We start from the raw sequence: 72089 nt of genomic DNA on the forward strand, positions 1-72089 counted from the left end.
CTTTCTCCCGATTTCATCTATTTTTCACACTAAACCCGTAAAGACACCTGAGAGGGAAAACACAAGCAAATCATCAGAGTAACCACTCGAAATGGAGTAACTAGCCTGAGTTAAGAGATTAAGATGGGACATTTTCATGTCTCATCAACTAGGCAACGCTTTCTACAACATAAGGGGGGATAGTTTCGAGCCATGAACTTTACATGAAAAAGAAATTCCAAGAATGATTTAAGGATTAATCTTAAATTTCAATTAATTTTTTTTTGTTTATTGGTCCATTATAACACCATTTATTTTCTAAAAATCTCACTATGACCTTCTGTCACACTGCATCGAGTTTGGTTTCGATTTTTCCCTCTTTTCTTCATTCATCTTCTCCATTTGATTTCATATATCGTTTTGGTTAAGTTTCTTTCAATCATGTTTTTCTCCATCGAAGAAACATTCAACATGGTTGTTTTAAGCAACTTTAATGTTTTTTTGTGTTGTTATCTAATTTTTGTAGTTTCAAATATGTTTTTTGCACCTTCAAATATGTTTATCTTATCTTTAGATCTAGGTTCTTTCTAGTTTTTTGCACCTTCAAATATGTGAAATCTAGTGAACCTAAATATTAGGCTAATTAGATCAAATTAAAACTCGCAAGTGTACGAACCGTATGTAAATATGGCAAGAATTACGAGGTCGATCCCACGAAGATTTGTTTGGAATTATAATCTAAACCTAAAGATTAATTAATAAACTAGGAAAGTAGATAATTGATTTTGAGGATAATTTTAGAAACTAAGAATTGAAATTTAGAAAACAAAATAAAGTTGTAATGGAAAACTATGAGTTGGTAAATCTAGGATATTGGAATTCACCACTAATAACCATATTCAAATCTAATATCTAATTCAAATTATTATCTTTCTTTTATAACTCAAAAATTGTTAGAACTCAATCTTCAATTTTCGGAAGATAAAACGATAAAGAACCTTTTTGTAATTAACTAAAATCCATAACCCACTTCACTTAAAATATCATGCAATTAGGAACCAAGTTGTTAGTTTCTTAGGCTAACCGAAGTACGGCTAATTCAAAACATTAAAGCACATTAAACAAGAGATAATAAAATAAATACGATATTAAAATTTAAATACTTATGTTAGGGTTTCATCCGTTATCCTAGTGGGAGAGTTAGAAACCCATGAATATCGAAGACATGGTTGGATTAATGATAAGAGAAAAAGAATCGGAGAGAAAACACCTTTTTTCGCCTTTTTTTTCCTTCTGCGCAGCCAAACAGAACCTTAGGGAAAATTATTTTCTCGTCTTCCCGGAAACGATTTCCAGGTGAGAAAATAATTTTCCTTCCCTGGTTTTTCTCTTCCTTCTCTGTTTTCTCTTTATTTCTCTTTCTAAACTTCCTTTTTCTCTCTCTAAACAAACTATGAACACTCTCTATATATTTATAACCGAGTATGATGAAGAAAGAAGAAGAAGCAGATGATAATGGAGTTATTAATTTGATTCAATCTTTCTCTCTCTACAATATCTCTCTCTCTCTCTCAACTCTTCCTATCTAACTTTCTCTTTCTTACTAAGAGAATAATTAGAAGAAGAAGAAGAAAAGAAACTCGAACTTTCAAACTTTCTCTCTCTAACCTCGGATTTAGCTTTAATGGTGAGGATGATTTCTCCTCTCGGCTTCTTCTCCTTATATAGCTTTAATTAGTCGGTTTCCTCCTTCTTCTATCTTTCCTTTTCTTCCTCTCTTTCTATTTTATCTCAGTCGGTTGAGACAGGCCCGTGCGGTGCCCAGTGCGAGCAGGGCGCCCGCAATGCGCCCACTACAACGTGGGGCCCAAAAATTTTCAACTGTAGTACTTTCTAGCTGTTAAAATACTAAAGGGTTTCCAATTAAAAACAATAAAGCAAGTTTGAAGAAGTCAAATTAAAAAAGGAATTGTGGGTACATATATTGAAGGTAAATAGGGGCCCACTCTCAGCATGCATTACTCCTTCTCTCTCTAATTTCTATTCTTATTAATCTTTCTCTCTCTAGTCTTTTTTTTCACTTTTCCTTTATTCTCTCTTTTCTTTACAAGTTATTTACTTGATACTAAAAAATATGGTAGTGTATTGGTGCAACAATACATCGGGTGGAACAAGGAAATCACTTTCTTAATTAAATTTTTTCTATAAATTGTAGGTTCAATAATTTTTTAATTTTTTTTGATGAAGAGAATAATTTTTAATCAACCTATTCAAGTCTTCTTTCAAACCCTTTGAACAAAAAAAAGTCTTCCTCCAAATTACTACTAGTGTATTGGTAGTGTGTTATTTATGAGTGCATTATTCTATAAAATTATATTGAAGTTGAAATAATTGCATCAATATCACCAGGTAATATATTTTTTTCTATTTTTATTTCTCTTCTTGTTGTTATTTAGTCGTTATAATTGGTTTTTGATGAAACTAGGCAAACGCCTTAATATCAGCTACTAGAGCAATAATTCATTGCTCTAGTTTGAAGAAAGAAGAACATTTTGATGTTGAAGCAGATGACTTGTTTGTGGAGTTGATGAATAAATGATCAATTATCTTTATAGTCAAATTATTTTGAATTCGTTATCATTTTTTGTATAATTTTTTATATCTTGATGATACGAAGAGCCCAAACGAAATTTTTGCACAGGGCCCCCAAATTCTCAGGCACGGCCCTGGGTTGAGAAAAGAGGAAGTCGGCCATCGGGGTTTTTTTAGCAGCTCTCGGTTATAAGGAAGAAGAAGATGATGACGATGACGTCAGCTGACGTCATCCGAGGTGATTTAAAGCTCGGTGTACCCCTTTGCTTGACCGAAAGTAGCCCACTTTGTTTCTTGTCCCTCCGATTACTTTGCTGGATGCGCGCCATGTGTCCCTCTTGACTCTTGGTCCATTGAAATTGACCCGAACTTTGACTCGCTATAATTTGCTCATCCGAACTCCGATTTGACTTCCGTTTTCACCTACGGGTTCGTATTGGACTCTACTTTCCATCCGAACACTAATCTTGACCTTGAAATCAGAATCAACAAATGACCAAAATACCCTCAGTCTGCATTTCTCCGACTTTTATCCGTTTTGCACACTTAACTTTGAAAAAGGTACCTGAGTAGAAAAAGGAGTAATTGATGAGAGTAACTGCCCTAGATAGACTAACTCATCCAATTTAAGAGACTAAGATGGGACATTTTCATGTCTCATCAAACATCCCCAAACTTAGATTTTGCTAGTCCTCGAGCAAAACAGAAAAATAAAACTAAACATAATTCACCACTTTCGTAGGGAATCACGATTGCACTTAGCACGTGCAACAAGCCGTTAAACCCCTAAGTTACCCCTAGATGACGAGTTTTGTCTCATGAGGGTTTGCAGTGAATCTACCCACAAAATTCACCATCTCAAAAATCAAGAAAGGTGTAAAAATACATGATCCGGACTTGTTTATCCAAGAGATTTTCGAAGGCTAATAGAAATGCAATCTAAATCAATCAAACCATCCAAAAACTAAAAATCCATTCACTAGTAATCAAGACTCTAAGTGCACGTGACCAACCATTGTGAATATCATTTCGGTTCTGAACAGACAAGACCTCGATTACCGTCTTAATACATTTCGCCTCGACAGCTGCCTCACGGTCATACACTCAAAAATTAAAATCGCTTAGAATTGGTTCACTCAATGTGTGAGTATGAGTATGAAAGAAAACTCAACACATTACAAAAGCTGGACTAGGAATTTTTTTATGAACGACTGATCTCATAGAAAGGAAACAACCACTAATACGGAATGGGGAAGCTAACCTACTCTTCTCACCTGATCTACTTTCTAACCATGTTTTCTAGAGGTCAATAGACACTAAAGATGAACTAGAACTCCTAAGAACTCGACTTCTTCAAATCTTCAAGAACTTTTTCAAGGGATAAATACTTAAATCAAACAAACACTTTTCCCTTCTTTTTCTTTCTTCAAGGGATAGCCAATTTTTTTTTTCTTTCGCCCCTTTTTTTTTCTCTTCTATATTTTTTTTCTCTTTTTCAAGGGCTAATCACTTCACGAACTTTTTTTTTTTTTTTTCACTTTCATGCCTTATTCCCAGGATTCTAACTGGTAGATGGAGTTCCTATTTTCCTCTAGTTGACACAGTTATCAAGTTTCTCAGACTACAAGAGAAAGGTTTGCATTCCTGATGACACCCCTAGTGGCTGTGAAATTTAAACTCAGGAGATCATCTGAGTTCTTTTTTGTATTGCGAGGTTGAGTAGCTCTTCATTCTACTCGAAATTAATGCAGAAGAGATCATTCAAAGACTAAAAGAAAGGCTCAGATTCTCACACGGGTTAAGTCTCCACTAATGATTAATCAGGTTCTCTCAGAAGTGTCTACTCTTCACCTATCTAACACTCACATGGCTGGTGCACACACAATTTCAAGACTCAACTTTCATGAACAAACCCTTAGCAAGCAGACAGTCTAACCAACTAGACTTTATAACTATTAACAAGCAAAAATAACTAGATTCACAATTCTAGAAAATTAAAAATTTGACCCTTTTTAATTTTTGAAATGAAGGACGAAAGTTCAATCCCCATCCCCAAACTTAAACCAAACATTGTCCTCAATGTTCTGAAGACTATGAAAAAAATAATGAAATGAGGGAAAGATATTACCAGATTCGAATGTCCTATATTCGGGTTGCCTCCCAAAAAGCGCTAAGTTTAACGTCTTCAGCCAGACCATGGTGACTCAAAGAAAAGAAAATTTACTATAGACCTACTGGATTCTGGTTTAGTGACTCCCCGTAAAATAGTAATCGGAAGATCTGAGGGTCGACCCAGAATGTGAAATATCCAATGAGGTCTGGTCTCACGTCTATGTAATGAGATAACAGTTTAAGTGAGACTCTCAGAGTGAATGAGCGATCCCCAAACTTAGATGATGCTAAGATCACTAAGTTTGGCAATACACTGAAGATGACTGACATTGGATAAAATGGATCCTCATAAACTTGAGAAATGGATTGAGAGTTCGTGTTAGAATTGACAAGTATTTCCATGGGAGGGACACGAGTTTCCGAAAGACATGGTGCAAAATAATCTAAGAGATTTTCAGGTTCACCTAGACCCGCACTCAAACTAGGAGGTTTTAAAGTAGGTTCATCGGGATGTTGCATTGAAATTTCCTCCAAGTTAGGTCCAAGATCCTTAATTTCTGATTTAGGTATGGATACAGACAAACGTTCTAAAATTTCTTTCATTATCGGGTCATCAGTGTCCTTAAAGAACTCTAAAGTTTCACCTAAGTCTAGTGACTCATCACTCTCATTTAAGATTTTAGCAAGCCACAATTCATCATCTTCATCTTCTGCTAGACTTTCATTATGACTTAAAGGGATATCACCATGACTAGGATGAGAAGAACTCTCAATGTCAGTATCCTCCGTCTGTGAGACTTCGGTTCCAACTTCGGTGTTATCAAGAGAAATGTCTTCCTCGTACATCGACTCTTCATCATCCAAAATAATTGGGTATGTCACATGATTTCAAATTATAGTCTCTCTAATCAACTCTTTTTCCTCCTTTAGAATGGGTGAACATTCCATTATTTGGTGCAGAGTGGGACTTGAAATACTATAATTATTATCACATTGTATGGCATACACTATATTGTCATGACATTCTTCATCTATTGTATTCCAGTCATGTGGATTTCTATCCGTCATTTCCCTAAATTGTATTTGATTATACTCTTGGGGTTCTTCTGTGTATTGATTATACTCTAGTGTGCCTTGAGAAAGAACTCTACAACTCTGTTCTACTAAAATATGGGATGACGATTTAGAAATCAGTAGGTCATTTTCATAATGTGGTGAGGAACTTGACTCACTAGATGCCCTACTTGCGTAGTATGCGTTTGCAAACTGAGTAAACTTTTCTGTGCTCTTAACCAAGTCCCTAAGACTTTGTTGCAATGAAGATGAAATTTGGGGTGAAAACCCATTGACTTGCTCAAAATTTTGATGAAGCGGCTGACACATATGTGGATCACTAAACTCTGGATTATACTGCATTTGTGAATAATTATTGGGATACTCAAACTGTGGTCTGCAACCTCCTTGAGGTTGATAATGATCCCAATAATTTTTAACACCGTAGACATCAGTCTTCGGGCTCTCAAAATAATTTTGATTGCTAAAACGTTGATAATTATTGACATCTCTTAACTGAGGGACACGACCTTGTTGCGGTTGATGAAAATTCCAATGATTATCAACGTTGTGACTATCATAACGGGATCAATCAAAATTATTTTGACTTGTGATATTTTCTCCATACGACGATTCTAACCTTGAGAGTCTTTCCCGCAACTCTACTAATGTCAATCTCTCTTCCAATTCTCTCAAGCAGTCTGGATGGAATCCTTCCATTAATGATTTTTTTTGTTTTGTTTTTATTTTTATTTTTATTTTTTTCGAAAACCAAAGATTCACTACGAAGATCCTAAGGAAACAAGCACAATCACGCTGACTCCACCAAGCAACCTAAACAGAATCTAGCAACAAGTTATTAGACGTAGATTTAGTGAATGGCTTGTCAGATTTGCCTAGTAATCTAGACAGCTCCTACTTCGCCACAACACTTGAACTTTGATTGTTATAAAGGTTACTCGATCAGAGTAGTCGGTAAACAATTCTCCAGGAAGACAGCCAACAATGAACGTTGTGATAACCGTCTTCCTTCGGCAAACGTTTCCTCTTCTCGAGGCGGCCTTTTTGACAAGAATTGCTCACACACTTTCCTCTGAGAATGCCTAGAAAACAATCAAGTTCCCGAGTTGTTAATGAAGGTCCTATGAGCTCGATACCCTAGGGTCACTGTCTAAATTAGATTTTAATTATTAACGAGGCTTAGGATCGTGAATGTTGTTTCCTAAATGGGCAAGAGAACAATGATGAAATCCGAACTCCTATCTTGTAATTGGGTTTGCTCCCTTACTAAAATGCTTACACTAAACAGTTCGGCAAAACAATGAGGCAAACAAATTCACACAATTACCCACTTACAGGAGATTCGTGGGTGATCAGAAAAATTACCTCCCGTTCTAGACGGGCGATGACCTATGCAAACGACCCGGACCACTCTTTCCTCAAGTGTTTGAATCCGAAGTTTCTCTTTTTTTTTTTTCCTTGCTAAATCTGAAACAATCACAAAAAACCAGAATTTAGAAAGCTCCTAAAAAAATATTAAGAAATAATATATTTTTGTGTTTTTTTTTTTATTTTTTAGAAGAAAAAAATTTTTCTAAACTAACTAGTTTAAAAATCAATTCCAAATTTAGAAACAATCCCTAAAAACAAATCCCCGGCAGCGGCGCCAAAAACTTGATGTGAAATTCAGTGAACCTAAATACTAGGCTAATTAGATCAAATTAAAACTCGCAAGTGTACGAACCGTATGTAAATATGGCAAGAATTACGAGGTCGATCCCACGAAGATTTGTTTGGAATTATAATCTAAACCTAAAGATTAATTAATAAACTAGGAAAGTAGATAATTGATTTTGAGGATAATTTTAGAAACTAAGAATTGAAATTTAGAAAACAAAATAAAGTTGTAATGGAAAACTATGAGTTGGTAAATCTAGGATATTGGAATTCACCACTAACAACCATATTCAAATCTAATATCTAATTCAAATTATTATCTCTCTTTTATAACTCAAAAATTGTTAGAACTCAATCTTCAATTTTCGGAAGATAAAACGATAAAGAACCTTTTTGTAATTAACTAAAACCCATAACCCACTTCACTTAAAATATCATGCAATTAGGAACCAAGTTGTTAGTTTCTTAGGCTAACCGAAGTACGGCTAATTCAAAACATTAAAGCACATTAAACAAGAGATAATAAAATAAATACGATATTAAAATTTAAATACTTATGTTAGGGTTTCATCCGTTATCCTAGTGGGAGAGTTAGAAACCCATGAATATCGAAGACATGGTTGGATTAATGATAAGAGAAAAAGAATCGGAGAGAAAACACCTTTTTTCGCCTTTTTTTTCCTTCTGCGCAGCCAAACAGAACCTTAGGGAAAATTATTTTCTCGTCTTCCCGGAAACGATTTCCAGGTGAGAAAATAATTTTCCTTCCCTGGTTTTTCTCTTCCTTCTCTGTTTTCTCTTTATTTCTCTTTCTAAACTTCCTTTTTTTCTCTCTAAACAAACTATGAACACTCTCTATATATTTATAACCGAGTATGATGAAGAAAGAAGAAGAAGCAGATGATAATAGAGTTATTAATTTGATGGGTTATTTCCCTAATGGCCCCCTACTTTGTGACCAGCTTCCCGCCTGGCCCCCTACTTTACGAAAAATACCCATATGGCCCCCTTCCGTTATAACACCGTCACTCTCTCTCCTCCATCATGTTTTCTCTCTCTGCCAACTCACGCCACATCATCTGTTACGCCACCTCATCATCTTCCCCGGCATGGTCGCATGCCGGCCAAATTTCCGGCCGGCGACCTTCAAAGTTTTTTCTCTCTTTAAATTTTTTTTTTTTTTTTTTTTAATTCTTCCCTCCCTCTCTCTCTCTAAACTCCGGCGAAGGGGTTTCCCTTCGCCGGAGTTTTGAGAGAGAGTGAGAGGTGAGAAAAAAAAAATTTTTTTTTTTAGAGAGAGAAAAAAAATTTTTGGAGGTCGCCGGCCGGCGACCCATGCCGGAGAAGATGATGAGGTGGCTTAAAAGGTGATGTGGCGTGACTTGGCAGAGAGAGAAAACATGATGGAGGAGAGAGAGTGACGGTGTTATAACAGAAGGGGGCCATATGGGTATTTTTCGTAAAGTAGAGGGCCAGGCGGGAAGCTGGTCACAAAGTAGGGGGCCATTAGGGAAATAACCCATTTGATTCAATCTTTCTCTCTCTACAATATCTCTCTCTCTCTCAACTCTTCCTATCTAACTTTCTCTTTCTTACTAAGAGAATAATTAGAAGAAGAAGAAAAGAAACTCGAACTTTCAAACTTTCTCTCTCTAACCTCAGATTTGGCTTTAATGGTGAGGATGATTTCTCCTCTCGGCTTCTTCTCCTTATATAGCTTTAATTAGTCGGTTTCCTCCTTCTTCTATCTTTCCTTTTCTTCCTCTCTTTCTATTTTATCTCAGTCGGTTGAGAAAAGAGGAAGTCGGCCATCGGGTTTTTTTTAGCAGCTCTCGGTTATAAGGAAGAAGAAGATGATGACGACGACGTCAGCTGACGTCATCCGAGGTGATTTAAAGCTCGGTGTACCCCTTTGCTTGACCGAAAGTAGCCCACTTTGTTTCTTGTCCCTCCGATTACTTTGCTGGATGCGCGCCATGTGTCCCTCTTGACTCTTGGTCCATTGAAATTGACCCGAACTTTGACTCGCTATAATTTGCTCATCCGAACTCCGATTTGACTTTCGTTTTCGTCTACGTGTTCGTATTGGACTCTACTTTCTATCCGAACACTAATCTTGACCTTGAAATCAGAATCAACAAATGACCAAAATACCCTCAGTCTGCATTTCTCCGACTTTTATCCGTTTTGCACACTTAACTTTGAAAAAGGTACCTGAGTAGAAAAAGGAGTAATTGATGAGAGTAACTGCCCTAGATAGACTAACTCATCCAATTTAAGAGACTAAGATGGGACATTTTCATGTCTCATCAGTCAACCTTTGTGTTTTAAGGTGACATTGTTTTTAACAAACTAATTAAATTGCTTCGTGATGAGAAAAAAACAAATATCTGAAGATCATATCTAGTCAAACAAAGATGATAATGACTAAAGGCGAGTCACTGAAATCGTCGCATAACATTTAACTGTGAGAGATGTTTGACATATCAAATGAAATTAAGTTAAGACAATATACCAAAATCACGAGCAATAGACTTCATAAAAATTTATCAAATGAACCATTCATAAATAGTTATTACAAATGCATCTTTTAAGCTCGACTAAATATGTAGAATCTCATGTAATTACAAACAATCAAGAAATTAAATAATTCTACAGAGTGTGTCTGAGAAGACCCCCTTTGCCAGCATTGCGTCTTCTTCATCTTTCCTTGTCAAGAGTCCTTAGTACCCGCCTTGGAAGAAACCGTAGAAGAGTCTTAAGTCCGACCAAGAAGGTTCCCAAACCAACCAAGTTACAGCGATTGTCCCTAGTCGCATTCCTGTCCGGCCCGAGTTGCTTCCTAGACGCATCCTAGTACCTTAAAAGGATGTTGTTTTTTCTCTAGGTGGGGCGTTGTCCTGACCGCGTCTTTTCCTTGGCCGAGACGCCGTCCTTGCCTTGGGCGGAACATCGCCCTAGTTGCATCCCTGATCTACCAGACTGTTCCTCTTTCCTGCTTCTCTCCTAAACCTTAGTTTCTTCCCTCTGAATGAAGAAATTGACCCTAATTTTGCTTTCTCCCTTTATTTTCTCTCCTTTCTTTTTCGATTCATGTTTTGTCCTTTAATTCTTTGTTTCCTATTTTGACACCCAAAATAAGTTTTAATCTTCTATATTGTGCTTTAATCTTCCATAATGCTCTTTAAATATACCTATAATAAAAACATACACACTTATTATAAATATATAATAGAATTGGCGAACCAATGTAACTTAGGTGATTCCAATGTAGTGTTTTAGCAATACATCACAACACGACTAGTTTCATAGCAAATGGTAAAATGTTTTAAACAAAACACATTTTGTTCAAAATAGGTAAAGTCACAACAAAAGAAAAAATTAGTGAGATAAAACGTGAAAAAAAACAAAGTACATTTTTTTCAAAAAGAAAATTATAAGATGAACATATAAAAATAATATTAAAATCTTAAATAAACAAATTTTGAAACGTGAAAGGAACTATGGTGGTTTATAATTCAATATTGGTTCAAAAAACTCATTTTTAGGTTTATTTGAATCTGATTCGGAATGAGAGAAAACATTTTTCATTGAATAAGGTGAACACGGGGAAATGAACTTCAAAGTACACAGAAGAACATTAGAGGATGAAGTGAAAAATAAAACAACTAGTCTGAGCAATTTTGGGAATGGTTGTATGAAATGGTAATATGCTTAAACCAAAATGGTTATTTTCAAAGCAAATAGGAAAATGTCTCACTGTGTCAAAAGCAAAATGTAAATGCACTAACAAAAATTGTTAAAAAAAAACAAATTTAAAAATTAAAAAAAAATATAAAGCTTAAACAAACATAGGTGAAGCATCGAAGAAGCTATTGTAACACCCCACTTCTTTATATGGGTGAAATTATAAAAGTCTATCTTTTATTTATTTTAAAGCACAAAAATCAGGTCAATTAAACCCTATATATATAGAGTAGTAGTTATAAAACCATAGAACTTTGGGTATAAAGTTAATAATTGGGAGATGAGGTTGCAGTGGTGTTAGAGGGAAAGAGGTAGAGATAGGGTTTTGTAAAGAGAGAAAGAGATCACTAATGGTGAGATTTATATCTAGGTTTTGTAAGAAGTTAATGTTTATCAAAGTAGCGAACTAAACTCGTTGAGTTTTCGAAAGAAGGAAAAAACTTTGGATTTATTCTGCTATAACGTGGAATCAACCCGACGAGATTGGAGTCTTATGGGCGTATGAATCGAAAAGAGGTAGATTTCCTATCTCCTAATTCTTTTTTAGGCTCCTTCACTTTATGCCATGATAGGTTAATATTGGTGATCAAATAGTTTCTATAATGAATGATTAAATTATTTAGATATTAGTTTTATCTAAAATCATACACATTCACAAAGGTCAGTACTTCGTATTAGTTTAAATTGAATCTGATCTTGATTGGTGGCGAATTTGGGTATGTATCTTGTATGGTTGAAAAGTTTGCTCGTCTAATTTCTAATACTTTAAATGGTGCATTAATCGGGTTATTGGATGATGAGTTATGATAGTTTTTGTACAAGGTGTCAAAACATTCTCCAATGTATTTTGGTATAGTTTAAATGAAATCTGATATTAATTGGTTACAAATTTGGGTGTGTTTATTATATGTTTTGAAAGATTTTTATGTTTACGTTTCAATGCTTCAAACAGTGAATGAGTTGTAGTTTTGAGTAAAGAGTTATGCTAGTTTTGCAAAATGTGTCACGACATTTTCCAATGTACGAATTTATCTAGATATTAACTTGCTTTCTGTTCTTTAGGCAGTGTATCTCCTAGGTCCATTTCCAGTGGTGAGTCTATATTTGTTATTTATAATTGTTATTGTTTTCCTTTGTCTCTATTTCTACGACCATCAAACATGAAGGTCTTGATTTTGGTTATCTCGGTACAATAATAATAAAAAATTAGCTTGTTTGAGATTGTGATCCATGTGAGTATCTAGTATGAACATCACCTTTTTTTGACTTATCATTTTTTTGTTGGCTTGGAATGTTTAGTGAACTTGTTTATATTTCTTTATAAGAGCCAATGTTGGTTGTATATAGGTCTGAAACCCCGAGTGAGCGTTTGATGATTTGTAGAAGTCTTTAGAAGATTTATCTTAGTTAAAGGTATGATATTTTATATCTAATGAAAAGAGGAAACATTGTTGTGGTATGAGGGTTAGTATTGGATTGGAATAAGAAAACCTTCAAAACCTAATAATGAAAGATCACAACTTTAATTTCTTTAAGCATTGGTGTAATGTTTGTATTTGAAATTTAAGATAATGCTAATAATGAATGTGAAAGCAATACTGCCTTGATTGGGGATTGAGTTTGCCTACCCCGAGCCTTAAGTTTGTGAAAATCTATATGGTTGAGTTTTGACCCAACTACTTTGTTTTTCGGGTATTGATTGTGCATTCCTGGTATGCGTTGCTCGTGGATCCAGTTTGATGGTCTCAAATCTTCAATTTCAAAAGCGGCTAGCTTGAGTTTCGGGATTGGGGTGCTACAACTATGGTGGTTTCTTGTTCAATATTGGTTCAAAAATATCATTTTCCGATTGGTTCAACACTAATTTTGGAGAGAGAAAACTCATGTTTAGAAAGAAAAAAAAAACTCATTTTGCTGGCAGAGGAGAGTATGAACATCAAGGAAGAATTTACAAACAAGAAAAAGGAGGCTAAGAAATCGAATTGAACCTGGAAATGATTGAAAAGAGATAAAAAATATACGTTTATGGATGGAAGACGATGTAGGAAAGTGGGCTTCTCGATTTTTCATTGGGGTTCTCAATTTTCCAATGTATTGATAGAAATTTGGTTGAAGTGGAGATAAAGAAAAGTGGTTGTTGAAAATAAATGCAAACTTCAGGAAACCTACATGTTTCTAAGGATTTATCTTGTATGTATGGAGGGGTAAGACGGAAAAAAGAAAGAATAAAGAATAATTCAACATTAGGAAGAGAAAGAAAGTACAAGAAAGGAACTGGCTCTTGTTATTGGTTTTAGTTGAATTTGGGCTTGTACCTATAACCCATTTGAGGTAATGAGTGATTCTGAACACATTTTCCCCCAATCAACCTCTTTTTTTTCATCCAAAAATTTCTTCACATGAATTGGCATAACAATCTGACAACAAGAGGGTGCTTGATTTTTGCACTTATTAAGTAATTTTCATCTATTAAGTGTAGATTGACAATTTTAGGTTGTTTGTTTTTCCCTTAATAAATGAAATTCCTTTTAAGTGGTGGCAAAGTAAGTGTAAGAAAGTAAATTCAAATTTGGAGCTTATTTTTTGCACTTACGTATAAGTGGTAAAAATCTGCTAATATAACAATGCCCTATATAATTAAAAAAAAAACCTTAAATAACTGATAAATGCAAAAAATATCTCTGACTTTAACAAAGACTCTTTCATTTCATCACTCGTCTTTCTTCTAAATTCTTTTCATCTTTCCTCCTTCCTTAATCGCGGAACCATCCAATCCAAACTCTATGATGCAACGTGATTCCTTTCTCCCTCATAATTTTTTATTATTTGCGTTATATGTTTTCAACACAAAGTATTCGTAAATCTTAGATCATTTTTAAATAAAATCATGAGCTTGATGAATTAGTATGAAATGCTAACATTTAAATACTTTAAGGCTAAAACAGATAATTATTCATTTTTATAACAATTACTATTAATAAAAAAAATAAAATTCTTGCACGTAAAAGTGATGGAAAACAAACGACATATCACTTACTGAGTGATTACTTAGTAAGTGGTAGCACTTGTAAGTGTTGAAAAAGCAAACACTCTAATTCATATGAAAGTTCAAAAATGAAATTCGCCCTTATAGTATGTTTTATTTAAATTTAGGTTCAAATGAGCAGATCTAAGCCCAATCCATTTTTTTAGCTCTTTTTTTTGTTGACTAAGGAGAAAGGAATACGGAAACACGAAGAAAACAGAAATAGTACTGATTAACGAAGAAAGTAAGGGTAGTTCTGCCATTCTTTGGTTCTCTGATGTCGTTTTTCCCATTTAGCTAGCTTGTCCGCTTTGGTATTGTATTTTCTGAAAATATGAGAGAATATGACTCCTTAGAAAAATGTTATTTGTTGTCGGATCTTCACCATGTGTGCTAGAGATTGCCAATGGATGTTGCTGCTGAGATTGTTGAGGTGATATATGAGGATAGGATTCTCACTTTCGATGTGCACATAATTCATGTGTTGTTTAGCTGCCCAGTTTATTTTTTTATAAGATAGCCTTAGCTTCACAGTCTTTCGTTTTTCTTGCTTTGGCTGTATCCGTTAACGCCGTGATGAATTCGTTGAGGTGATTGTAGACTATGCATCTGATTCCTGCTATATTAGACAAAAGAGTAAAAGAAACATCCGTATTGATTTTTACAAAGGGGTTTTGATGAGACATGAAAATGTCTCATCAGATTCTTTTAACTTGGGTTATTTAGTCCATCTCGAGCCGTTACTCTGGTAAAATACTTGTTTCTCTTGTCCAGGTGTCTTTTATGGAATTGAGCACGAAAAACTAATAAAATTGGGAGAAATACACACCTAGGAAATTTTGGTCATTTGGAATTATGGTAGTCTGGTGATTTAGAAATTTTTGATGCTCGGATGAAATAAGACTCCAAGACGAACTCGTACGCGAAAACAGATGTCCAATTGGAGTCCGGATGAGTGAGTTAGCTCAAGTCAAACTTTCAAAATCGGTTAACCAGAACAAAGAAGGACACGTGGCAAGAGTGTAGCATGGAGGATCAAACAATTATAGGCATGAGCGATATACTTTAAGAATCATCGGGTCGGGCGATACAAAAATCGGGATACAAGTTTGAGCAGGTTTGGTGCATTGCAGCGCAAGTTTATTTCGTACTCCAAAGACCGCCCACCATCCAGATCTATGTTTTAGAAATCCGACCGTCGCTGAAGCTTTCCACACACTTGGCTCTATCCGAGGAGTTGCGTCACACCTTATTTCTCACGTGCTACACAGAATCACCCCTCACTTTGACTCGGCAATTAACGATTGGTTGGTGCCCAGATTTTGGCTTTTGAGCTTATCTATCCTCGTCTCCCTCTGGTATTAGCTAACAAGGAAAGAAATCTATTATTAGAGAAGGAACAGAGACCGATTGAGAAAGAAAAAAAACCGTGAGAATTTTGCAAAGAAGGAAACTAAAGGAAGAGAGATTTCGGCTAGCTGGAGATCTTGTCGAATTGGCAAGCATGAGATGGGTAATTGATGGAGAGATTCATGAAGGATTTGATTTTGATTTTCTCTCTTACATAAAAGATCGAAGATTTGACAGAGAAAAGGAAAATCAGATTTTAGAGAGAGAGGCTTATATGACAGAGAGGGACAACTACTGAGATTTGCAATTTTTGATTTTTTTTCTTCTTCTATCTCTATAAAACATGGAGCTCTTTATCAGGGAAGGGGATCTCATCTTTGGAGCATCATCTCTTCCTTAGCTCAACTAGAACAGAAATATTAGAAAGAGATAGCTCGGCTATAATAGAACAGAGAGAGAGAGAGAGATTAACAGAGATTCAAAGTTGTAGCAAAGGAGTACTGGAATTAACTTGTTTTCAATCCTTTTTCTTCTGTTTTCTTTCTTTTTGTAAGAGAAAGAGAGATTAATAGAGAGAGAAAGAGAGATAGAGAAATTTGTAACAGAGAGTTAAATAAGAAAGAGTTTTGATTGTTATCATTGTTTCTTCATTATTTTCTCTTAGTCTTTTCGGCTAAAGTAGAAAGAGAGAGAGTGATTAAAATAAGTTTAAACCAGAGAAACAGTAGAAAGGGAAAGTTCTCTGTCGGAGAAGAAGATCGCGTTTGGAAGATCTGTTGGAAAATAATTTTCCCCTCTTGCTGGAAAATTATTTTCTCCAGGGGAGCATTTGGCTGCCATAGGAAAATCAGTGAGAAAATTTTAGTCCTTCTTCGACGTTTCTCTCTTATCACTCATACTACTAATTTTAATCTCGTTTTCAGGGATAGCTAACCATCTCTAATCAAAGGTTAGATGAAACCTTTCATGTTTTGTATATAGCTTTTTCATCTTGACGGTCGTAATAAGCTTTTATTATAATCGTAGTGATTTATCTTTCATCGTTTATGCTTCTAACTTGATCTATCATTATTACATTAGGTTCTTTTATGATTGATACTTGATAAAGTTGATAGGTAATAGTTAGAACTCCTTGATGTGATATATGAGTTCGATCTTATTATGATATAGTTTTCATGGTTGTGCATCCAATTTGATCGATAATCATTAAATTAGATTCTTTTATGGTCGAAGCTTATTAGTTGTATGTCATTAGTTGACTTTTCATCATTCGAGAAATCTAATGTGTAGTGTCATTGATGATTAAGATTTTATTTTACCATGATTAGGCGGATTCGAAACCCTAGATCCTTTCCCCCATTGATCCGTTTACCGTTACTATTTGTTTTCGTTATTTTAGTATTTTATCACCAAAAACCAATTTTCAAAGAAAACGTATTAGTTCTAAGTTTTAGAATAGGTTTAACTTACTCTCTGAGGATCGATCCCCATCTTATCGGGGTTTATTACTTGACGCCCGTATACTTGCGGGTGGAGACCTTTTAGGTGTACCATTTAGGCCCATCAAGTTTTTGGCGCCGCAGCCGGAGATTATGTTTTAAATTTGTTCTAATCTTGAAATTTTTTAATTTTTGGTAAGTTTTGAATTTCTTAATACTTTGACTTGCTTGTTTGTTTTTGGTGTGTAGAGCACTAAGGAGCTGAAGAGGAGGCGCAACAAGGAGGAGGACCTCAAAAAGAAGAAATTTACAGTTTTTATTTTTTGTATTTATTTGGTGAGAGAGAGACTTTAAAATTTTTAGTACTTTTTTTTTTTTAAGTTTTGACCCTAAACTTAAAGGGCATATTGAATCGAAACCAAAGAAGCCTCGGGTTCGAACACTTGAGGGAAGAGTGACCCGAGTTGTCTGCAAAGGTCGTCCCCCGTCTTGAACGAAAGGTAACTTTTCTTGATCACCCATGAATCCCCTGTAAGTGGGTACTTGTGTGTGTTTTGCGTGCCTAAAGTATCGAGCTCATAAGATCTTTGAAACAATTCAGGAACTCGATTTTTATTTGGGCATTCCTCAAAGGAAAGTGTCATTCAATTCTTTAAAAAAGGTCGCCTCGAGAAGGGGAAACGTTACCTCAGGTAGGACGGTTGCAATTTTCATAGTTGGCTGTCTCCTGGAGAATTTTTTGACCGCAGTACTTTGACGGAGTAACCCTCATAACAATCATAGTTCAAGCTTTGTTACGAAGTAGGAGCTGTCTAGGCTTTTAGGTGAATCTGACTAACCCATAGACTAAATCTAAGACTAATCAACCTGCTAGATTTTGTTTAGGTTGCTTGGTGGAGTCAGCTTGATTGTGTTTGTTTTCCTCTAGGGTCTTCGTAGTGATACCTTGGTTCCGGGAAAAAAAATTGAAAAAGAGATGGGTAGATTTTGGTCCCAACATAATGACAGAAGGGACGAAAGTTCTTCAAATCTATCATGGTGGTACTTAACAAATGGTCAAAATATTGTTCGTCAACGTAGCTATAATTTGCATAATGATGACGGTTGGGATTATTGTCAACCTCAAGAAGGTTATGAGTCTCATTTTAGATATCTTGATAGATCATCTTACATGCATAGAGAGTCTTATGTTCGACACGCGTCTCAACCTCAATGGGATAACAGTGGGATTGTTGACTCTTCATCTTCATTGCAGAAAGCTATTATTATGCTAAGGAGGAGTAATGGAGAGTCTTATGCTTCAAACGTGTCTCAACATCAATGGGATGACGTTGAAACTATTGATCCATCATCTATAGCATCACCTTCATTAGCCCAAACTGTTAGTGATCTTCAAAAGAGTACTTTCGAGTTTTGTCAAATTTTAGAAAAAAAGACTGAAAATATTTGCAAAACTATACAAGAAATACTCCGTAGGACAACTAATGTTATAGAAGAGGACTACCAGGATAATATAGAGTACAATACACAACACTCTGTGTATGATTATGAGGATACAATTTTAGAGGACTATAGTTCTTTCGAAAACATCGTTATTGAGCCCAAAATCTCAGAACGGTGGAGCCCAATATTGAAATATCCTCTCAGTGTGCCAAATATGAAATCCCTTCAGACTAAAATGAAGTGGTTGCTAGAGTTGAAGATGATTTGAAGTCGTCTGACTCGTTTAAAGACGATGAATCATGGTTGATCAATGTGTTAAATGAGACCATTGTTTCGCTTGACTTTGGTGAACATCTAGAATTCTTCAAGGACCCTGATTACATACCGATAAGAGAGAAAATAAAGGTTTATCTAAACCGACTTTTAGAAAGTGTGAGTCTGATATTAGGGTTTCTCCATTGAAGGAACCCGAAGTACCTGTTTTAAAGACCTCCAATTTAAGTCCAGGTGTCGTTGATAGTCCTCTAAACTACTTTGCATTTTGTCCCTCACAACCATGTGTAGATTTTGAAACACTCGTTCCCTTTGTCTACCATCCATATGAAGACCCTTTCTATCCGGTTTGTACTCTCTCTAGTGCAGTACCAAACTTAACTCCCTCAGTGTCGTCTAAGTTTGGGGATTGCCCTACTTTCTTGATAGCCTCACTTACACTATCACCAAATTACTCAAGTGTGAGACTATCGTTCACTGAAAATTTTGTGTTTTGGGTGGACCCACAGATGTTTCGATTATTGGTTTACAGTTAGTCACACTTCCATAATCCAGTATGTATAATTTTTTTATTTTTTCGAGTCATCTATTTCGTCTGGCTGAAGACGTCAAACTTAGCGCTTTCTGGGAGGCAACCCACTCTTAGGACAATGGAATCTGGTAATATCTTTCCCTTCACCCTATAATTTTTTGCATAGTCTTCAGAACATTGAGGACAATGTTCGGTTTAAGTTTGGGGATAGGGGATTGAAATTTTTGCTAAGTCCTTATCTCAAAAATTCAAAAGGTTTAAATTTTCGGATTGAAAAGGTGAGTCTGGTTGTTTTTCTTATTAATAGTTATAGAGTCTGGTTGGTCTGACTATACGTTTGTTAAAGGGTTTTCCATGAATTTTAAGTCTTGAGGTTGTCTGTGCACTAGCCATGTGAGTGTTAGATTGGTGAAGAGTAGAATTTTTTTAGAGAACTTGATTGATTATTAGTGGAGACTTAACCCAGGTGAGATAGATGAAGATAGATGAAGAAGACTGAAAGGTATTAGATTGTAAGGTTGTTGGATTTATTCGACAATGGGTAGAACCCAGTGTTTTTCATCATGTATCGACGGAGACTTCCGCTTTTAGTCTATGGAGGAAATTAGAAGAATTGTATGATCAGAAGACAGCTGCCAAAAAGGCTTACTTGTTCAGAAAGCTAGGAAAATTACAATATAAAGAAGGAACCTCAATTGCTCAACACTTGAATGAGATGAAAAGTCTAGTAAACCAGCTTTCTGCAATGAAGTTAGTTTTGGATGATGAGTTGCAGGCCTTACTTCTTCTAAATTCTTTACCAGATAGTTGGGAGACATTGGTGGTGTCTCTTAGCAATTCTGCTCCTGATGGCATAATGCGTATGAATCACGTAACAGGTAGTTTGTTGAATGAAGAAACAAGAAGGAAATCATCGTCAGACGAGTCTCATTCAGAGGCACTTGTTACAGAAAGACGGGGGAGAGGTAAAAGTAGAAAACCTCATAACCGTGATAAGTCAAGGGGGAGATCAAAAACCAAAGAAAGAAGTTAGATGTTTTGGTTGTGGAAAAATGGGTCATTACAAGAGTGATTGTAGGAAACCAAATAAGGAAAATAAAAAGTATGATGAAAAACAAGATAATGTTGCGGCAGTTGCATCAGGTGATGACATTATCTTACTCTCAGGTTGTGGAGAGACTTGCTTAAGTATGACTGAGTCAGAACTAGAAACAACATGGTTGGTTGACTCAGGTGCTTCGTATCATGCTACTCCATGTAAGGATTTCTTTAGATCTTACAGAACTGGTGACCTTGGCAAAGTCAGGGATGGGAAACTTAGGTTTCTCAAAAATCGTAGGAATTGGAGAAGTGAAAATCGAGACGAGCACAGGGAGTACATTGATTCTTAAGAATGTAAGGCATATACCAGATCTTCGATATAACCTAATCTCTACCGGAGTATTAGATGATGAAGGGTACCACAGTCACTTTGGTGATGGAAAGTGGAAGCTCACAAAAGGGTCAATGGTGATAGCAAGAGGGAAGAAGTGTTGTACTTTATACAAGACTCAAGTAAAACTGTGTAAAGGAGAATTGAATGCAGTTGAAAAAGATTCTTCCACTGATCTTTGGCATAGAAGACTCGGGCACATGAGCGAGAAAGGACTTCAAATCCTTGCTAAACGACAAGACTTACCGAACGTAAAAGGTATAAATTTAAACACTTGCTCTCATTGTTTAGTAGGAAAGCAACATAGAGTATCCTTTCAAAGGAATGCATCTGAAAGAAAATCCAGTGTTTTGGAGCTCGTTTATTCTGACGTTTGTGGACCTTTAAAGGTCAAAACACTTGGTGGTGCTTCGTATTTCGTTACTTTTATAGATGATGCTTCTAGGAAAGTTTGGGCATATGCCATAAAGACCAAAGATCAGGTACTTGCAGTTTTCAAGAATTTCCACAACATGGTAGAACGGGAGACAGGAAAACCATTGAAGTGCATTCGCACTGACAATGGAGGAGAATACATCGTGTCGTTTGAAGAGTATTACAAAACCCATGGTATTCGACATGAACAGACAGTTCCCAAAACTCCACAACAAAATGGTGTAGCAGAACGCATGAATCGCACTATTGTGGAGAGGATCAGATGTATGCTCTCAAAAGCTAAGTTGCCTAAAAGTTTCTGGGGTGAAGCAATGCGTACTGCATGTTATCTTATTAATTTATCACCTTCAGCACCATTAGATGGAGATGTAGCTGGGAGAGTGTGGGCTGGGAAAGAAGTCAGTTATGGACACCTAAGGGTGTTTGGTTGCAGGGCTTTTGTGCATATACCTAAAGATCAAAGAGCAAAGCTTGATGATAAAGCCAAGCAATGCATCTTTTTAGGGTATGCAGATGAGAAATTCGGATACAGGTTATGGGATCCAGTCGATAAGAAGATTATTAGAAGTAGAGATGTGGTCTTTCTTGAAAATCAAACTATTGAGGACTTCGGGAAAGTTGAGAAGCATGAGAATCATAGTAATGATCTCATTGATCAAGATCCACATATCTCTTATAAGGTTATGCATGATAATGCAGGTGAAGAACAAAATCATGAAGATGAAGCTCATGAAGATGTTCCTATGGGTAATGATGTTGAGCAAGGAATGGAAGTTCAACATGAACCACCAGCTGAATTGAGAAGATCGACTAGAGAGAGAGCACCATCTACCAAGTATCCTCCACACGAGTATGTGATGGTTACAGATAGTGGAGAACCACAGTGTTATGAAGAAGCCATAGATGATGAACACAAGAAGGAGTGGTTAAAAGCTATGCAAGATGAGATTGAATCATTGCATAAGAACCACACTTTTAAGTTGGTTGAAAAACCAAAGAATAAGAAAATTCTTAAAAATAAGTGGGTTTTCAAACTCAAAACCGAAGAAAGAAATTCACAACCACGGTATAAGGCACGCCTAGTGTGACGCCCCGTGTCCCAAAATAGACACGACCACGCCCCGGCAATTCACAGACGAGACAAAAATCCGGCAGAGTCTCCTCTGTAAATCGAACCGGTCGTACCTGTAAAACCTGTCATGCAAACCATATATTCGCATATACAAGAAAATAAACTAAAGCGAAAGCTAAACAAACTCAACTCAGTTTCGGGTCGAAAGCCGAACCACAAAAAGAACTATAAAAGCCTGTTACACAACGATACAACCTATAAACAACTCTAAGTGTTATATATATATATTTTAGAGTTTGGTTTCTGCAATAAATAGATAACTTGGAAATAACAAAAAACTATATAAAACGACAAAACTCCACTAGCCTCGTCAGACAAGATCACCGGCTGGAATACACACTTCGCCTCGAGGCTACAACCAAGCACCTGCAGACTAACAACTGGTAGGGGGTCAGAATACCAGCCCACCCATGGTGCGCTCCCAATAAGAGGAGAGTTCCTCAGGAGAACCTAGAGTGCGTTAGATAGTACCAGCCCATTTATGGCACTAGCTAATGCACTACGTCTCCTCGAGAAAGAAACTTACCCCTAGCCGGTAAGCCTCTCTCCCACTAAGGGACTCCGCAATCATTAAAGAGTTTACCTCATGATACATATATACCTTAAGTATCTAAATAAGTTTTTCTGATCACCGAGTTCGAATAAGAGAGCCGTCCCCCAATTACCATGGAAGGACCTGAATTTCATTCTCTTCGGTACCCTGTCATGCATCTAATGCGATCTTTTAAAATCAGTTTCATTCATTTATCAAAACCAATATTCATATTCGATTCATTATCTTACCAAACACGGAAGTGGAACAACCAAGAGTCATATCGCCACAAAGCAGAGGGATTCCCAATCAATGTCACCTCCCAGGCGAGCGGTCAGGGTGTACGGCCCTGAGCCTCGAGCTGGAAGCACGAGCACCAATGGCCAGCAAGTGAAGCACTCAACTCCCACAGGTCTCATGATTAGTGTCGCCCACCTCACCGGTCTCACACGGGTCACAACCGTGTCCACATGTCATCCTACCCTCAATGGCTACATGCCTGTAGGTTGACAAAATCCGCTATCGGGTACATACAAGAAAATCCCAGTAGTTCACAATCATCGTAAAATCAGTTCGAAAACATTTCTCATATCGCATCAAACATTTCAAACATATTTCAGTTCATCACATAAATCGAGTTTCATGCTACCTAAACTCTAGTTATAATGGCGCATATATAACTATAGAATCTAGCATATTCGTCTCTATAAAACCATGCTGGATAAAGGATTCAGAACCCCTACCTCAGTCCTTGCATCACCAAAGACCTCCCGCCTACCAGACGATCTATTCCTCCTCATTCTCATGCTCTGTGATAAGGAAGAATAACAAAAACGAATAGAAACGTTAGGTTCTTATACTAAGAACCTTCGTATAATAAAGACAATAACGTAAAGAAAACTTAAAACATAAAAGTAAATTCGCGAACTTCGGAAGACTTCATGTTAACCCGAAATTCAACTGATCTTCTAACTTTACAACCATGTCCAATTAAGGTCGATCAACACTCTATGAAACTTACTTATATCCTTAACATTTGGTTATTAAATGTCCTCGCCAAAAAACCAAGTGAGTCATCTTCGAAACTTGCCAAATACGAACAACGAAACTGAATTTTCTCAACAACGCCCTGTTCGGTAAAACAGTCATAACTCCTTCGTCCATTACCGAAAAGACTTGTACCATACCATTCTGGAAAACTAACATCCTAATCTACGACTTTCGTGTTTCGGGAAAGTCCATCCAAGTAACATATAAAGCCCAGAAAGGATCGGACAGTAGGTTAAATTCAGTCCCTCGAGTTGGCAATCGATCGATCGACAAATTATATCAAATAATCTCTCTATAGTTGCTCATATACTAAAATTAATCAATTCCCAATCATATAAACCCTAAAACAACATGAATCATCAAAATCCCCAATTTTCTTAAACCTTAAACCCTAGAATTAAGAATTTTGACATCAAAACATCTAATTCATTGGTTTCTTACCTTGATTCGATTGAATTCTAGTTAGGATAGCTTTTCCTTGATCAATCCTTCACAAACTTCTACAAATTCGAAGCAAAGTAATCCATCAAAACCCAAAATACAGAAAATTGGATCTAGAGAGAGAGAGAGAGAGTATGAATTCTTTACCACAAATTCCATAAAACTATGCTAGATTACTTCTTGGAAGCTTGAATTTGATAAAACATCAATTCCCCTTTGAAACCCATACGAAATTCTCCATGGGTATCGAAATTTTTTTGCCCAAAGTTGAAAACCCTAGCTTCAGTCGGTCATAGAAGATAAGGGAAATCAGATTTTTATTTCTTCAATTAAATTTGTCGAATTTATAGTTTGGTCCCTAGGTTTGGCATGTTCGCGAAATACCCCCTAAATTGTCCTCTTTGCTGATTTGGCCCCTCTTTTGCGTTGACCCAATTGTCAAATAGTCCCTCAACTAACCTTAAAACATGGGATGTTACACCTAGTGGTGAAAGGATTTGGGCAGAAGAAGGGTATTGATTTTGATGAGATTTTCTCCCCGGTGGTGAAGATGTCCTCTATACGGTTAGTATTGGGATTGACTGCAAGTATGAACTTAGAAATTGAACAACTAGATGTCAAGACCGCTTTCCTTCATGGTGACTTGGAGGAGGATGTGTATATGGAACAACCAACAGGGTTTGAAGTTAAAGGTAAGGAACACTTGGTTTGTAAGTTAGAGAAGAGTTTATATGGGCTGAAACAAGCACCAAAACAGTGGTACAAAAAGTTTGAATCATTCATGAAGGATCAAGGGTATCACAGGACGGCTTCAGATTATTGTGTTTTCGTTCATAAATTTCCTGATGGAGATTTGATTATACTTCTGCTTTATGTTGATGATATGTTGATTGTTGGTCAGGATGGTAATAAAATTAGCAGGTTAAAGAGGGAACTAAACAAGTATTTCGATATGAAAGACTTGGGTCCAGCAAAACAAATTCTTGGCATGCATATCTCTCGTGATAGAAAAGCTGGAAAACTTTGGCTATCACAAGAAAGATACATCGAGAAGGTTCTAGAAAGGTTCAATATGGACAAAACCAGTGAGTTGTCCATTAGCCAGTCACTTCAAGTTGACTCGTGATCAGTGTCCATCAACAAGAAGTGAGAAAGAAGAAATAGAGAAAATTCCTTATGCTTCAGCTGTAGGAAGCTTGATGTATGCAATGGTGTGTACAAGACCGGACATTGCATTTGCAGTTGGAGTAGTAAGCAGATTTCTTGCTAATCCAGGCAAAGAGCATTGGTTAGCAGTGAAGTAGATTCTGAAGTATCTTAGAGGTACGTCTAAAGCTCGTATATGTTTTGGTAATGATAAGCCAGTATTAGTCGGTTACACAGATGCAGACATGTTAGGAGATGTAGACTCTAAAAGGTCCACATCAGGCTACTTATTTACATTTTCAGGGGGAGCAGTGTCATGGCAATCTAAATTACAAAAGTGTGTAGCTTTATCTACTACAGAGGCAGAATATATTGCCATTACAGAATGTTGCAAGGAGATGTTATGGATGGAGAGACTGTTAGAAGAACTTGGTATAAAACAAGATAATTATGTTATTCATTGCGACAGTCAGAGTGACATCCACCTCAGTAAGAATTCTAGTTTCCATTCCAAGTCCAAGCATATAAATGTGAGATACCAGTGGATCCAAGATGTTCTTGAAGAAAAGGTGTTGAAGATCGAGAAAATCCATACCGACGACAATGGTTCAGATATGATGACAAAACCATTACCCAAAGGCAAACATGAGCTATGTAGCAGTGTTGCAGGTTTGGGGATGGTAGCTCCCTCTTCATAAGTCGGGAGGGGGAGTTTGTTGGGGTCCCTCCTTATAATAAAAGGACTCCTAGTTGGAATAGGATTTCCCTTATTCCTTGTTTGGGGAAAAAATAGAAGTTTCTATTTTTTCAAGCCTAAAAAGGAATTCTATTTCTATTGGTCAACCTCCCTATTTATCGTTATAAAAGGGAATGAAAGGGAAGAGATTATTCACAACAACTTCCAGATCAAAGAGAAGTCAGGGAAAGAGAGATTTCTGAAGTGGTTCTTTCAAGAGAGATTGAAAGAGAAGAATATTGGTTTGAAGAAAATAAAATTATAAATCTTGTGAAGCAATTTAGTTTGTGGTTATCTTCTTCAACCTTTAGGAATCTAGGATTTGTTCAAATCCTAAGGAGTAAGAGATTTTATTTATTTGTTTCTTTGTTCAGTTTATCCACCATAGGTTTGGTGAAGAGTTGTGTAACCCATTATTATCATTATAGTGGAAGATTTCTGGACTAGGTCCCGTGGTTTTTTACCTTCTATCTTGGAGGGGTTTTTTGCCACGTTAAATAATCTTGGTGTCTCTACTTTTACTTTCGCATCGTTTATCTTCATATTCCTGAACAAGTTAATTAGGCTATTTTTCCTAACATTTTGGTGGTCATATCTTTCTTTCAGATTCGTCCATAAAACATATGAATCTTTTACCGTTAGGTATTCAGTTTTCAGACCTTCATGAAGATGATGACGAAGGAAAATATCATTGCTTTTGCCCGATCTTGTGGGGATGTTTCATTTGTAACCATAATGGTATTTCCAAGATTCATAGCGTCAAGATGAATTTCAGCTTCTAAAATCCATGTCAAGAAGTTTTTTCCAGTAATATCAAGAGCAAGAAATTGCAACTTTGTAAGATTATCCGACATGATCTAAACAATAGAAACAAACAAGTTAGATAAATGTGTCTAAGAAAAATACTTGTTTATTTTCTTCCTTTTTTTTTTTCTAAAAATCTTCATCGTTGCATAGATATCAATATGTTCATAATACTATTAATAATCACTATATATGGACATGGTTTTTTTTTTTTGATGAGGAAAATATATGGACATGGTTGATACTAGCAATTTTAATCATGCATACATAGGAAAAAAAAAACTAATATGAACAACATTAGAAAAAAAAATTGTTTGTTAGAGTTTATCAATAATATTAGATGAAGACTATTTCAATCCTATCATGAAAAAGATATATGGTACAAATGCTAATATGAAGAATAGCTATGTCTAACAAAATTACTACCTTCATATCTAATTACTTTTCCTAAAGATGTAATTGAAGGAAAAAAATTTCATTCACATGTATACTATAAGAATTAAACTATTTGGAAGCATACTTTCTATGACTCTCTAATCTACTTAAAACAAAATAGTAGAGCTTCGTGCCGATAACGTGTTGTGAAAGCTAAGTAAAGTAGAGAGATTAGAGATGAGAGAAAACTAAAGACTAAGAACACCATATTTGTACCTTAAGATTGTAATATAATATTCTACTATTTGTTGTGTCAATTACATTGGGTTAGAACCCTTTTTATAGGCTCTACAAAGTAAAGAAATTCATGGGCATTTACACAAGGAGTTACATGCATACACATGAATGTGCCTTTAAGTTATAGGTTACACATGACCACATTAGTGTAGATGTTACACATTATAGTAGTGGAAGACAAAATATTACAACATATATATATATATATTATATTTATATATACCAAAACAAAAAAATATTAAATCTATAAGCTATCGAGAAAAAACTGTGTTTATAATAATTGTCTGTTTGAATACTTTCGTGGATTTTGAAAATGTTTCTCAAAACCAATTATATTGTTTAAATTTAAGATTTATGAAGTGGATTGAAACCCAAATTTCATGAGAAAGTGGTCTTCTACGTGCAGTAGACACCTCATGATTGTTTTAAAAGAGATGTGTATACATTGAGGGATTAGTTTTGATATGATATCGAAAAGCTACCCGAAGGATATACTAATTACCAAGTTAATCAAGTACAAAGGAGTCTGACCCAAACACCGTGGAGTGCCTAAAGATAAAATTAAAATATTTATGTGGGTAGGACGTGAGTTGCGCTCAACACTAATCCCTACCACATTGGCAACTTGTAGTAATCTTACATTATTTGTTATATAACTGTTACTCATCCTTACCATAATTAAAAAGGGGTCCCTAGGGGTGAGGGGGTCGGTGCGGTCGCACCTGAGGCACCCCCTCACCCACGCCTCTGCGTGCTCACATCTTCGTAATGTATCAATGTCTTGTAACGACTAACGTAGAAAGTATTCGATGTCTCAAAAGGAAAAAAAATTAATTACCGTTCATGTAACAAACCAACCAGAGCCGGATCTATGTGAAGACTAACCCAGGCTATAGCCTGGGTTAACTTCTAATAGTTCCGCACCAAGATTTCATTACTTGCTAGTGGTAGCCCGGATGGTGAATCAGATGCCTTGCGCACAGAAGGTTAGTGGTTCAAATCCCACAACCATGAGTTTTTGGCCCTCAATTTACAACGCCATTCTTATTTTGCCCTTAATTCGTATCGAACTGTCGTTTTGACACTCAAATGTATCAAAAAAAAATTTTTGCCCCCACTTTTTATGCTTATTATTTTGTATTTTACTTTTTTTTTGTTATTGTTGCATCTTTTATTTATTTATTTATTTATTTATCTTTCTTTCACTTCATCTTTCTCTCTTCCTCTTAGGCAGAATTTTCCTTCTTTGTAGATAATAGCTTAATATGTTTACCAAATTTTTAGCCACGTCTATGAGATAACCGCTGTATGTTATGTGTGTGTTTATGACATTTGTGTTTATTTCATCTTCATGGTGTACCTATCTCATTTGATATATAATTTTCCGTGGACGCAATTTATCACAGAGTACGAGATAAAGATGTATTTAGCTGGTGTATGCCGTTTTCTTGTTCCGAAAAAGGAAATAAAATCCACCCCCTCCTTAAAAAGATATAAGACACAGTAGGATCTTGATTTTTTGTAGTGTAGAATACTATAACTCAATCAAGCTAAAGTTCATTTTGGAAAATAAATAAAAAATTATCGTAGTGTAAATTGATTAAACGTAGTTAGCAATTGTAATTGCATAAAAAATGACACTATCTTTTGGAAGCTGCCTTTGAATATAATTTTATTATGCAAACTACTTAAACCAGCCCTGCCTAGAACGAAATCCTAGCTCCGCCCCTGAAACCAACTACCTTTTCATTCCTTTTTTTTTTTTTTTGATGAAATATCTTTTCATTCCTTAAAAATAAGAAAATACTAACTGCTCATTCACCGTGGAAACCAATAAAGTTACTTTAAAACCCTAATTCTTAATTGTTTGTTTATGTTTGATTCAAAATTAACTTCTCTCCACCTGCATACACTTATTCAAATCCTAATTCCGACTCAATAGGAAACAAATAAGACACAAAAACTATAAATTTTAGCAGTCAAATATTTTTCTAAAGTCGCTACATTCTCGTCTTTTTTCTTAATCGTGACATCAAAAGAACACAAAATCTGATTTTTATTTTTCTGTTCTCGTCTTATTTAAATTAGTTAAAAGTATGCAACATATTAAACTTAGATATTTTCTTTAAATTCTTCATAAACTAATTATACTATATATATGAGATTCCAAAATTGTGATTGGAGAGATATTTTAAGTGAAAAACTATGGGTAAATTTGTTATTTCTTTGGACTTAATTGTACCCCCACATCAAAAACATTCTGGCCTATCGGGTATACAGTGAGTTTCCATATGATTTATTAAATCTTATCCATTTCCTAACTTGATTTTTTTTCCCCTAAGATCTATCTTGTTATGGCTTCCACTTTTCTTCTCATAGTCTAAAGCTTTCTATCTTTGAATTAAAGTTGTAGTGACTTTGATGGATCCAGATGAATTTTCTCTCCATTGGTTCAACATCTCCTCCACCAAGTGATTATGGTGTGGACATAAATGCTACCACCCTATTGGCTGTTAAATCTCCACCTGTCAAATTCCATCATAAAATCTACCAAACTTTCATTATGTACCACCCAATTGAAACTTCCAACTTTCAACAAAAAAAAAATTGAAACTTCCAAGGCCAATTCCACAAAACAGAATGAACCTTAAGAGTGCTAAACATTCTTCAATATCACAAAAACTCTCTTCAACAACAAATCAGTCAGTCCCAAGACGAATGTATGGCAACTTCGTTCTTCTACTCAGGTAAACAGAATACTTATATAATCACTTGAATGTGAATCAAGTTTCTTCAATATTATTGTGGAGAAGCAAATCCATTTTATTTCTGCGATTCGTTCGGAGACACTCCGTGAAATAATCAAGGCTGGTGGTAAAAGTTGAAGACAAGTAGAAGCAGAAGCAAACAAGGGATGCAAGTTTCCATTATTAAATCCCTGGAATCTCACATTGACTAACCTATTGAAGTTAAACTGAATACTAACAAGTACAGAAAACTAGAAACATCACAAATGAGGCTCCAATAGCTGATGAATTAAGTAGCAGAGCTATCAAATAAACAACGCAAATACATTACTAGCTCTGATAAATCAAGTTGCCCGGTCCCAGCATTATGCACCACTTAGGCTTTTAGTAGACCTCTACATGCCATTGCTTATTCTTCTTGAGTTGTGAGAGTTTTGTTTCCCAGCTCTCACCTCTCTCCTCAGCTACCCTTTTTAGTGTATCTTGGATCCCGGGCATCATACCTTTCAACCCACAGAAGTAAATGTGAGCACCTCCATCTAAGAGCTTGAAGATCTCGTCACTGTATTCTTCGATCTTGTCTTGAACGTACATCTTTCCTCCGTTCTTGTTCTTCTGTTCTCTACTGAGGGCTCTATCGAAGCGGAAGTTGTCTGGGTAGTCTTTGAGGTAACTGGAGAACTCATCATCGTAGAGGAGACTGTCAGAGTTGGCTACTCCAAGGAAGAGCCAAGCCAGACCACCAAACTTATAGTTGGGGACAGATTCCATGAACATTCGTCGGAGATATCCTCTGTAAGGGGCTACACCAGTTCCAGTGGCAATCATGATGTGGGTGGCATTTGGATCATCCTCAGGCAAAAGCATAATCTTACCAGATGGGCCTGTCACATAAGATCAAACTTAGATTAAAAGGTACATTTAGCAAAGATCATCTAATTTGATATATTTGAACTAAAGAAAGGAAGCCCAAGCATTTCCACGAGGTATAGATGCAAATAAAATGATTCTGATTGAGTTACATGCTCTACAGTAGTATGTTAATCAAATAGTGTTTAAGGATGCCATCGTCTAGGTCAGTAGTAAGTATTTCGTATTATATATCTATCTTCACGTGATACATAGATCCACAATACCTTTGACTAATTCTATTTCGTATAACACATTATATATCTATCTTCACGTGATACATTGATGGACATAATAACTTTCCTAATTTTAATGCTTAAAGTTATACCTGCCACTTTTACTTTGTCTCCGGGCTTTGAGTCGCAAAGAAAGTTGCTGCAGACCCCATTTTTGGATGGGTCCTCCTTTCCAGTCTCAGGATCATAATAAACGGCACGGCGAACACATAAACTAGCTGTTTTTCCGTCAAAAGAATCACCATACCTAGTTGATGCAATAGAGTAAAGGCGGACATTGTGGGGATTCCCTGGTTTCTTAGGGTTTTCGCCCTACAAAAAATACGAAAGAAGTTAGACAAATTTTTAATAAAACCATCATAACAACTAAGTCAACTAGTGAAGAATGTAAAAAAAACAACAATCTCAACACCTCTCAGATAAGTTCATTGATATAAGGCATTTCATAGGAATTTTATTTAGGACTATATCATGTCTAACAAGTATAAAATTACTTACAGGAGGAATAATACCATAACTCTGTCCTTCCCAATACGGGACATTACCACCATGATCAATTACAATGTGGCAAGTCTCTCCAGGAGCTTTTGAACCAACAATCCTTTCCACAGAAACAATGGTTGCTGTATAAGGTTCCTTTGGCTTGTGAAGATTGAGTGGAGGTTCTTTAGCATTCTCTAGTTCCAAAGGTGAAACTGCAACCTTCGGCATACTAGCTTGTTGTACAGACATGCAAACCTTGTACCCATTTCCTGATCTCCCGTAGTTTTTGGTCTTCAAGTTGATAGCAAAACCAGAACCCCATGATTTATCTTGAAACTTCAAATTGGATCTCTGAAAAGTACACAGGCACGTCATCTTTGAGGTAGGATTCAACAGAAAACAACTCAATAATTAATACGGAAATAATATTTTGATATGAACTAAATAGGAACTTAATAAGCACAGTATGACCCAAACAAGTGAAAAACGATAAACCATAAAACTTAAGCATGAGATCATTATAAACTCGAAAAACAATCCTAGAGTAAATTAGAAACTAACAAGCTCGCTAATCTTCAAATTTAATTTCTCTTACTTCCCAAATCTTTTAACCCGTCCCACCTACCATGCAATCAAGTAGAAATTGCTTTCATAGTTAGTAATTTGAGATTTTTTTTAAGTTTAATTTACTAATCTAACAGCTAGTACATAATGAATTTCTTCGTGAATGTAGGTCGAGATATGGAGGGGATCTTCAACTGAACTACCCTAAATTATCATGTCAACTATTTCAATTTATCTATTTGATTATCACATAATTGTGAATTTAACATATACAATACTATAAAATCCACCACCAAATACAAACGATTATTCTTTGAATTAAGAGTAATAAAGTAAAACCTTAAATCCTGATAACTTGAGAGATGAATCAATTCCAACTGAAACATTAACAGCAGTAGCCTACAAGAAAATCAAAACCCAAAATTAGTTCATACAAACAGATAGAACTAATTGAAAAATTAGTACTAAAAGGCAATAAAGTCAAATTAAAATCGACATAAACAGAAAAGATTGAAAAACAAAGGGAAAGTCATCCGGAAAGAGATTGAAACTGACCTGAGTTAAAGCTAACTGAGCCATGATCGGATCCGATAGCACAGAGGGGAACAAGATTAGGGTTTTAATGTTTGAGTGGATCAGCAGATGGAGAGGAGCTAAATAGAGAGAGCAGAAATGAAGGAAGGGGGAAGTGAGTGGTCCTTTGGATATTGGCAAAGGACGCTCAGTCTTCAGACTCTATACGGCATAGTTTTTTTCTCCACTATTTTTCATCTCTCGAAATTTTCATCTAGACCCAATAATTATGGTCATATTCTCCACTACCTCTCTACCTTAAGAAAATTCTTATTTTGGACCTTTGATTTTGTTTTTCTTTGTTTTGAAATAAAAGCTTAACTTCATTAATATTGTCCCTTTTAGGGAATTAGGATTACAACGAGGGATATGATCTCCTCAACAAAAAAAAAAAAAAAATGGGATATGATCTAAATCCCAGAGTCTTGACTCATGATTTATTATGACTTGTTGTGCTAGTTCATGTATTAAGGGTCCTTGATTTTGTTAACTACATTGTTGTGCTGGTTCATGTATTAAGGGTCTTTGATTTTGTTAACTACATTTTTATTTGAGTTTATAATCTTAAATATTTTTGTTATATAAAAAATTTATGTTGTACGGAAAGCATTCATGGAATTTGATTTTCAACGATTTTGTGCTCAGTCTTTGAATGGGGAGAAATCTGGGGCCAAGCTTTTCTGTGAGCACGAATTTCACCTTAGTGAGTATAAACCAATTTATTTATAGTTATTTGATTTTTTTAACCTAGATTTGGGGATTTTAGATGAATAACAGAAATTTCTATGTTGGTCCCTATATTTGGTGAAGTAAAACATGCCCATTCGGAATGCCGTTTGACTTCCCCAATCAGTGAAGTGCGAGAGAGAATGAGGCACAAGAGTAAAATGAAGGATCACCATGCTCAACTTACCTCTTGTTAAAGGATTTTTTTATCTCTTCTTTCTTTTCTTTTTATCTTGGGTATTGGATAAAAGAAATATTTGCATAAAAATTCTTATCTTGCAATCTAATAACAGGTCGAATCTAATGTAAATCCAGGAAACAAGAAAAGGTAGACTGGAGAAGAAAGAGGTGGCATCTTTGGTCAAACAAATAAGATAACAGAGGAAGTAGTAGCGTTTTCAGTGGAGGTGGAGAGAAAGGTATTCTGGTTCGAGAAGATGAACCAGAAATTCACTAGGGTTCGAGAGATAGGCAACTCTTTGGAATGGTCATGCAACTTATAGGTGGAAGGTGTTTTTGTCTTAGCCTGTTTCGTACGTTCAAAAGCCGACAAGTTTTCTGATAGGGAGGACAAGATGGCGAGAGGTAGGTGTAGGGATAATAGGTCAGTATGGTTTTGGGAGATAAGGGAGAACAACTTTGGTCCGTGCATCAGAGTATATCGGACAGGGGACAAGGAAAATGCCCGGAACTCGTTATGTTTCCCGGCGGGTGACAATGGGAAATATTGGGAGATTATGGCTGATCATCTTGATCGAACACTACCATTCTCTCTTAAATATAGGACAATTCTAAACGGCAGATCATCACGCAGCCTATAGGTAACCGATCAGAGGAATCCTCGATTAGGAGTGCGTTTATCCCTATTCCCTCCAAGATAGATACCCTACATAAACCCATCGGTTTATCTTCTTCGTCATTCAAATCCACCCTCAACCACTTTCATCATTCCCGCCACAGGAGCAACCAATCAGAGACGCAAACCCCACTAGCGGGGACATGTGTCAAAGACTCAGAAGTTTTTCCGGTGAAGATCATTAATGCACGTAAGGTAATAAGACTTCCCTCTAACCCTCGCAATCAAGCAACCTCCTATAAATCAACCCTTCTGAAGAGCAAACCATCTCAGCTTTCCGATAGACCGTACCTAACAATAAAAGCAGATCGGTAAATCATCAATTACCCAGGCTTACTCCGAATGGTACGATCAACTGGGAAGACACGATGCTAGTGGAAGCAACATACATAATAGATGATTGGGGAAGCGTGGAAGACCAAATCAGGACAATTTTGAAGACAGACGAGGTTTCCTTGATTCCATTCCACAGGGTTCGAGCGGTGATAAAGACGAAGCACGACACCAAGCCTCTGCTGGATCTTGGCGAGATCCAACTGTCTTAGTACGAGAGGATGTTTTTCCGACGCTGGCACCCGGAGTGTAACCAGGTAAACCTATCCATGTGCAAAGTTCACCTGAAGATTTTTGGGCTTCCGTTTAACTTGTGGAATGAGGAGGTCTTCCGTGACATAGGAGAAACATTTGGAGATTTCCTAATGATAGATGAAGACACTAAATCGTTTAAGGTCCTAGCATTTGCCTCAATCTACATCAGATGAGATATCACGGAAAAATACCGGAAAGGTTAATCCTCTTGGATAGGGGGACGCTGTGGAGATTCTCCTTCATAGTGTTGGGTATTTTACCCTTAACTAGTGTTTATAGCGGATAACGACATCTAATGTCTAACACTAGTAACCCCCAGATCATCATGCAAAACTAGAGATTAACTAATTAGGAGATAGTTGATTACCTTAAACGATATTCTCTTCGAACTAGTTGAATAGAATAAAGAATACTAGAAGCTTCAAAACGTAGCTCCTCTACTTGGGACACCGAACGGTGTATTTAATCTCCCTCTTTAAAAGCTTTCTAGCACTCCAATGATGGTTTGATAATAAGAAGACCTTCTTCTTGCTTGACTAGAAGATAGCTTGGGAATTAGCTCACTTTCTCCTCTCTACTTGATGTGGTAGAGTAAGAAAGCTTAGAGAGAAATTCCACACCTTATTCTCTGCCCTAAGAGTGTTTATATAGAACCCTAATGAGAATTCACCTCCTTTTAGATTTCCTAAAACACCCTTTAGAATAAGATTTAGAAAAATTATCGAAAATAGCAACTAGTTGATATTTTCTCAATTCCCTAAAGAGATGACGTCCAAACCCAGCCAAAATTGGCATATTTAATTCTCCTAACATAAGGAACCATCCCTCTGATGGGCCTAGAAGGTTACCCTAAATAGGTCACCACCAGCAAGTATACGGGCGTCAAGTAATAGTTTCGATAAGACCGGTTCGTTCCTCAGAGACTAAGTCAATCTATTCTAAGACTTAGAAGTTACACGGTTTTGTTTCTGAAATCGTTTTTGGTGATAAAATAACAAAATATTAAAACGAATAAAAAGATGAACTCAAATGGGGGGATGATTTATGGGTTCAGAATCTATCCACGGAACAACTCTAAAGGTGAACTAATGAGTCAACGAGTTACTTTTATTACACTGGCTTTAAAACATGAATGGTCTAAAGTCCGGAAGATATCTTCCTTAAAACGATAAAAACTAAAGATACATGCATCATTCCCTATATACTAATTACTCGATTATTATGCATCAACTAAGAAGTATAATCCATCAAAGCATTTTTATTCTAAGCATGGAATATCAACTTAAGAAAGATGAATAATGAAGGAACTAATCAATAATCAAGAATAACGCAAGTTAGACATGAACGACCAAAGGATTACTTGACTCGAATTTAATCACACCTAAAAAGTAAATAACAACATGGATTTCATCAAACACCATAGATAAAGAGATTTAGCTAATCAAACTCATCAGAAAGAATCTCATTATAAAAATTAAAAGCAAAAGATAAGTAAGGTAGATATCACCCAATGTTAAGCTTCCATGATTATGAGGAATGAGATGGATAGTTGATGAAGAGATTCTCTCTCACAAAGAAATATCAATAGTACAAATATCTTCCCTCTTCTCTATGTTCACTCTCTTCACTCTCTTTTATCTCTCACAAAGAAAAGAAAAAGATGAAGAAAATGGAAAATAAAAATAACATATGATGAATTATCTCTTATAGTGATCTCTGTAAATTCAATGAATCAACTCTTTCTCTCTTTACAATCCTCTCTCATGTAAGATGGGCTTGTACATTTTACGTGTCCTCTATGCAAAATAGAGAAAGTACAAGGCCCGTACCTATATGTCCCATACAATCAAGGCCCATAAAGGAGTGGGCTTAAGAAAACTCAATCCAAGATAATCTATAAGCTTGAGAGGACACTTGTCTTGTGTCTACACCTAATGACTTGTTGGTTGACACATAAGAGGACACTTGTCTTGTGTCTACACCTAATGGCTTGTTGGTTGACACATAAGAGGACACTTGTCTTGTGTCTACACCAAATGGCTTGTTGTTTGACACATAAGAAGACACTTGTCTTCTGTCTACACCAAATGGCTTGTTGTTTGACACATAAGAAGACACTTGTCTTGTGTCTACACCTAATGGCTTGTTGGTTGACACATAAGAGGACACTTGTCTTGTGTCTACACCAAATGGCTTGTTGTTTGACACATAAGAGGACACTTGTCTTGTGTCTACACCAAGTGGCACATTAAGGGACACTTGCCACCCATGTAGCTTCTTATACAAACTCTATGATGGATTAGAGACTTGTATAAATAGAGATGGAGTTTAGAGAAAGAAGGCTAGGGGCTCTTGCTCTAGAAAGTCTAGTTCTTGTCCATCACTTAGAGAGCTAGAGAAGAGAAAGAGAAAAGAGTCTTCTTCATCTCTACTTACTTTACTCCATCTCATATAGAAGCAAGAAGGTTAAAGATTGAAAGAAGAGAAGAAAGTTGAAGATAAAGATTAAATAAACCATCTACTACAATGGAGAAAGGTACATATATTTTTATCTTAATTTTCTTTATTCCTACTCATGTATCTTGTAACAAGCATGAGATTCAAAGATCAAGGGATTAATGTTTCTATTGGTTGGTGTGATGAAACCAACATGAAAGTGCTATCATGTGGTATCAGAGCCCATGGTTGATGAATCTCATGTTTGTTCTTGAAAGGAGAGTAGTTATTTATATAGATTTATAGTTGCATGCATGATTTAGATATGATCTTATTTAGAGAGATGTTAGTATACAAGCATGAGTTACTATTATGTATAAGAAGTTCATGCATGTGTATATTATGGTTATTTATGGAAAATACATCTCTATAATTTTTTCTGTGACCGGAGTGGTTTTCCGGTGATCGGAGAAATGTTTTCCGGTAGATCCTTAATTGCTTGTAGAGATTTGCAATTAAGTGTTAATATGTGTATTCATGTATTATTTTCTTCATGGAGAAAGGTGGAGGCAAGTTATGTCATAGTAGTTCATTATTTTATTACTTTGAAATTAAGTAATATAATAAAAATTTGTGAAGATATGAATAAGGTTAAACCAATGTTTGGTAATTATTGGTTGCATGGTGAGAACTAATTAACGGTCATAGTTCTTACATACTTGCTACTACTCCTATGCACATGAATACATAATTAAAGAAACATGAGTATGTGTGATTAATTAAATACCTTAGTGTTTGTATTTAGTGTGACTCATGATTTATTTAAATAAATAAGATCTTAGTGAACAATAAATTATGTGTTTAACCATTATGAAAGATTGCCAAAGCAATCTATGGAGTAGAGAAACACATATGTTATAGTTCATTATAGTCTTATGCATGAAATGTTATGACATCATTAATTAATTGGTCGATTATTATTGTCTTATGATTTGTCCAAAGATGAATTACAATAATTAATCGATGTGTGGTATTGTATGACTTAACCAACTTGGTTTGTGTTGCCCAAAGGTGACAAACCTTTTTGTGGTTAGATGATACAATAAATGAATGATTAATGATGATCACTTGTGTTGTTTGCACGTATGTCTTAATTTAGTCCCAAAGGATGAATTATGATGGTGCCATTTTTGTTTATAGGATAATTTGCTATCGATCCTAATATTTTTATTAGTTGCTTATAATATAATGTGATGGTTGATGTTTGCAGTTTCAGCTCCTATATCACTTCATTCGCAAGCTGCATCTGTTCCCATGCTCACAAGCTCAAACTTTTCTGAATGGAGTGAACATGTCAGATTCACCTTAGGTGTTCTTGACTTGGATCGCTCATTATTGTATGATAAACCCACTGCTCTTACTGTCTCTAGAAGTGTTGATGAAAAGAACTTGTTTGAGGCCTGGGAAAGATCGAACAGATTAAGCCTAATGTTTATGCGAATGACAATTGCGAGCAACATAAAGTCTTCTCTTCCTCAAATTGATGATGCTAAGGAATTCATCAAGGCAATTGAGGAAAGATTTTGTGCTGCTGATAAGTCTTTAGCGGGCACATTAATGGCTCAACTAACTACCATGAAGTTTAATGGTACTAAGGGAATGCAAGAGCATATTATAGAAATGACAAGCATTGCAGCAAAGTTGAAAGGACTTGGTATGAACGTGGATGAACCTTTCATTGTTCGCTTTATTTTGAACTCCTTGCCTCCTCAGTATGGTACATTCCAAATGAATTATAATTCACTGAAAGAACAATGGAATGTAAATGAACTCTCAAGTATGTTAGTTCAAGAGGAGACAAGGCTTAAGCAACAAGAAAGTTTTTCAGTTCATATGGTCTCTCAAGAAGTAAAGAAAAATAAATGGAAGCCAAAGAAAGGAAAGAAAATTAATTCACCAAAGTATGATGGACCTGCTCAAGTATCTCAGGGCCATATTCAGAAGAAGGTTAAATGGAAATGTCATTTCTGTAGAAAGAAAGGACATTTTCTAGCTGACTGTCCAAAACGTAAGGCTTGGTTTGAAAAGAAAGGTGAGCTTTTAGCTCTAACAAATTTCGAATCAAATCTTATTGAAGTTCCTTCTAATACTTGGTGGATTGATACTGGCGCTAATATTCATATTTCCAAAATAATGCAGGGATTCCTTACAAGCAGAACCCCAAGTCCGACTGAGCGTTTTATTTTAATGGGAAACGAGTCCCCTTCTGAAGTTTTAGCTATAGGCACTTATCGTTTGGTTTTAAAAACTGGTTACATTTTGGACTTGGCTGATACTCTTTTTGTTCCTTCGATGTCTCGAAATTTGATATCTATGTTTCAATTAGATCTTTTGGGGTACTTTTTGAATTTAGGTAACCAGCGTTTTGATCTTGTTAAAAACTCTTCGGTTGTGGGTTCTGGTATTGTAAGTGGTAAACTTTATAAAATCAGTCTTGATGATCAGTTTGCAAAAACTCTTTTAACCCTGCATTATAATGTTAATTTTGGAATTAAACGTAATAGGATTAAAGAAAATTCTGCTAACTTGTGGCATAAAAGATTGGGACATGTCTCGAAAGAAAGAATGGTGAGATTAGTGAAGGATGGGATTCTTACGAACCTAGACTTCACTGATTTTGGGACATGTGTTGATTGTATAAAAGGAAAAACAACAACACACACCAAGAAAGGAGCCACAAGAAGCAGAAATCTTCTTGAGATCATTCATACCGATATTTGTGGACCTTTCTCCACTTCTTCTATTGGTGGAGAGAAATATTTTATCACCTTTATAGGTGATTTTTCACGTTATGGATACATATATTTGTTGCATGATAAATCTCAAGCGGTAAGTGTAGCTGAGGTATTTATCACTGAAGTTGAAAGGCAACTAGAAAGAAAAGTGAAAATCATCAGATCGGATAGGGGTGGTGAATATTATGGCAGATACGATGAATCGGGTCAACATCCCGGTCCATTTGCCAAACTCCTTGAAAAGCTTGGCATTTGTGCACAATATTCAATGCCTGGAACGCCGCAGCAGAATGGTGTTGCTGAAAGACATAATCGAACATTAATGGATATGGTTAGGAGCATGATATCTAGTTCTACTCTACCCGTTATGATGTGGGGAGATGCTCTTAAGACGGCTGTATATGTCTTAAACCGAGTTCCTAGTAAGTCAGTTCCGAAAACTCCATTTGAGTTGTGGACTGGAAGGAAACCCAGTTTGAGACATTTGCATGTTTGGGGTTGCGCAGCGGAAGCTAGGATTTATAACCCAAATGAAAAGAAATTGGATTCAAGAACAGTCAGTGGATTCTTTATTGGATACCCTGATAAATCCAAAGGGTATAGATTTTATTGTCCTAACCATACAACTCGAATTGTTGAAACTGGTAATGCTAGATTCCTGGAGGATTTTGAGACTAGTGGGAGTCCTGAACCACGAAATGTGGTTATTGAAGAAGTAAGGGTAGCAGTTCCTATTCCCTTACACTCTGAGAAGATTGTTGTTCCTATTGGGTGTCATCACACTGATGATGCTGAACAACAAATGACTGACCCACAACCTCATAATCCATTAGAGCTACGCAGGTCTCAGAGAATAAGAAAGCCTGCTATCTCGCCTGATTATTTGGTGTACCTTTAGGAATCTGAATACGACATTGGAACGAGTAAAGAAGACCCAGTTTCATTTTCACAAGCAATTGAAAGTGATGATTCTTCTAAGTGGATTGATGCAATAAATGAAGAGTTGAAATCGATGAAACAGAACAATGTTTGGGATCTAGTTCAATTGCCTGAAGGGTGTAAGAAAATCGGGTGTAAATGGGTCTTTAAGACTAAACTCGACTCTAAGGGCAAAATTGAACGATATAAGGCCAGACTTGTTGCAAAGGGTTTCACTCAGAAAGAGGGCATCGATTATCATGATACATTTTCGCCTGTATCTAGAAAGGACTCCTTTAGAATCATTATGGCTTTGGTGGTTCATTATGATCTAGAGCTTCATCAAATGGATGTCAAAACAGCTTTTCTGAATGGGAGTTTAGATGAAGAGGTCTACATGGAGCAGCCAGAAGGCTACTCAGAAGCAGGGATGGAACATATGGTGTGTAAGCTTAATAAATCAATATATGGACTTAAGCAAGCCTCCCGACAATGGTTCCTTAAGTTTAATGATACCATTACAGCTTTCGGATTTAAAGATAACATTGTTGACCAATGTATATACCAGAAGGCTAGTGGGAGTAAGTTCATATATTTGGTTTTGTACGTGGATGATATTCTTCTTGCCACTAATGATCTTGGTTTATTATATGACACCAAGAAATTTCTCTCTATGAACTTTGAAATGAAAGACATGGATGAGGCAAACTTTGTTATCGGAATTGAAATTTTCCGAGATCGCAAACAAGGATTGTCTCAGAAGAAGTATATCGAAAGAGTTCTAGAGAGATTTGGCATGAAAGAGTGTTCACCAATCGAAACACCAATAATGAAAGGGGATAAATTCAATCTCATGCAATGCCCACAAAATGATCTTGAAAAGAAAGGAATGGGAAATATTCCTTATGCCTCAGCCGTAGGGAGCCTTATGTATGCTCAGATTTGTACCCGTCCTGATATTAGCTTTATAGTGGGTATGCTTGGACGTTACCAAAGTAACCCAGGAATGGCTCACTGGAAAGCTGCAAAGAGGGTGATGCGGTACTTGCAAGGAACCAAAGATTATAAGCTTATTTTCAGAAGAACTGATAAACTGGAAGTAAAGGGTTACTCAGACTCTGATTTTGCTGGATGTGCTGATAGCAGAAAGTCTACTTCAGGATATGTGTTTCTTTTAGCAGGTGGAGCCATATCCTGGAGAAGCATTAAGCAAAACATATATGCGTCGTGCACTATGGAGGCTGAGTTCGTGGCATGTTATGAAGCCACGATTCATGCTTTATGGCTGCGGAATTTTATCTCAGGGCTTGGAACCGTCGACACTATAGACAAGCCGTTGAGAATTTATTGTGATAACAACGCCGCAGTATACTTCTCTAAGAATGACAAGTATTCGAGCTCAAGGGGAAGCAAACACCTCGAACTCAAATATCTTATCGTTAAAGAGGAGGTTCGGAAACATACAGTGATTATAGAACATGTTAGTACTATGCTTATGGTAGCCGATCCATTAACTAAGGGTTTGAACACTAAGACATTTAAGGAACATGTTGCAACAATGGGTCTTAGTAATCCTTATAATGATATGGATTGAATAAGCATAAAGTTTCTATAAACACTTTTGAGATCTCGTGATACTATGTTTCTAAATTCTTGTTTACTCATATATGCACATAATTGAAAATGAGTTGAAAAGCAACAAGAATAGTCTTAGCAAGATAGAAATTGTCTTGATAAGATTTCTAGCTGAATTGAAGCAAATCTAGTTATGTATATAGATTTGTAACTATACTCCTAATGATGATCATGATAGGTGGGTTGTTGTGTTGTGGTACATGGAAGGAAACGTGTCGTTTTAAGACGTGTAACCGCCATGACTCGCATTAACAACTTTCTTATTGATGATATTATGATGTACTAGATATGGATTGAGACGTTTTGTTAAAAATGCGCGCATGTCTGTTTTCTTAGTCTTAAGCCCTTAATCGAGTCTTTCGAAAAACCAATTTTATTAAAAATAAATCTATTTTGTTTTGCCTTAGATTGTATCGGCCAAGTGGGAGAATGTAAGATGGGCTTGTACATTTTAAGTGTCCTCTATGCAAAATAGAGAAAGTACAAGGCCCATACCTATATGTCCCATACAATCAAGGCCCATAAAGGAGTGGGCTTAAGAAAACTCAATCCAAGATAATCTATAAGCTTGAGAGGACACTTGTCTTGTGTCTACACCTAATGGCTTGTTGGTTGATACATAAGAGGACACTTGTCTTGTGTCTACACCTAATGGCTTGTTGGTTGACACATAAGAGGACACTTGTCTTGTGTCTACACCAAATGGCTTGTTGTTTGACACATAAGAAGACACTTGTCTTGTGTCTACACCTAATGGCTTGTTGTTTGACACATAAGAAGACACTTGTCTTGTGTCTACACCTAATGGCTTGTTGGTTGACACATAAGAGGACACTTGTCTTGTGTCTACACCAAATGGCTTGTTGTTTGACACATAAGAGGACACTTGTCTTGTGTCTACACCAAGTGGCACATTAAGGGACACTTGCCACCCATGTAGCTTCTTATACAAACTCTATGATGGATTAGAGACTTGTATAAATAGAGATGGAGTTTAGAGAAAGAAGGCTGGGGGCTCTTGCTCTAGAAAGTCTAGTTCTTGTCCATCACTTAGAGAGCTAGAGAAGAGAAAGAGAAAAGAGTCTTCTTCATCTCTACTTACTTTACTCCATCTCATATAGAAGCAAGAAGGTTAAAGATTGAAAGAAGAGAAGAAAGTTGAAGATAAAGATTAAATAAACCATCTACTACAATGGAGAAAGGTACATATATTTTTATCTTAATTTTCTTTATTCCTACTCATGTATCTTGTAACAAGCATGAGATTCAAAGATCAAGGGATTAGTGTTTCTATTGGTTGGTGTGATGAAACCAACATGAAAGTGCTATCATCTCAATCTCTACCTTCTCATAAAATAACAAGAAAAGAAAGCACTCTGTTTTGATATTTCTCTCTATAAAATATATACTCCAAGAAAATCCAGAGAAGAAACAAAGATCAGTTTACTCCCTATAAAATATATACTATGTTCTTCTCCTTCTTTTCTCTCTCTATAATTTTCTTGAAGCTCTAAGAGAAGGATGAAGAACAGAGCTTAATTGATGATTTCAGCCCCCAAGAGAAGATGCATCCTTCTCTGTTTAAGAGATGATATATATATATATATAGAGAGAAGAAGAAGAAGCCACTGTTTTACATTTCTCTCTCTACAATCTTCTTACCAAATCTCCTCTTTGTATACTGTAAATAAGATATCTCCTTTGATTGAGAGCCATCTATGTTCTACTGATCATGAGAATATCTCACTCGAATTTCTCTCTCTACTGTGTCTATTCTCCAAGATCGAAATGAGAGAGATAAAGAAATAGAATATATACCTTTCTCTGTCAAACAACAATCTAATCCTCTCCCTTCATTGATTTATTTCTCTTATGAGAATAGCAAAGATATAAATTTCCAGCTATCTCTCCAAGAAATCTTCTCTTCTATCTCTCTCCAGAATAATCTCTCTAGGATTTTCAAGAATCAGCTCCAATCTCACTTTCTCTCTCTACTGGTTATTCTCAATTCTCTCTCTCCCTTGCTGTCACACTGATCTGTGTATATATATGAGAAAAGAGAAAAGAATTTAGAGAGAGAATAATATACCAGGTCCTGTTTTGAATCAACCGAATATCATCTTCAATCCTTCTAACTTCATGTTTTAAACAATATCTCCTTCTCTTCATATCTTGGTTTATCTCTCTATATTTCCTTCTATTTCAAGAGATTGAAGAAATCTCTTATCAATCATCTCTTCAACCAAACCTCCATGGAATTTCATTCTCTGTTTAAAATATCTCTCTCTACTGAATATATTTCCACTCAAATCCCAATTCTCTATTTCTTGTTAGAATTTCTAGAGAAGAATATCTTCTCTTAATCTCTGTAAAACTTTTCTTTCCATTAATCTCACTATATTTCCTTCTCTATTTTCTTTATTTCCATCCCTCTCTTTCTCTAGATTCTCTTTCTTTAAACAGTAGAGGGAAAGATGGGAATAATGGATTTCCCAAAAATTTGGGAAAATAAATCTGTTTCCAATTAGGTTGGATGACCAACAATTAATCTCCAACGGCTTTCAATAAAGAGATGATTAGGTGCTTCGCTGGGTAGTTAACGAAATAAACCGACCGTTCGATCCAAGCCGGTCTCTTTGCTGCCCGTCAAATCTCCAAAGGAGTACTGAAGCTTAGACGCGCATGGGTACTGTATCATATTTCCACGAAAACCCCGAGTGCCTTCCCCAACAGACCGACAGAATACCGAAATTTCACTCTAACGTTCGGATGCACACCACGTGTCTCTGGAGCTGATTTAGTCAATTAACTTTGACCACAATTTTGACCTGGGATACCTCTCTCATCCGGATTCCGATTTAACCTCCGTTTTCACCCACAGACTCGTCCTGAACTCTAGTTTCATCCGAGTGTCAATATTTGCCAAAATTTCTAGAGCACCAACACCAAGAAATGACCAAAATAACCCTCACACGTCTTTCTCTCTATTTTATCTGTTTTTCACACTGAACTCCATAAAAAACACCTGCGAAAGAGAAATACACAATTCAGCAGAGTAACTGCTCGAAATAGACTAACTAACCCAAATTAAGAGATTCAAATGAGGCATTTTCATGACTCATCACCCTCCAAAAATCAGCCCAATCCGAGTCCTAAAAGTTCCTGAATTGGTCTAGGCCCAAAACCCCATTTTTGGGCTTTTTGTACTATCTTTGCCCAAGTTCTATTTAGGCCTGAGGGATATGTTTATGGGACATTCCCAATGTTATATCACACTCCCACTAGTCATAGCATCCGATTAAATACCCATTCTCTTGTGTAACCCGATGTAGGATCCGATCGAAGTTAGCCGCGAATTACTTCGTAATTCGACGATCGTAGTTGGTTTCTAGCATAAACTCTACGACCCCTCAATCAATCGGACTTGATGATCTTCTTCATCAATTGTCCTAGCAGACAAATTTCTCGCATTGCAATCTTGGTCGAAGGACATCTCCTTCAACTCCTTCACATAGTGTTTTCTCGCCGGAAAAAATGGCGTTACCGGAAACTGTTCGCAGGGACAAGGGGTCAAATCTCTATTTGGATATCGATGAGCATGGTGACAACGACATAGACCAAGGCACCAGGGAGAAATTCAAAGAGTTGTATCCATCAGAAGATAAGACATCGGGTAAGGAGCCACGCAAAGGAAAGTGCCCGGCGGGGTCAAATCCCAAGAAGACGTGCTTGGCAGGTGGTACAAGTCAACATCCGGAGCCGAATCTGTCACATCCAGTGATCATTCGATCGGAGACCAACCAGGGACGAGGAGAATTGGAAAAAGTCGCGGGGAGTAACTATCTTAAAGTACATCAAAAAGGAGGGAGGAGAGGGTGCCCTCAGAAATCAGGCCCAGGTAAGAAGAGAGTCAAAATTTATTACAAAAAAAGGAAGAAACATCAAAGACCCAACAAGACTCCAAAGGCACCATCATTTTAGCTGTCAGAGTTCGGTCAGGCAATAATCGACTCGTTCAAGAAGGGCTGGGGGTGGGGTCTGAGTCTTAATCAAGAGGGTATTCTTCCAGTTAGAGAGTGGTCGGGTGGAATCAATCAGATACTTCTACCAGGCAGTCAAAATAGTAGCAACTTGCAGGGAGTCCCTCTGGCGCTCATCAACTCCGGCATGGACCAGAGAATGGAAGAGTTCCTGGCATCAGGCGAGTCATTGGGCTTCGATGTGGACCATGCAGGGACTAGGGACAAGATGGGAAGCTTACTCAAGGAGATAGGATCTTAAGGAAGGACCTGATGAGGGGGAGATCGGGTCAGTTCTAGTGGCTCAACCCTTGGCTATCATCCGTCCAGATGAGACCGAATCTCTAGACCCAAAGGACACAGGAGAAGAAGACCTTCCCAAGATGGAATTGGCAGTGGGAGTAGATGGAGCTTTGGCGATACAACCACCGAGTGTAGAAGGTGTTTCCACTAACAGGGGAGAGAAAACCCTAGAACCGAGCAGCGAACAGAAAAGGGTGGGCGGGGGGGGGGGGGCTAAGTCTAAATCAGAGAGGGAGGCTAGAAGGCTCAAATGGACAATAAGGGGGGCAGAAGATGGAGGAAGAAGGAGAACTAGATCGTGCTCAATGGTGGTAGCTCGTCTTAATTATGACAATTAACTTCCTCAGTTGGAATATAAGGGGGTTAGGAGCAGTAAAGGCGGTAGTCAGGAAGCTCAGGAGAGAGCTGAAAGCTAATTTTGTGTTCTTACAAGAAACGAAGTGTGATAGTGTCAAGGATCGACTAGTGTTTGGGTTATGGGGAAATTGTAATGTGGATTGTTGTGCTTTACCAGCCACAGGGTCGGCGGGGGGTCTTTTATGTATGTGGGATCCTGCCTTTTTTGTCTGTTCAGATCAAATAGTCAGAAGTTTCTCTATTTCTTTAAGAATGTGTAACGAGTCGGATGGGTTTGAATGGATGGCTACGTCGGTTTATGGCCCGTGTATATCCAGTCGTAGGGAACCTTTTTGGTGTGAATTAGATTCAGTCATAAACCGGAGGAATCTCCCTTAGTGCATTGGGGGGGATTTTAATGTTGCCAGATTTGGACATGAAAAGAGGAATAAGCAAAACATCACTTCCAAGACGAAGAGATTCGATGAGTGGGTGAGTAGGAACGAGCTTATCGACTTGCCGAGTAATGGAATGGCTTTCACTTGGTCTAATAATCAATCAATCCCCTCGATGAGTCGGCTGGATAGGTTTCTCATTAACAAATCGTGGGAGGTTCGTTTCCCTCTAGACTCACAGATCATTTTCCCGAAGCCGATATCGGATCATGCTCATATTCTTCTAAAATCAAACTGCAATAGCAAAGACAATCCGCCCTTCAGATTGGAAGAGATTTGGCTGATGGACAAGGAGTTTATTCCACAAGTAAAATTGTAGTGGGAGGAGTTGGAAAGGGACTCCTCTCTGTGGAACAAGCTCAATGCTTGAAAAGGAAAGGCGAAGAAATGGTCGAGAGATAAGTTCAAAGGGCAGAAGGAGAATATGGAGAGGCTGCAGGAGGAGATCCATAATCTCGATAAACAGGAAGAGACCCGTAATTTGGATGAGGATGAGTTGGCGTGCAGGCAGCGGTTGAGGTTGGAATTGGAGAATATCCTAACGCTACAGGAGATTAGCCTTAGACAAAAGTCCAGGGTAAATTGGCTGGAAGCAGGGGACAGGAACACTAAGTTCTTCCATGGCATTATTAATTGTCGAAGGAGATCAAATCGCATAGCGGCCCTGAGGGTAGGGGGAGATTATCATGGAGGATAAGCAGATCAAGAACCGGGTAGTTGAACACTTCGCTAATCTGTATAAAGAGCCGGCTTTGTGGAGACCAGGGCTAGGAACACTAGATTTGCCTGCGATCTCTGAAAGCCAAGCGGAGTTTCTGGAGCAGGCGTTCTCGGAGTAAGAAGTGTTGATGGGAATTAAAGGTATGGCCAAAGGTAAAGCACCTGGGCCGGATGGCTTTTCCATAAATTTCTATATCAAATGTTGGAGTATCATAGGGATGGATTTTATGAAAGTCATATCGGATTTTTGGTTTTCGGACAGTTTAGATTTGAGGTTGAACCAATCATTTTTGGTACTCATTCCTAAAAAGGACACGACTGAATCCTTAAATGACTATAGATCTATAAGTCTGGTGGGGGGGCCTTATAAAATCATCTCCAAAGTTCTGGCTAATCGGCTTAAGACTGTCTTGGATGTAATCATTTCACCGAACCAAGGGGCATTTATCAAAGATAGGCAAATCCTCGACGGCGTACTGATAACAAATGAACATCTGGAACTCCAAGATCAAGTCTAAATCATTGGGGATTATGGTAAAGGTTGACTTGGAGAAAGATTATGATAAGATTAGTTGGGATTTTTTGGACGACATAATGAGTAAAATGGGTTTCAAATATAGATGGAGAGTTTGGATATTAAATTGCATATCATCGGTCTCGTTTTCGGCGTTGGTCAATGGATCAGCTTCTGAGGTATTCTAGAATTAATTAAAGGGGTCTTCGGCAACGAGACCCATTATCCCCAATGTTATTTCTCCTGGTGGCTGAAGTACTCAGTTTCTTGATCGAAAGAGGGGAAGAGATTGGGTGGATCGAGGGCTTCAGGGTGTCTAACAATGGGATCCTTATTACTCATCTTCAATTTGCAGACGATACCTTATTTTTTATCAAAGACGACATCATGCAAATACGAAAGTTGAAAGATACGCTGTTATGGTTTGAAGCGGCGTCCGGACTAAAAGTAAATTTTGGGAAATGTCAAGTCATAGAATTGGGGAAGGTCGAGGCGTTAGAGGAGCTGGTTGCGGTCCTCGGATGCGGTAAAGCTTCCTTGCCAATCTCGTACCTGGGTCTGCCGCTAGGCCATGCATATAGATCCAAACAATTATGGGACCCGGTCATCGAGAAAGTGACTAGACGACTGACTCCTTGGAAGGCAAGACTCCTCTCTAGAGGGGGAAGATGACGTTGGTTAAGTCGGTCCTTGCAGCTCTTCCTATTTACTTCTTATCTTTGTTCTCGGCTCCGATAGCAATATGAAATGAGTTAGAAAAAAAGTTTAAGGATTTCTTTTGGGATGGAGATAATGACAAGAAGAGGATTCACTGGGTGGCCTGGGAAACCCTATGTAAACCGGTGACGCAAGGGGGGCTGAGATTTAAGAGCATGAGGAGTATGAACGATGAGTTGCTATCTAAATTGCTATGGAGATTCGGCATGGAGAAGGATCATCTGTGGAGGCGAATAATTCAAGAAAAGTATGGAGAAGATGAGTTGGGATGGATTTCTAAACCACCTAAAGGGGCATATGGGGTGTCGGTATGGAGAGGAATTTTCAATAGATGGCATAAGTTCAAATCAATATCTAAGCTTGAAATAGGGGATGGGAAAAATGTGAGGTTTTGGGAGGACATATGGGTGAACACTTCAACTCTTAAGGAATCATACCCAAATCTGTCTCTAATTGCCAAGGCGAAGGTGGGGACAGTAAGCAAGTACTTTGACAAAGAATCGAAACAATGGAAGGTGGACTTTAGGAGAGGTCTGTACGACTAGGAAATGGAGGAGGCTCAAGGTTTAATGAACGACATTGCGTCTTTCAGCCTCAATGATCAGCCAGACAAAAGGATTTGGATCTCTAATCCGTCTTCTGAGAGTAAAGGGTTGACGCTGAAAGCCTTGTTATTTATTAACGTGTGAGGGCAAAGATGCAATCCCTATCTTTGAAGAGGTTTGGGAACGGAACATTCCTTCGAGAGTGTGTGTGTTCCTCTGGGCTGTCGTCTGGGACAGAATCCCCACCATGGACAACCTGAGGAAACGGGGATTCATATCTCCTAATAGGTGTGGGCTATGCGGGAAAGAAGAGGAATCATGCTCACATATTTTCATGATGTGTGACAAAGGGAGGAGAGTATGGAACAAATTTTTACTTAGCTTGGGGATTTCATGGACGTTCCCCGAATCCATATCGGACCTTTTGATGGCTTGGAAAGGGATCAAAGGGAGTAAGCATAAGAAGGCCATTGTCAATTTAATTCCAAAAGCAACCATTTGGGCTATTTGGAATGCTAGGAACGAGGGAGTGTTCAGGGATAAATCAAGGTCGGCAGAACATATCTTCTTCGCGGCTAAATGCCTCATTTACCAATGGAGTAGATCATACAAGTGGGCCAAATCGTACACTTTCAATAGTATGGTGGAATCATGGGATTGGTTTTTGGAATTGTTGTAATATGGGCATCCTAGTAACACCCTCTTAGCCAACTCGGGAGTTGGGGTGGATTCTTAGCGACCATGGTGGCCCAGGTTCACCCCACACCTCATTTGTATTGTTTTTCTTCATTTAATATTAAATCATATTATTCAAAAAAAAAATTTGGTGAAGTATTCATGATTTATTTGGTGAAACACTTCAAACACCTAAACCACAGTTCAAATAAAACTTACCCATCAGTGTTTTGTTCCTCACAATAATTTTAAAAGCTACCACAATCATTTTGTGTGTGTGAGCGAGAGAGACGGGCAGACATAGAGAAACAAAGAGAAAGAAAGAGAGAACGAGAGAGAGAGAGACAGAGAATACCTGCCATGAGATGAGAGAGCCTGAGATGAAGTTGAGAGGAGATGATGGAGCGCAATAGGTTTTCACAAAAAAAAATGGATAGAGGAGGGCTTCAGAGAGAGCGTGAGAAAGATCTTGGGAGGGAAGATGAGGGTTGTTTGTGAAGGGTATATTTGAAAGATGTTAAATGCTCTCCTCTCTACCGTTGGATGAAATGTAATTAGATCTAGTCCCTCCAATTTCCAAAAACTAAACCTCAACCACTTGATATAAGTTGTGAGAAGAAATCTAGACCATTGGGAGGAGGAGGAAAGATACCCTCCTCCCTTATTATATAGATGTTTGAAATATACATTCAGGGCCGGGTGGGGGGTGCGGGCCGTGCGCTCGCACAGGCCCCCACCACAAAGGGCCAATTTTTTTTAGGGTCATTAGTGTCTGCTTTCCTCACATTAGTTATAAACACGAAGTCCTAAATCAATAGCTGTTTGTAGCTCAGTGGAAAGGTTGGTGAATGTCACTTAATTGGTCATGTGTTCGACCCCATAGAAAGCAATTTCTAACTATTTTTTTATAAAGGCCAACTCTCCATACGTCCTAGGGAATGTTTTAAATGTCCGTTCCACTTAATGTTATTGGTTTAATTCAAGTGTGATTTTAATAGTCCAATAATTTCTTGTAATATTTCCGTAATATAAAATACACGAAGGTCTTTTTACTCTCTCCAATTCTCGTATATTTCACACAAAACTCTATCTCGCAATCTTGTTTATTTTTATTCTCTATTTCTAACTCTATATACAATCTTTCTCATTTGTCTCTCTCTCCCTCTCCCTTGCGTTCTTAATTTCGAATAAAAACCTATACTAATCAAGGACAACTTTATTAGAAAAAATGTTAGATGAATGATATAAAGTTGTTATTCATTGAGTTTAGATTCATCATAGCTTTAATAAATAATTTACTGGTAAAATTTGTGTCATCACTTCGCGTGTAAATTTTGTTTACCTCACATCTATACAAAGGGCCCCGATTAAGTTTCGCACCGGGCCCCTGAATTGTCAGGCACGGCCCTGTATACATTGTATGAATTATTAAATGAAGGTTGTATTATTTTAGAAGATCATATAGTTTCAGATAATTTATTAATAAGAATCATTTAGAATTGACAAACTAGAATGGATATGAGACGAGAAGTGTACGTTGTGATTTATACGTCTTATTGCAACTATAAGTGTAAAATAAGAAACATCTAAGTATATCAAATTTCATGAGAACAACAGTAACATATTTTTTCGGATGTTATTGCAATTAGGTACTAAAAAAATGAGAAGAAGAAAGCCCTCCGTATACAAACCCTAGTAATAGCGATTGAGCCTATGTTCAACATTGTTGTCTTGAGCAAATGATACGACACCCTCCCTTTTTTTTGTTGAAACACCCTTCTCTTTGTACACATGAAAAAATGGTTGTTTAAGCCAAAATGATTTGGTGTGATGGCAAAAAAAAAAGCCATTACAATATCAATCTCGTCATTTGGGCCAGAATAATATAGTACTCATTCCGTCCCAAATTAAGAGTCCCATATTGGTAATCCAATTTATTTTCATAATTTTTCTGCTTCTAAGTTTACCCTTACTTATTTGATAACGTTTGTTAGAGTAATTCAAGGATTATCAATCTAATTTGACCATTAGTTATTTAACGTAACTATATTAATCTGAAAGAAAGAATTTGTTGTTTGAAAAAATCAATTTTTGTATTGGAAAGTGTCAAATGCCTTAATTAGCTTAATTTTTTTTTTTTGAAACCATTGAAACCCTTTTCACTCATAAGTGATTAAATCACTGGTTTACATGGCAAAAGTAATTCCTCTCTGTTCAGTGACATGAGAGTTACATAAGTAAATTCTAAGAACTTCGAATGTAAAGTACCTCATGAGGTGAGAGAACTTGGACTAGACTCTGACGAAAAAGAAAGAAAAAGATAAAAGGATCCTAAAGATCACGACTAAACGGACCCTAAAGGTCAACAAAACATAAAATAATACCGAATAAAGAAAAACTAATTTAAATCCCCGTCGCTTTCGCCGGAAAACCGCCATTGTCACCGGAAAACCGCCATTGTCGCCGGAAACCGTCGCCGGAAAACTGTCGTCATCACCGAAAAACCGTCACCACCATAGAAAAAAACCGCCGTCATCAACTCTTGAATAGTTGGATTTCACTGCCTACCATGGTTCATAATCTTGTCTATTCTCCTCACATGGTTCATAATCTTGTCTATTCTCCTCACATGGTTCATAATCTTCGTTTTCATCTTAATCAACATCTTTTTCTTCTTTAACATAAGTTTCTTCCGCAAAAGATCAATCAGTGATGATGATGCTGATGATGATGAATAACCCACGTTTGGAAATTCTTCGATTTCATTTGCCACCATAATCGAATCGGAAGGAACCACCATAAAGACCCGACTAGTAAACCTCTTAGACGGAGACGATTCATGGTCAATGGTCAGTACACTCATCATCTTCATCATATTTCTTTCAATTACATGACTGACGGAAACAAGTTCAAATGAATCATATAATGGACTTCCACAATCGCAACTCATAACTATATTAGTTTCTTGATCTACTCTTTTTTTATCCATTGATGATGAAGAAATAAGGGTTTAAATTTTGATATTGTTGGGTAAGATGATGGGTTTTGAAGTTTGGAGGAGATCTAGAGAGAGTATGGGGGGTCTTAAAACATGAAGACACTATCTCTTTCTAGATGGTTGCAGACTGCAGTGAGAAAAGATAGCAAAATTATTGATGATACTCGAAATATAATGCACCATATATGGAAATATGAAAGAAAGGGTATTCATGGAAAAATAAGAGATTTTATATGATATATTAGGAATGGCACACTTAATTTGGGACATCCCAAAAAGGAATAGTGGACTCTTAATTTGGGACAGAGGGAGTAAATAATTTGATTAAATGACCATTTGGGCCACAAACTTCATCCACCAACGTGAGTGAACAACATTTTTTTCATAACGCCAAAGTCGCCCCTTTTGATATAAAAGAGTAGAGTTATGACATTTTCATTTCTTAATCTATCAACTAAATTCAATCTAAACATATTGAACTATGTCGAATTAAGTCGGTCGACCCTTTAGTCGATTCAGCTTTGGCTGATAATTTTTCTGAACTGCTATTGAATGGTTTGGTTTCGACGCGATCCAAAATTGTTAGGAACCAAGTGTTGTTCACTTACTCCATAACTGATGTGCACAAACGATTTTGGGATCCAAGAAGTCTCTTTAAAATTTCGAACACATTCCAGACTTTTTATCACAATAAACTATATAAGTGACATTTTCTTCAACTTAAAAAAAACAATAAGACAAAGGGAATTAGGCCAAAGTCCCTGCTGATGTCAAAAAGTGGCTTTCAGTTAAATCAACAAGAAATCGGGACTTGATGCATGACAACGTCCATTATGATCGAATAGTCTGTTTCGTTGATAAATACTTTTTTCTGTTCCTAACTCCTGCTCCTTGCTCCTAGTTCATTGCTCCTCGAAACCTGGGGGGAAAAACCTGCAAAGGGTTCGGAAACCGCTTCGACGCTCAAGACAGTCGGATTGCTCTTTGCAGTAAAAGATTGAATATTGATTGAATCTTTGAGGGGGGGGGGGGGAATATGAGTTACTCAGTGAATTGAACATGTCTTGTGGAAGACGACGGGGGGGGGGGGTCCTTTTATAGGCTGAATTAGGTCGACTGTGATAGGCGGCGTTGGTGAGGCGGTTGCCATCTACCGTTAGGGAAGTTTTCTCTTGTTCGTAGTTAGAGTTTCCTTTTAGAGTTTATCTCGTACCTAGGATAACTAGAAGTTCCCATGATACTTCATAGGTATCCTACCGAGGTGATAGATCTTCTAGGAGATAATTATTTTCCTTTGAGACTCTTGAAGTCCAAGCTTGCTTAAACACTTAAGATCTTTAACCGACTGAGATCTTTTAGGGAGATTCCGAGATTGAGTCGGTAAGCTTGCGGCTCTTTTCTGCCTCCCCAGTTTAGGGCGTGAGGCATCGACCTAGCTTACGTGGGTGCCCCTAATTCCTTTAGAGATTTCAGGTTGATCTGATCATGTTATAGACGAAACAGGGTTGAAACCCCATAGCTGATCCAGACCAACCTCCCAGCTCTGGGCGTACATGGCAGAGCGTTCAAGGTCCAACAATCATGCTGCCTTAAGACGGGTTGACCTGTTGAACTTCCGATCTATTCTTGACGTCAGTGAACGTCTGGACATTTTGTGCATCATCGGTCCCAATGGTTTTTTTGTATTTAGGCCCAGGTCCTTTATAGACCCTAAACAAGGTGCGGGTCCAGTGTGCAAGGTAAAGATGTAAAATTACAAAAAAGAGGAAAAAAAGTCTATCTACTTAATTGCCATTGAGGAAATTACAGTTGTATCATCTATTTATGTGTCACGTGTTTATTTGCACGTTCTCCCTCTAAGCTTTTTTCACTCTCTCAAATGTTGTGCACTGATGATTTCTAAATTTGGCTTGAAGATATAATTCAAGATTAAAGACGACATATAACCAAACCAGTCAACCCACATATACAAAAGCTAGTAATACGAATTGAGGTTATGTTCAACATTGTCGTCTTTAGCAAATTATACCACCCCTCTCTTGGTAACATTTAAAAATGGTTGTTTAGGCCTAAAAAGCCACCAAAATATCAATATGATCATTTGGGCCAAATACAATATAAATAATGTGATTACATGACAGTCTAGCCATAAACTTTATCCACCCACATGAGTGACAATGCACTTTTTTTATAATTCAGGTGTCAAAAAGTCTCTCCATGTTATATTAATGGTTGTCCACATAATTATCTAATGGGTGTGTTTAGTGTTATAAAAGGTGCTCATATGGTTACCCATGGAAGCTTCTATTTTCTTTGTAGTTAAGCAATTTGCATGGCACTAAGAAGGTGGTGGAGGACTCAACGGGATAAGCAATTTGGCATTGCCACCTAGTGACTAAATTCACCTTTAGCTCCAGCTCATCCTCTCATTCCATTGTATATAATACCTTCACCCTACCTTTATATATTCTTACTTTTAGTATCTCATTTAAGACTTAGAGAAAGAGGTGTGCTAAGTAACATATAAACAGTGAGTTATTTATAACAGTGAGTTGGTTTAAAGTTTATTTTCTCTCAATCTCTTTTCTAAGTTCAAGCAAAATATTAGACGTTATCAGCACGATAGTTTCTACAAGCAAATTAGAAATTCAGTCATAGACGAGGGGTGGTTTTGAAAGCTATCTGAAGATCAAAGTAAGTTGTATTAATACTTTTCAAATGTCGAATCTAACTAATATAAATTTTGCAGCTCTTGACTTATCAGGAAGGAACTATATTAATTGGGATCTGGATGTTGAATCTCATTTAAAAGAAAGGAATCTAAAGAAAACCATAGCGGAGGGTAACAACGAAACTTCTCAGAATCGTGCGGCTGCACTGAATTTTATCCGACATCATCTATGTGAAGACTTACAGTCGGAATATTTAAATACGAGAGACCCTCTATTACTATGGATTGGTTTAAAGAAACGTTTTGATCATTTAAAAAGAATTATCCTTCCTAAGGCCCTAAATGACTGGCTACACCTAAGACTACAGGATTATATAACTGTTTCTGAATATAGTTCTATTCTGTTTAAAATAACGACAAAATTGGCACATTGTGGTTTTCCTGTTAGTGAAGAACAAATGTTGGAGAAAACATTTTCAACTTTTCATGCTTCTAATTGGAATTTGCAAGAACAATATAGAAACATGAATTTTAAATGTCATTCGGATTTAATTTCATGTCTTTTGGTTGCGGAACAAAATAGGGAAGTAATTATGAAAAATACAGAAGTCCGTCCAACTGGATACACTAACTTTTCCGAAACATATTCCACATCCGTCTCTATTGAAAGACGGGAATGTAACCAAAAGGGTCGTGGTCGTGGCAACTACCACAATAAAAATTCGGAGAAATATGATCGTGGTGACGATCAAAATAATGATAACATAAGTGGTTACCGTTCTAGAGGTCGCGGTCGTGGCTACGGTCGAGGTCGATGGACAAATAACTCGGCTAACAGATACAAGCCGTATAATCTGCAAAATAAAGGAAAGAAGGTGGTAAATGAACCTTCTGAAATGAAGAACCAACCCTGTTTTAAATGTGGTATGACAGGGCACTGGCAAAGAACGTGTAGGACTGCTAAACATCTAGTAGATCTTTATCAGGCATCCTTAAAGAAACGTACTGCCAATGTAGAAACAAATCATATGGAAATCAATGATTCTTCATGTAACACCAGAATGGATGTATCTGACTATTTAACTGACGATGTTCAAATATATCTCACTGAAGTCAGGATCGAGTCAAAGGTCATAGATTATGGGATTAATCTGAATGGAGCTGCATTGCTGTTGCAGTACCCCATCGAAGAAAAGGATATCTATGATAGTGGATATGAAAATCTTACTAGTAATGAGTTCGATCAATTACTCGATGATGAGTTTGACGAAATGATTAATCGAATTCGTAACTCACCTTAGAAGTGTTTTTATAATATTTTCAGTTGTTGTAAATTATGTAATGTTTTACTTTTTGACTATTAGCGATGTAATATATAAAATTTACATGTTTTCTATCAATATCTTATGTTTATTTTTCTTTTATGTTCATTAAGGTATGAATTCTAGAAGTACAATTTTGAGAGACGATGAAGATATTTGTCTGGCAGACAGTGGAACCACAAATTCCATCTTTCGAAGTAAAACGTACTTCTTGACTCTGAAATTATTTAAGGCTAATGCGATTACTATCGCTGGTTCATCTAGTCTCATTGACGGCTCTGGCAGAGCAATCATAATATTACCAAGTGGTACGAAGTTAACCATTGATGATGCATTGTATTCAAACAGATCTTTGAAGAATCTGTTAAGTTTTAAAGACATATGTCGAAATGGTTATCACCTTGAGACTAGAGATAAAAATAATGAAAAATATTTATATATTACATCAACTGCTTCGGGTCAGAAGCATGATCTCGAGAGATTGGCAACTCTCTCCTCAGGATTGTATATTACAAGGATAAAAACGGTCGAATCTTATGTTGTCATAAACCAGAAGTTTTATGATCCAAGTGTGACGACACTTCGGCATGACCGTTTAGGACACCCAGGATCTACCATGATGAGTAGAATAATTCAAAATTCTCAGGGACACCCACTACAGAATCAAAAGATTCTAATAGACAATGATTTTACTTGTACACCTTGCTCATTGGGGAAATTAATTGTAAGACCATCTCATACAAAAGTTCATATCGAATCTCCTCAATTTCTAGAAAGGATCCAAGGAGATATATGTGGTCCTATTCACCCACCATGTGGACCGTTTCGATATTTTATGATATTGATAGACGCCCCTGCTAGATGGTCTCATGTTAATCTCCTGTCTACTCGTAATAATGCATTTGCAAGGTTGCTTGCCCAAATTATTAGATTACGAGCTCATTTCCCCGATTTTCCGATTAAGTCCATACGCCTTGACGGAGCAGGCGAATTTACATCAAAGGCTTTTGATGCGTACTGTATATCAGTTGGTATTGATGTTGAACATCCTGTAGCTTATGTTCATACACAGAATGGTCTAGCAGAATCATTCATAAAACATATACAACTGATTGCACACCTAATGTTGATGAAAACCAAGTTGCCAGTTTCTGCATGGGGATCTGCAGTATTACATGCTGCTGCTTTGATCCGTCTACGACCTACAGCGAATGGTCAACATTCTCCTTTGTAACTTGTTTTGGGTCATCAACCAAACATAGCGCATTTACGTATTTTTTGATGTGCGGTGCACATGCCAATTACACCTCCAAAACGGACAAAATTCGGACCTCAGCGACGTCTGGGGATATATGTTGGTTTTGATTCACCATCTATTATTAAGTATCTAGAACCTACGACAGGTGATACTTTTACTGCAAGATTTGCAGATTGTCATTTTGACGAGACAATTTTCCCGCCATTAGGGGGAGAAAATTCATCTGCAGTGAATAACAAACAAATTGAATTTTGTTGGAGTACACAAAGTTTATCTCATCTTGATCCTTATACAAATCAATCTGAGCTAGAAGTAGAAAGGATAATACATTTGCAAGGCATTGCAAATAAACAGAATCATATATCCCTGCTGCTAATGCTCGTGCACGAATTAATATTCCTGAAGGACCAGGAGAAAATGCTATAGCAAATGAGTCGTCTAAGACACGCCAGAAACGTGGACGACCAATTGGTTCTAAAGATACTATCCCTAGAAAGAGGAAGAACCAATCACAAAATAATAGTTATCTAGAAGAGACTATTAATGAAACACCAACACTTCCCGGACAAATACCCCTTGAAGAGGGTAAAACCCTTGATGAGGCAGAGATAACTACTAATGAGGAAATCTCTATAAATTATGAATGTTCGAAAGACGTGTGGGACCGAAATGAAACAATTGTCGATGAAGTATTCTCTTTTGCGGTGGCAACCTTAATTCTGAAAGAAAATGATGATTATGAACCACGCTCTATTGAGGAATGTCGACAAAGACCCGATTGGTCAACATGGAAAGATGCAATTCAGGCAGAACTCGAGTCACTTAATAAGCGTAATGTTTTTGGACCGGTGGTTCTCACACCTAAAGATGTACACCCAGTTGGATTCAAATGGGTTTTTGTAAGAAAACGCAATGAAAATAATGAGATCGTTCGCTATAAAGCACGACTTGTGGCACAAGGTTTTCTACAAAAACCTGGTATAGATTATGAAGAAACATATTCTCCTGTTATGGATGCAATTACATTTAGATATTTAATCAGCCTGACGGCTCAAGAAGAACTTGACATGCAACTATTATATGTCATTAATGCGTATCTATATGGCAATTTAGATACTGATATTTATATGAAAATTCCTGAAGGATTCAAACTACCAGAAGGAAAACCACGTGTCATGTATTCACTAAAACTTAATAGAGCTTTATATGGTTTAAAGCAATCAGGGCGAATGTGGTACAATCGCCTTAGTGAATACTTGACTAAGGAAGGATATATAAATGATCTCATTTGTCCATGTGTGTTCATTAAGAAATCATATACTGGATTCGCTATCATTGCAATATACGTTGACGATATAAATCTAATTGGGACAGTTGAAGATGTCTCAAAACCTGCGGAATATTTGAAAAAAGAATTTGAGATGAAAGACCTGGGAAAAACAAAATTCTGCATTGGCTTACAAATTGAGAGAAGTGAAAGTGGCATACTTGTCCATCAAAATTTATATACAGAAAAGATTTTGAAAAGATTTCGCATGGATACTGCATACCCTCTTAGTACTCCAATGGTTGTCAGATCTTTGGATACTGAAAAAGATCCTTATCGTCCTAAGGAAAATAATGAAGCACTACTTGGTCCTGAAGTACCATATTTAAGTGCAATCGGTGCTTTATTATATTTGGCTCAATGTACTAGACCTGATATTTCTTTTGCAGTAAATTTATTAGCCAGGTTCAGTTCGGCACCTACAAAACGACATTGGATGGGAGTAAAGCATATTCTTCGATACCTTCGAGGAACTACTAACATGGGTTTATTTTATTCAAAGAATTCATCTGATGGTTCACAAGTAATATGATACACTGACGCAGGATATCTATCTGAGCCACACAAAGGAGTTTCACAAACAGGTTATGTTTTTACTAGTGGTGGTACAGCTTTCTCATGGCGATCAAGTAAACAAAGTATGCCTGCTACATCCTCTAACCACTTAGAGATTATTGCTCTTTATGAAACTCCCAGAGAATGTGTATGGCTCAGGTCTATTATCAGTCACATTAGAATTTCATGTGATCTTCTTAGTATTACAAAGTCACCTACCATTATTTATGAAGACAATGCGGCTTGCATTACCCAAATCAAAGAAGGATATATTAAAGGTGACAGAACGAAACACATTTCACCAAAGTTATTTTTCTCGCACCATCTACAGAAAAATGGTGAAATTAATATTCAGAAAATACAATCATGTGAGAATTATGCTAACTTGTTTACAAAGTCTCTGCCTACTACAACGTTCAGAAAACTAGTAGAAGGTATCGGAATGCGAAGCTTGAATAATCAGATTGTGTAAATCTACACCGCTTCACGATATGATATTCATCAGGGGGAGAATATTATCATTTGGAGATTTTCACATCACTAGTACTGGATATCTACGCTCTATACTCTTTTTTCCTTCGTCCAGTTTTTATCCCAATGGGTTTTCCTGGCAAGGTTTTAACGAGGCAGATTTTTGCATATCCAGCGCCACTCATGTTTTTAATGAGATAATTATTTCCAATGGTGGTCATCCAAGGGGGAGTGTTATATTAATGGTTGTCCACATAATTATCTAATGGGTGTGTTTAGTGTTATAAAAGGTTCTCATATGGTTACCCATGGAAGCTTCTATTTTCTTTGTAGTTAAGCAATTTGCATGGCACTAAGAAGGTGGTGGAGGACTCAACGGGATAAGCAATTTGGCATTGCCACCTAGTGACTAAATTCACCTTTAGCTCCAGCTCATCCTCTCATTCCATTGTATATAATACCTTCACCCTACCTTTATATATTCTTACTTTTAGTATCTCATTTAAGACTTAGAGAAAGAGGTGTACTAAGTAACATATAAACAGTGAGTTATTTATAACAGTGAGTTGGTTTAAAGTTTATTTTCTCTCAATCTCTCTTCTAAGTTCAAGAAAAATATTAGACTCCACAACTTTTGCAACACCCTTGACTTTCTATCAGAGTGAGTAAAAGTGACTTTTTCCAACTTCTAGAAAAAAAATAAGAAGATTGTTTAAGTGTTTTGAACAAATTAAGTGTTTTGAAGAAATTAAATAAGATATATATATATATACACATACCAAGCTTAAGCCAATCGTATAATGTGATGGATGTGACAATGACCTGTCACGGGTGTGGCTGAGATTTTGAGGCCCCTGTGCCAAATTTTAAGGAGGCCCTACGATAAATAAAACAAAAAAATCTCATTAAATAATAGGCAAAAATGATATTAAATTGATAATCCGTCTAAACTCAATATATATCGAACTAAAAAACAAAAAAAAGAAATAGAAAATCAACAAAAAACACTACGGTCATTGCATTTTATATAGTGAACTTTGCAAATTTAGATTTGGTATAGATTGTAATTGGGTAGTAGAAGAAAGAAACAATAATTAAAAAATGAAGTGAAAAAAGTAGAAGTTTGAGACTTTTTTTTGTTGAACTTAGAAGTTTAAGATTTGAAATGAAAATTAGAAGATACTATTGTTTATTTATAAAGGTGAATTTAGATTGGAGAGAGAGTTCGAGGGTGGAAGTCAAAAAACTTAAAAGCTTTGTAGCCTACTTAATAGGCTTGTCATTCCCTAAGTTTTACATTTTCAAATGTCCTTTCAACTGTTCAACAATAGTACCTACCGTTAGAGATGCAAAACTTAAAAACCTGGTAGCCAAAAAACTTAAAGGCCTAGTATCATACCGTTAGAGAGAGAGAGAGAGGAAACTAATTAAAAAATCTCTTTCCTCTTTTTTAGTCTTTACCCACGGTCCCACAACTCCCACCCGTACAAAACTACTTTCTTATTTTTTTTTAAGAAAGTGTACAGCTGGTTTGGTTAGTAAATATAATTTTTGAGTCTATAGACCAAAAATAGGGTCCTAATAGGAGATTTAATCCTCTATAATCCTAAAAAGGATTTGAAAACCTAAATAATAATCATAATAGATATCTGGTCTTTTTAGTGTCATCTAGAAAGATTTCACAAATCCATATAATACTTATTATATATGTAATACCTATATTAACCTTCTTTTAATATCTAATCGTGATTTTCATTCTAAACCGTATTAGATTTCTCTCCATATTTATCTCAACTTTCTCTCTCCAATCACGTTTTTTATGTAACTAACAACTCTCTCTCTATAATTCCGTAACCGAAATCCAGAAACTTTCCCACTATCTCTCTAAAAATGAAATCTTCATTAAACATTCATTAAACTCTCGCCCAGCTGTAAAAAACTCCATTGATTAGTATTCAATCAAGAGCTATCATCACAACCTCCATTGTTATTTAGGGTTTTTACTGATTATATCTTTATTCTAGCCACAACTATTCAGGTTTAAAATCTTATGTATATTGGCTTATAGTTTAACGATTGATATTGAAGATTTGATAAAAATCAAATGTTTCTGTTTCTTCATATCATTTAATATGAAACTGTATTTTTGCTGTAATCTTCTATAACTAAATGTTCTTTCATGTATTTGATTTGTCTGTTTCATTTTTATTGAATCCATGAAATCTAGATCTGATGTTTTCATTCAAATATTTAGATGTTTCACATCTTTTATGTCTGTTTCAGATCAAATTGAACTGATATTACAGATAATGATAGGTATTAGATTCCAGTTAGTTCATCTAAGATCCGTAAGGAAAACACTTTGTATGTAGTATAAATTATGTATACTTTACGTTACTGTAGTTATACTTTTTACTAATATGATGTTGTAAATAACATGTACATAGATAAAATTTGTTACAAATTATACATACTTTCTGACATAGTGTAGTAAATAAATTTGTAGTAGGTATAAATTATATTTTTACATGCTACAAAGTATGCATACTTTTTTCGAAATTGAATGTTATTATCATACATACAGAACAAAGTACGTAATTTGTTCTGTACATTTTGAATTATTTACGTAGCTTTATAATTTGTCTGTATTGAAAAATATCCATAATTATAAAATCAATATCAAATAATTTAATATTATGTTTTACAGAACAGATGGAGATTCAAGCAGATTCATCACTACAAAGCAAGAAGACGATACTAAAATCCGATGGTTGGGATAAAATGTTTACTGAACCTGGTCAATTATTTCCCGGGGGGTGCTAAAGCCTTTCGATTTGCTCTTCGGCAATATAGTATAAATACTGGCCATGATTTTAAATTTATTAAAAATGATTCGAAGCGGGTAACTGCTGTATGTCCTGTTGAAGATTGCAAATGGAGTGTACATGGATGTGCTCCATTGAAATGCGAATCTATGTTTATTTTGAAAGACATGGAAATGAAACATGACTGTGAAGATTTCATTAAGAAGAACAAGAAACCAAAAATAAACAGTTCATTTGTTGGGAAACTTATTTTAGATGAGGTTACAAGAAGTCCAGATCGTTCCACAGCAAGTCTGAAGAAAGATTTCTTGAAAGATTACGCTGTCCAACTTCCATATTACTACACTTACGAGGGGAAGAAAATAGCAATGAATGAAGCATTTGGTCAAGAAGGAGATTCCTATGCAAAACTTAGATGGTATGCTGATGCCTTTTCACGTACCAACCCAAACAGCATAGTACAACTTGAAGTTGACGAGGTGTCTCGGAGATTTAAAAGAATTTTCATTGCACCACATGCTTGTATAGTTGGCTTCCAATATTGTCGACCAGTTTTATATGTCGATGGGACTTTTTGCAAAACTCGTTTTAACGGGTGCATACTGGCTGCTGTGGCTAAAGACGGTAACAATGGTAGATTCTGAACATTCTTAAATTTATCTAACTTAATATAAAAAGTACGCACTTTTTTCAACATCATATTCCATTTTTCTGGGTACATTACTATATATTTACGGTAAATTATTAATACTTTACATAAAACTACACATGCTTTTATAGCTTTTCATACTTTATATTTATGTACATTACTTTAAATATACCATAAATTATGGAAACTTTACAGTGGTATCCTTTATAAATATTTAAATACAGAGTACTTTCACTCAAATATTTTCAAATTACAGGTCTATTTCCGTTAGCATATTCTGTGGTGGATGTTGAGAATGATCAAAATTGGGACTGGTTTCTAAGGCATTTGCGCAATGCTCTGAATATGGAAAAGACTTATATCCTTATTTCAGACCGTCACAACGGTATAATCAACGGTGTTAAGAACATTTTTCCGACAGCACACCATTCGTTTTGTGTTTGGCATCTAAGGAACAATCTGAATTTAAGATTGGCAAATGGAGCTAGAAAATCAAAATTCTTCCAAACATTAATTTTCAAGGCAGCTAGAGCTCTTCCCGAGTCTGAATATCACGCAACTATTAACCAGATGATACAGATGGGTGGTTCAAAAGTTGCTGCATTTTTACAATCCTTAGACCCTTCTTCTTGGGCAGATGCTTTCTTTCCCGGTATAAGGTACGATTAGATAAAACCGTCTATTCATTTGATTATCTATATTGGTTCTTTTTAGAACATTATGTACTTAACCGTATAAAGTACTGACTTTGTTACGTAAATTACATATACTTTGCACAACAGTTTTACATCTTTTATGTACAGTATTGATTCTTTATAAAAATAATTTTCATTTTATAATAAAATATAATAAAATTTACATACTTTTGTTTTATACAGATACACAGCGATATCATCTCAACTGTCAGAATCCTTTAACAATCAGATTCGTCATGCTCGTGGACTACCAATTACAGCAATGTTGGAGGCAATTCGTATTCATATAATGAACAAAATGAACACAGCACGCGAATTGTCTAAAAAATGGACGACATTCTTGTGTCCAACCATCACTGATCTGTTGAAAGCAAAATATGATAGTGCTGCAACTTGTAATATTGCCCAGGCAGCCCCATTTATATTCGAGGTTTACTCAGAACCTTCTCATTGTGTTAATCTTCTAGAGATTTCTTGTACTTGTAGAAGGTGGCAAGTTGATGGTGTTCCTTGTGAACACGCAATGTTGTGTATTAAAAGCTTGTCTGAAGACCAACAAGATTGTTTTTACGATCCTATTTGGACAACAGAGTCTTATGTGAAGACTTACCAGGAACATATAATGCCTATATCCAATGTTGATGAACCAAGGATTTTTGATGAAGCTACCAAAATTCTCCCACCGTTGATTCGTCGTAGACCAGGTCGTCCAAGAACAGTACGGATCGAGAGCTCGGGAAATATGCCAAGAAAATTAAGGATATGTGGTAGGTGTAAGCAACCTTCATACCACAATCGCAAAACATGTAGGGTAAACATTTGATGTATTTAAATATGTTACATAACACTTTCAATCCACTCTTTTTTTCAAATATTCAATCTTTTTTTCCTATGTTTTGTTTCACTATTCTATCTTTATTCTCTATCAAAAGGTTATACTCTATCAAAAGGTTATACTTGCCTAACATATGTGGTTAATATTAAAGAACACCAATTACACCAAATACAGTACAATTGATGTATTTGGTGCAAATTAGTTACAGTTTTTACAGACTTTAAATTTACATATTTGTTCTGTTTAAAAGTTATTGTTTTGTTTCATAAATTGACTGTTATTTATTCATAAAGATTCATACTTTGCCTCATGTTGTCCTTACTTTATTTCATTTTTTTAACGTGTTTAGTACATAACACGTTATTTATCAACACGTTACTCATGTTTGTGTCATAAATTAAAGGAAGAAACTTGATAAATTTCAGACATTTTTCAACAAATATGAAATTTTAATTAAAAATTACAGTTCCCATCCAAATATTTTATACTTCAAACTGGCAAATATAATTCATTACAACTATTTTAAAATTCAAAACATAAAACCATACTTTAATCTAAACTATATTAAAGTTTTTTTCCACAAATCTCTGGTTTCATTCAATAGCTCGTACGTCACTTCCGCTCTTCTACGCTGAGCTAATTCAATCCAATCTCTTGCAAGGTATTCATCCGGTACTGCCCATTTGTAATGTTTCATAAATACTAAATCCATATGAAGCATAACAAATAGTCCACAATCCGCACTGTCAATCATTGATATAACAATTAATATGAAACCACAAAATAATTTATAAACTATGTAACTATCTGTATGCATTAGAGTAATCACAAAAGTGTGAAATATTATGTACTTACTTTTCTCCTTGTTGATGATCATACGGCGTCTTCGAAATCTTACATTTTTTCTTAAATTCAGGACTCACATATTTTGTTTTGTGAAGCACATCTAATATGTATTGTCCATATCTTGCAGCATTTTCTTCACATTGTTTACGGAGCTTTATATCAAAGAACAACGAGTTGTAATGGGTCCAAGACTGATCAAAGTAATCAAATACTAACAAAGTCCAATGAATACCCCTAGTGACATCTGTACTCATTGAATGACACATTGGAGCAACTATATAAGATATAAGCCCTCTTTCAGCCTCATTTATTAACCGATCTGATAGGTGGGGGTCTATGTTTGACTGAGCTGACTTGCAGTTTATCATTGTCTGTCAAATAAAAACAACATACTGTATAAATCAATATGAATACATTCCAGTAAAGTATTCATACTTTACGACAGACAAAACACATATACTTAATAAAGTATACATACTTTTCTTATCATTCTAACCTTTTTATTTGACAAAACATGTAATTTATACACATAAAAACTTTTCTATTATGAAATTATGAATTCTGTAATTAAAACTTACCCATAATTCAGAAGCGAGAACGAACACTTGTCCAACCCCTTTTAAAACTTTGGAAGATAGATGCTTTGACCACCAATTTATAAGCTGAGCATCGGTTTCACAGTTCATCATAAGCCAATTCACCTCTCTTCCTCTAACATCACTTGTCAGATTTGATTCCCATACAATTGTTCTGCATGTTAATTGTTGTTAGTTTAAAAAATGAATTTATAGCAAAATATTTATATTATATTAGAGATAACAGATTATGTTTGTTACAATCATCATAATGTAACACAAACAACATAACATTTCATAACATAGTCAAAGACAAGTATTAAACTTCAAATTCATTACTTCATCTTCACTCCTTGGTTGAACTCCTCAAGCAGACCCTTCTCATTGTCTTTCACTTTCTTCCAAACTTTACTCTTCTTCCAGTTGCTAAGTGGTTCATCATCATCAATCGAAACTCCCTTCCCCTTTTTATCTTGTTCTTCAACATTCACAACTTCTTTTTTCGCAATCTCCTTTTTTTTTTCTTTCTCGGCCTTTTCTTTTGGTTCGGCCTTTTCAGTGAGTTTCCTTGTTCTGGGAGCTTGTTTGATTCTCTTAATAAGAGAATTCTGTTTTGGTGTTTCAACCGGATCAACTGTTTTGTCCGATCCCCCCTTAACAGCTTTTGATTTTGTTCTCTTCTTCTTTACTGTGGTTGGAGTTGTCTGGACAAAGTCATCATCTATGAGACTCTCTGTTTCAGCATTATCTTGATAGGTTTTTGCAACTTGAACAACGTCGGTGAAGTCGGGTGCATTTGTGAAATCTATTCCCAAATCAAAATTGGGAGTTGAACTATAATTCTGCTCTTCCTCATTATGCACCAACACAATGGCTGTGCATGGCACGTTTCCATCATCATCTGACAACATAAATCATGTGTAAAAAAATCATTTGTAATAAAATTTTCAAAACAGTATATATCATTTTGGACTGTGACTATAAATGTTTCTGTAAAGTATGCATAATTTACTACCAATTATACATAAATTCAGTTTAAGTATTTATAATTACTGACCTTCCTGTTGTTGTTCTTCAACATTTTCTTCTTCCTGAACCTTATCATCCGGTTGTACTCCATCAATATTCTCAACATTGACATTATCTTTCTCCCCATCATTATTTTCCTCCTCATTCTGGTCCACATTAACTCCACCACTTCCTTCATTATAATCATTATGAAACAATGATTCATCCCTCTGTTCAGACTGTAAAAGTAACTTCAGTTGTGTTACTTCATTTCTCAAACTTTCAATCTCCTCATCCTTTTTCTTTAATTCTTCTTTTTGTTTATTCACTTCTCTACTCAGGGCTTCCATCATCTCCAAGTTATTCAACTGTTCTTCAAAAGGTATTTCCACGACTACCTTCTCAGTAAACTTTAACAGTTCCTTCTCTTCTTCACTCACTTCATCCACAACATCCTCATAAACCTGTATGTATAAATTTACATAAATAACAGAGTCTTATGTAAATGAATTCAACAAAGGTAAGAAAGTATATATAATTTATTATAAATTATATATACTTTTTTAACAAATATTACATATTTGTTCAGAATTTTAAATTTCAATAAATGAAAGTACGGATAAAAAATTGATATTACCTCCTCAGGTACCACTGCAGCTAGATCTTTTTCCATCCCATTTTTAAATCCATCCACAGACCACCTCAAAAAACTTGGGTATCTTGTTGCATTCAGTGCATTTTTCGAATACAGATTAGTATGCATGCACACCCAGAACTAAGGACAAAAAATAAATGTAAATTATTGATAGTTTATATGAAATAATATGCAATTTATATATCAGATGGTTGAAAAAAATTTACTCACAGGCAACAGTAACAAGCAACCAGATGCTTTGGTTGGGTCTTCTGAATGTTTGTCGATCGTTTCCATCATATATGAGTGTACGGCTCTTGGCCATGACACCCTGTTGATTGCTCTTCTAGACTGGATGTTCTTATAAATGCTTGGCAATACAGTAAAACCAGCCAAAGTGGCAAACAGGAAGCTCGCCGAAAACATCATAATAAGAAGACCAACAAATTCTATTGCTGGTTCACTGTTCCTCACGCATTTCTGAAGTGCATTCCCAACAACAGCACTTGAAAGACCCATATTTTTGTTTCTTGATGCCTCAAGTGTTTCCTTGAAATACTTGGTCAAGAACGCACACTTCATAGGATCTAGATAATTTTTCTTAGGGAATGCCTCATATTCTGAACCCTCCATTGGCATTCCCAACAACAAAGATACATCTTCAAGTTTGAATTCTATCTCAATACCCCCAATAACAAATTTCTTTGTCGATTTTTTATATCGACAAAGAACATCCAAAATGGTAATTGTGGGACGACTAGTGTAATTCTCCCTTAATATTGTACCTTCTGCCATAGCATCAAACAATTGACTGAAAGGAGTTTTGCTTATCTCCTCCTTCATTTCTTCCGTCATATAGGAACGGATGCTATTGATCAACTCAATTGGTTTGCTGAGGGTGTATCTGAATAGTGCCGATGTCTTTTGCTCCGGTATTAGTTTCTGTTCCCCAACTATATCAACCCACCTACTAGAGCTTCCTTTGTCCTTCGACTTCATACTTTTAGAACTACCACCAGCCTGCAAAATATTACAAAAAAACACAAATGTAAACTATAACATAAATCATGTAAAGTACGTATACTTTACCTAACATTATGAAAAATCCTATATAAAGAATGAATATTTTAAAGTATATCACAAATTTGTATATACAACAACCATAAACTGTTAAAAGATCAACCGTATAAGATAAATTATATATACTTTATCAATGTAGCTTCACAATATCAATAAAATATATAATATTCCAAATACATTACCTCAGATACTTATGTTTCTTTAGTTTTTGATTTCTTCTTAACAACTTCTTCTTCAACAGTGGCCTTTCTCTTCATTGGACTCCTTCTTAATGTGCTTGTTTCTTCAGTAACTTTCGATTTGGATTTACCTTTAGGTGCCATATTCAACCTTTAACTGCAATAAACAACATTTTCATTAAACCCTAAACCAATATCAAAAATTTCATTAAACCCTAAATCATAAATAATGGTTCCATTTTCCATAAATTATATGTTTTTTTTAACACAAAGTTATCTTATTATGAAACAGAAATAAAAGTTTTGAAAGAAGATTTAGGTTTTTCAAGTAAAACTAAAGATTTTAATGTCGAGAGTATCTTCAAAAACATCTAAAGATCTTTTGTTTCATTCCAAAAAATCGATTTTGTACCCTTTTTCACAAAATAAGAACGAACGAAAAAACCCTAAATATTTTTGAATCTACATTAAATCGAAAAGAAACTTCCTATTTACAGAGAAATCTTTACCAAAATCAACAAATCCTCTTCAATAGTAAGTTAAAATGACATGCAACAACTATTTATAACGATTTCAACGAAAAGAACCTCACGTTTCGGTTTAAATCGATTTCATAACGAAAAGGGTATTATGAACAAGCTTACCTTTTCACCTGAAGAGGTTTTTCAATGAAAAAGATGAATGGAGAAGATGAAAGGATGCAAACTTTCTGGGTTAGACGATCTCTTTAGGGTTTATGAACGAGATCTTCGGACGATTTGGTTGAAAAACCAAATCGAGAAGTTTAGAGAGAGAAACGCTCTTTATGA

At 36.2% G+C, this 72089-nt stretch overlaps 3 protein-coding genes and 1 long non-coding RNA gene across 4 annotated transcripts; 2 read left to right on the top strand and 2 right to left on the bottom strand.

Moving 5' to 3' along the window:
• Positions 1 to 22387: 22387 nt before the first annotated feature.
• LOC147557473 (uncharacterized) lies at positions 22388 to 24529 on the bottom strand. The gene is made up of 4 exons (XR_015235266.1): positions 24392 to 24529; positions 24245 to 24303; positions 23497 to 23562; positions 22388 to 22601 (listed from the first exon to the last, which is right to left on the bottom strand). It is a non-coding gene; the product is annotated as an uncharacterized LOC147557473 (long non-coding RNA).
• Positions 24530 to 30502: 5973 nt separating this feature from the next.
• LOC147557474 (ferredoxin--NADP reductase, root isozyme, chloroplastic-like) lies at positions 30503 to 33339 on the bottom strand. The gene is made up of 5 exons (XM_086658323.1): positions 33097 to 33339; positions 32881 to 32940; positions 31993 to 32328; positions 31587 to 31806; positions 30503 to 31233 (listed from the first exon to the last, which is right to left on the bottom strand). The coding sequence occupies exons 1-5, from the start codon at positions 33118 to 33120 to the stop codon at positions 30734 to 30736; spliced, it is 1140 nt and encodes a 379-aa protein (XP_086514449.1). The 5' UTR covers positions 33121 to 33339; the 3' UTR covers positions 30503 to 30733.
• A 4285-nt stretch (positions 33340 to 37624) lies between these two features.
• Positions 37625 to 40235, top strand: LOC147557475 (uncharacterized). The gene is made up of 3 exons (XM_086658322.1): positions 37625 to 37820; positions 38991 to 39812; positions 39920 to 40235. The coding sequence occupies exons 1-3, from the start codon at positions 37811 to 37813 to the stop codon at positions 39952 to 39954; spliced, it is 867 nt and encodes a 288-aa protein (XP_086514448.1). The 5' UTR covers positions 37625 to 37810; the 3' UTR covers positions 39955 to 40235.
• Positions 40236 to 64666: 24431 nt separating this feature from the next.
• Positions 64667 to 66725, top strand: LOC147557476 (uncharacterized). Its single transcript, XM_086658869.1, has 6 exons — positions 64667 to 64751; positions 65035 to 65403; positions 65685 to 65813; positions 65955 to 66087; positions 66307 to 66394; positions 66591 to 66725. Exons 1-6 carry the CDS (start codon positions 64667 to 64669, stop codon positions 66723 to 66725), a joined length of 939 nt encoding a protein of 312 aa, XP_086514995.1.
• Positions 66726 to 72089: the final 5364 nt, after the last annotated feature.

The sequence above is a fragment of the Eschscholzia californica genome, unplaced genomic scaffold, assembly GCF_041429995.1.
Source record: "Eschscholzia californica isolate CP2 unplaced genomic scaffold, dmEscCali1.0.p SCAF_2, whole genome shotgun sequence".
NCBI classification, from domain to species: Eukaryota; Viridiplantae; Streptophyta; class Magnoliopsida; order Ranunculales; family Papaveraceae; genus Eschscholzia; species Eschscholzia californica.

Coding starts and splice junctions, on each gene's coding strand:
- LOC147557474 (XM_086658323.1), bottom strand. CDS start 33,120: ATGGCTCAGTTAGCTTTAACTCAG. Junction 32,329..32,880: donor TCAAGTTATCAGGATTTAAG/GTTTTACTTTAT, acceptor TGTACTTTTCAG/AGATCCAATTTGAAGTTTCA. Junction 31,807..31,992: donor GTTATGGTATTATTCCTCCT/GTAAGTAATTTT, acceptor TATTTTTTGTAG/GGCGAAAACCCTAAGAAACC.
- LOC147557475 (XM_086658322.1), top strand. Junction 39,813..39,919: donor GGCTTGGTTTGAAAAGAAAG/GTGAGCTTTTAG, acceptor AAAATAATGCAG/GGATTCCTTACAAGCAGAAC.
- LOC147557476 (XM_086658869.1), top strand. CDS start 64,667: ATGGAGATTCAAGCAGATTCATCACTACAAAGCAAGAAGACGATACTA. Junction 64,752..65,034: donor TAAAATGTTTACTGAACCTG/GTCAATTATTTC, acceptor AACTTATTTTAG/ATGAGGTTACAAGAAGTCCA. Junction 65,404..65,684: donor GGCTGCTGTGGCTAAAGACG/GTAACAATGGTA, acceptor TTCAAATTACAG/GTCTATTTCCGTTAGCATAT.